We start from the raw sequence: 72089 nt of genomic DNA, 5'->3' as shown, positions 1-72089 counted from the left end.
GGTAAGTCGGTCATTACCAACACTGTAAAGCTCTGGAAGTAATGACACAACCTCCTCGCCGAAAACACAACCGCTAGCGCTGCTTTCTCCAAGGCCTGATATCTCACTTCTGGGCCCTGCAACACCTTGCTAACAAAATAGATAAGTTTCTGGACTTGATCTTGATCCTGGACGAGCACCGCACTCAGCGCCTTCTCGGTTATGGCGAAGTATAACCTGAGGGGCGTTCCCACTTGAGGTTTGCACAGAACCGGCGGGCTCGCCAAGTACTCCTTGAGCTTCACAAAAGCCTCTTCACACTCCCTCGTCCAGACAAACCTATTATTCCTTTTCAAGCACTGGAAATACGGGTGACCCTTCTCTCCACTAGCAGACACGAATCGCGACAGGGCGGCCATCCGACCTGTAAGCTGCTGCACCTCCTTAACAGTAGCAGGGCTCCTCATCGCCAAGATAGCAGCACACTTATTAGGATTTGATTCAATTCCTCTTTCAGTCAAGAGAAACCCTAAAAACTTTCCCGCCTCCACGCCGAAAATGCACTTCTCGGGGTTCAGCTTCAACTTGTACTTGGCTATCGTAACGAACAACTATTCTAAATCAGCAACATGTTGGCTCTTCTCCAGGGATGTCACGACCATATCATCAACATAAGCTTGCACGTTCCTCCCAAGCATAGGCGCAAGCACCTTATCCATCAGCCTCTGGTACGTGGCTCCCGCATTCTTCAGCCCAAAGGGCATCACCTTGTAGCAATAGCACGACTTCTCCGTCATGAAGGAAGTCTTTTCTTCTTCCATGGGATGCATCTTAATTTGGTTGTACCCCGAGAAGGCGTCCAAGAAACTTAACAGCTTGCACCCTGCTGCACTGTCCACTAGGGCATCTATACTCGGCAAAGGATAGGAATCCTTTGGACAGGCTTTGTTCAGATTTGTGAAATCGACTCACATTCGCCATTTCTCATTGCTCTTCTTCACCAATACAACATTGGCGAGCCATTCTGGATACTGTATCTCCTTGATGTGGCCTGCGGCGAGGAGTTTCTGTGTTTCATCTCTGATCGCCTGTCTCCTTTCTTCGTTGAACTTCCTTCTTCTTTGTCGGGCCGGCTTGACTTGAGGGTCCATTGCTAAACGAAGACACAAGAAATCGGGGTCAATTCCCGGCATATCCGAGGCAGACCACGCAAACGCGTCCAGATGTCTGCCTATCACCTTGGCGATCTGATCTTGCGTCTCACTATCTATGGTCTTCCCCAGCTTAAATGTTTTGCCGCCGATCTCCTTCTCAAGCCAATCCCCAACCGGTCGAGGCCTCTTCTCGCTGGCGATCAGTGCTCTTGCAATACCTGACTCCCTGGCGATCACTGAGCAGTTTCTCTCTTCTTCCACCCGAGCAGCGCTCTCGGACCTCGCCTCGACATCTTCCATTGTCACATCGCCCTCGGCGACCACCTCCAATGCTACATCCACAACTCGCCGGTTTTCCTGCTCAAGAGGGGGTGTCATTATGGTCACATGGCACACTGATCGCCTGTTTTTTAGGCTGTTTTCGTAGCACTTCTTTGCCTCCTTTTGATCAGAGCGGATGGTGACGATCAAGAATTATAAAACATGTCAGCCATTAGACAATCCTAAAAAGCTTATTTATTAACAAAAGAAAAAATAAATTCAAACAATTAAAAGAAAAAACAAAAAACACAAAAATAAATCAAGAAAAGATAAATCCTAAACTATGATTCTCCTCCCCCACACTTAAATCATACATTGTCCTCAATGTAAAATCAATCAATAAATGTGTATAATAAAAGTGAGAGAAGAAGTACTCCCTCATTCAGCTTGAGGGAAGTGGCAACTGCAACAAATCTCTTCAACCATCTCCTCTACAATATAATCCAAGGGCCTTCGTATAGTGTAGCACAAAGATGATGATTGCTGGAAGGTCTTGCCAAGGCATGCAGTACATTGGTAAACTATGAAACAAACATGCTATGACGAATAAGCCTTGAATTAATAGATGAAAATGCGGTGGGTCTGGAGGACGTGTGAAATGGTACAGTTTCTTCCATTGATGGATGGTGGTACTTTCTAGAGTATATATGGAAGACAAAAATTTATTCACCATAGACGATCTGATATGGTTAGCTATTTGGGGATCGTCTAAGGGTGGTGGTCTAAGGTTAGACAATCTAGCTAGGGTAGACGGTCTAGTTGGGGTGGGAGATGGAATGAAATGTAAGTTAGGAGGTGGTGGTGGCTGGTAAAGGCTGCTTTCAAACGTTCCAATTATGGTAGAAGGTGTAGCCAGTGGAGATGATGGAATAAGTGATATGGGCTTCACCTTAAATAGCGGAGGTTGTATTCTTTGAAGCTTTAAGGATGGAAGAATAATATCATCTTCTTCTCCACTAGCAGTGTCTACTTGAAGGATGGGTAACACCTGCTCTTCCTCTTCTTGTATTACCTCCAAAACTATGTCAGAGCCATCTGCTAGTGCGCAATCTTTTTCAGTAGATTCGGCAAGTATAGCAGCATCAACAACTTCTTTATCAAGACCTGCATCACAAGAGTTAGTGCATTCTATCTCAACATTTGTACATTTAATTGGATTGGAGAAGTTAAAATCTCCTAAAAACTCAAACACATTTTCATCCTCAGTGTTTATGTGATGCACTAAATGATCTTCACATGTCACAACTTTTAATTCCTCATGATTTAGCAATGATTTCTCCTCCATCAGTAGAGGTTGGACAGTAGCATTCAATGGTGTAGCAATCTTAGGTTCAGCTAGCTCAGCTTCATGCAAATCATTCGGATTAACTTTAAAAACAGTTGATATGCCCCACTTCTTTTCGAGAGTGTCTATGGCAGAGGTAGGTGCTTCAAGGTTAGACATTCCATCAGTGTTTGGATCAAGAGTTATATCTGGATCATGAGGTGATTTCATCTCTTGAACATAATCTGCAATCTCTCCAATCATTTGATCAGTTTTCTCTCTTCTTGCTACAACATCAGCCTCCTTTTGCATTAGAATTTTTTTAGCCTCCCATTCTTGATCATATTTCATGTTCATCTCTTCCATCCGCCTCACCAACTCTTCTAAAGTTGGTTCTTCCTTTTGAATTGCAATTTTTTTAGTCGCCCATTCTTGATCATATTTCATGTTAACCTCCTTTATTTGCCTTGGTTCTTCCTTTTGAATTGCAAATTTTTCAGCCGTCCATTCTTGAAATTTTGTGTTACTCTCCGTCATTTTCCTCATCAACTCCTCTAAAGTTGGTTCTTCAAGATTACGAGGAGTATTATCAGTTTGCACAAATGGTTGAAAAGATGTTTGACTTTCATCAAAATAGTTTTGCTGATAATATGATTGTTGTTGAGGTTGCTCATAAGACGGTTGACAATATGGATTATAACGTTGAGGCTGCTGAAAGTGAGGTTCACATTGCTGCAGAGGCTGTTCATATTGCTGATAATATGAATTATAATGTTGAGGCGGTTGAAAGTAGGGTTCACATTGTTGCAAAGGCTGCTCACATTGTTGATAATATGAATTATAATTTTGAGGCTGTTGAAAGTAGGGTTCACATTGTTGTAAAAGCTGCTTATAAAACTGTGAAGATTGCTGCAAATATGGCTCACAATGATTATCATAATTATAAATTTGTTCAGCTAATTTCCGTTCCATTTTAGAATTGAAAACAGGGGAGATATGTAATGGACACCAACACCTATTAGACGCCTCAGAGCAAACTCCTTTTTGTTTAAATTAAAAAGCAAACCAAGTAAACTCCCAGGAAAGAGAGGTGAGTCACAAGCGGACAAACCTAAAAACAAAGTCTTTCCTAGCCAGAGTCTTCCCTGAATTGCTTTCAATTTAAAAACTTAAAGAGTAGCAACTGAAGTGTCTACCCTAAATGCAAAATCCTATAAAAATAAAAACTAATGCAAATGCTACACTTAATGCTTTAAAAAAAATAGTTAGAGAGAAAAAAGAAAAAAGAATATTATGTAAAAATAAATAAAATATAGAAAATAAAAACAGTAACAAAAACAAAAATAGAAATAAATAAAGATGACAAAACAAAACAAAAGAAATAACTAAAAACAGAAAATATATAAAATAAAGGCAAAATAAGATAAAGATAAAAGATATAAAGGAATAAAATAAAATAAAAATAAAAATAAAGATAAAAGATATATGAGATAAAATAAAATCAAAACAAAATAAAGATAAAAGATATAAAGAAAGAAAATAAAACAAATCAAAACAAAATAAAGATAAAAGATATAAAGAAAGAAAATAAAAACAAATCAAAATAAAATAAAATAACAGATATCCTAAATATTAGATTTTTTTATTTTTTATTTTCTTTTTTTATTGCTATATTAAATAAATAAAAACTAATAGAAAGAAAACACAGGTTAAATATGCAGAAAAAAAATTTAGGAAAAAAAAAATTATGCAGATAAGAAAGAAAAACCTGATAACCAAAATCAAATTGAATTCCCCGGCAACGGCGCCAAATTTGATAACTGTCGTTTTGCTGTCAAATTAATATGATTCTAGCGTATACTTGTGTAACACTAGAGAGATGATAGTATAATTGTGGACAAATGTCCCCAAGTCGTCTCCCAACGAATCCAATAGTAAAATCAGTTGATCAGGATTTAAAATCTATCTGCAAGCAATTAAAGTTAGCAATAACAATAAAGATGAAAAGGGGATTTGAGATAGTTGTGCAAAAAAATATAAAAGAAATTAAAATAGCAAATAAAAAGCGGTTGATCCCAAGTTCTTCCACCATTGAATTCTTCACAGGTTCTCTAAAGATTAATCTTTTCTCAATCCTCCAACAGAGCTAAACCAGATTGAACATGCGCCGATCTGATTCAACTGAAACTCACTAGTAAAGCATGCGTCTACTAGTTTAATCAATACCCACTTTGTTCCATGCGTATACTCCATGGGAATGCTTACCTCCTCTCCCTTGAATCATGCGCCCAAGAAATTAATTAGAACAATGCGAACTAACTAAGAAACCAAAGTTTAAGATAAGGAAGACTCTCAATCATGCGTTCAAGTACAACCTCTCACAAAAACCAGTTTTCCAGGAGATTAGACAATAAAAACAACTGCTATAGAGAATTAAAAATCGAAACTTTTATTGGAACAAAACCTCATAACTCAATGGGGAATTACAAAAGAATCAACCAAAAAGGTTTAGCCTTCCATGCGGAGGCAAAACAAAAGAATTACTAAGAAGAAAATAAACTAAGAAAACCCTATGAAGCTCTCCCTTTTCTCCTTGATGCTTGTGTCCTTTTATAGGCTTTTCTGCTCCAAGGATCTTGAGAGAATATTGTGGTTTATATTTTGTTAACCGTTTCCAAGTTTCTATCTTTTCAGAATTCTTGTATTTTGCAGAAGATTTGCTTCCAATTCTGTTTTTGAGATATTGTAGATTTTATTTTCTCTTTCTTCTCCTAAGAATTTGTTTTCTGTTTTGGTTCAAGAAGCAACTTGGACTTTTGCATATTTGGCCCATTCACAAAGGTAGATGTTTCCTCCGGATAATTTACTCTAAAAACACAAAATTAACAATAATAATAGTTAAGGCCCAAATAAACCCAATTATAAGAATATTAATTAAAACAATGGATTTATTTATTATTATAGTCCAATAATCTATGAATAAGGCTAGTGAGTGTGAATAAATATATGCGCTGTGACGCAGTACACCCACCACCCGAGAATCCATCAGCTATGGTGTGGATCTCACCGAGAATGGGTGCCTCGTGCTGTTGTCCCTCACTGCTCGTCGGTTGTGAACCTGACGATTCTCCCGTCTGCTTCTCCAGCAAGTAGTCCTTCAAGAAGCCATTCTTCACGAGCTCATCCAACTGATTGCCTAGCGCCAAACAGTTGTTAATATGGTGCCCAAATGCTTCGTGGAATTCGCACCATGATTCCTTGTGAGGTCCCAGCACCTTGTCAGACTTTACTGGTGGCCTCAACCTGTCAGCTATGTTGGGCACAAAGATGAGGTCTTTGAGTTCCACCACAAAGTTGTGCTTTGGTGACTTATTTCCCTCTCTTCTTCCTTCTGCTCGACCCCTAGGTTGGGTCCTCCTTGTCTCATAGGTGTGCCTCCTGTCTGGGTTCCTTCTTTCTGTGGCAGCTTCGTGGACCCTAGCAGGTTGTGTGCGTATCTGCGCTCTTAGTCGTGCAGGTGCAACAATCGTACACTTCTCGTATGCCTCACCTTCAAAGGCGATGTGTTCTACTGCTCGACGCCTTACTTCAGCAAAAGTTTTGGGGCGGCTGCGGTTAAGCGACTTGCTGAAAGACCCAGGACGCACCCCCTTCCTGAATGCGTACACAATCATGGGTTCATCTGTGGTGCCCGCCTTCACCACCTGCGCCCCGAAGCGGCTTATGTATTCCTTCAGGGTCTCACCTTGAAATTGCTTCACGTCGAAAAGGTCATATGAAACTGGGGCTGGGGCCCTGTTGGCTAAATACTGCTCTCTGAATAGTCGTGAGAGCTGTGCAAAAGACGTGATGTGACCTTCTGGGAGGTTGACGAACCAATCCATGGCCATCCCCGTTAACGTGCTCATAAAAAGCTTGCATCTTACGGCATCAGAACCTCCTACCAGCATCATCTGTGTGTGGAAAGCAGTGAGGTGGGCCTCAGGATCCTCCATCCCTGTGAAGGTTACCTTAGGCCCCGTGAACGTGTTGGGGATCGCTGTCTCTAGGATCGCTTGTGAGAATGGTGTTGTGAGTTCTCTAGGTGGGGAGGCAGCCTCAGGCTCGTATACATCGCGCCACCTACGGCGTACCTCCTCGTTGGCACGGTGGAGCTCATCGTTTCTCGCTTGAGAAGCTGCGAGATCCTCCTGCATGCGCTCTTGCTCCACTTTCGACGCTGCCATCGCTTCCTGCAGCCCTTGCATCATGCCCATGAGTTGTTGCATGGTCATCTCTTCACTCCTAGCGCGTGCAGGTCTTGTGGTAATGGCTTTCTGGAAATCCTCTTAACTTATCTGGGTTTTGAGAACTGGAACTGAGAAACTTGTGTGGTGGGACTGATTTTAAATCGGCCCCACGGTGGGCGCCAGATGTTCCGGTCGGTTGACCCGGATCGTCTTTGCGCGTGGCTTGTCCTCGCGAGCTAGGGCACCTTTGTTTTGCTCCGTCTGTGAGTACCTGAAAAGAAGTGAACAAAGGGTGACACACCCCCGTATCGGAACACTTGAACGAATGCTCTGAGGGTGATCGAAAACTGTACTGAAGGGCTAAAACTGTGTTGCCCTAATTGCCTTGTGCTCACAGCTGGGTGCACCGTAAAGAACAATTAGGGTTTGTGCTCTATGTGTCTATGCTCTGTGTAACTGTGAGAATTAGGTTAAAACTCTCCTCCTTTTCAAATGCTCCCAAGGTCCCTTTTTATACATCTCTCATTATTAAAGCGCATTAAAGCGCATTGAAAGCGTATAAAAACATTCCTTGGAATATACGAATCTTAACTTACTTAACACGTACCTTGGCAAAATTTCCCTGAAACCTTTAATGAGCACGTGGGCATTGCCACGTGCCCCTTTGACTTGATCGTTATTCTATGCAGAGGGTCCCACAGCGCCGCCACCCAACTTAGGGTTTTTCCATCGTGTGAGCCCTCTTTTCTGCGAAGTGCTTCTATCACGTGGGTTGACTTTTTGGGTGCCAACTCATGCGCCCCAATCACTAGTCACTTGCCCTGGGGGTGTATCTACCTTTCTCTCGTATCATGCACGTGATTTTCCCCTGGTCATGGCCCTCTCATGGGTCGTATCTGTCCCAGGGTCTCCCAGTAGTGGCGTGGATACTTCACGAGTCAGGTTTACCCCCTTCTGGTACTAGAACTTATGGCCTTGAAGCTACCTTTCTCTTCTCCTTGCTACTGTTCTGAACTGTCGAGGCCCGATGTCTTTCTAGGCGATGTCTTACTTAGGCGACGTCTTTCTAGGAGATGTCTTACTTAGGCGACGTCTTTCTGGGCGATGTCTTACTTAGGTGACGTCTTACTTGGGCGATGCCTCGAGCGGTCGACCTGTTGACTTTTCCTTGGGTCCCTTGAGGGGTCCACCATGTGTTGACTTTGACTTCTGGTCAACGCCCGGGAACAGGACGGTATAGCTGTCAAAAATAATACCCCAGAAGAAGCTTGGAGTGCAGTCAAGCCTTCAGTCGAGCATTTTATAGTTTTTGGTTGTATTGCTCATGTTCATGTGCCTGACAGCAATAGAACCAAGCTGGATGTTAGTGAAGAATCAAAGGCTTATCGACTTTATGATCCAATTTCTCAAAGGATCATAATAAGTCGGGATGTGGTATTCGAAGAAGACATGAATTGGGATTGGGATAAGATCTATGAAGGATCCATTATGTGCGGATTGGAATGGGGTGATAGTGAGGAGGATACAGTTGAATTTGACGAAAATGAAGAGGGGAATGAATATGATCTCGAAGCTGATATAAAAGGGGAGAACCTTTCCTCTGAATCTTTGGCGGACATGAGCTCTCCTAGCTCAACTGAAGAAAGGAATAAAATACCACTGGCCTGGATGAGAGACTATACAACAGGGGAAGGTCTTCCTAAAGAAGATAATGAAGCTCATTTAGCCATACATGCAGCTATTGATCCTATTCACTATGAAGATGACTTGAAAAGTGAGAAATGGAGGCACGTCATGGATCTGAAAATAGAAGCAATAAACAAAAATGGCACATGGGAATTGACGGAATTACCCAAGGGAGCAAAAAAGGTTGGAGTAAAATGGATCTATAAGACTAAATTCAATGAAAATGGAGATGTTGACAAATACAAGGTCAGGCTTGTAGCAAAGGGGTATATTCAACAACATGGGGTAGACTATACTGAAGTATTTGCACCTGTGGCACGTATGGAGACAATTCGTTTGGTAGTAGCACTTGCAGCTCCTAGAGGATGATTCATCCACCAGTTAGACGTAAAATCTGTGCTTTTACATGGAGAGTTAAATGAAGAGGTCTTTGTGGAGCAACCCTGCGGTTATGTGTAAAAGGGACATGAACATAAGGTTTACAAATTAAAAAAGGCACTCTACGGACTTAAGCAAGCCCCACGTGCTTGGTATAGTCGTATATAATCCTATTTCATGAAGGAAGGTTTTGAGAAGTGTGAGTATGAGCATACATTGTTCATCAAGACAAGAAAAAAGGCAAATTGTTAATTGTAAGTCTTTATGTTGATGATCTTATTTTTATTGGAAATGATGAGTTGATGTTTACAAAGTTTAAATCTTCCATGAAGCATGAGTTTGATATGGCAGATCTTGGTAATATGAGGTATTTCTTTGGTTTTGAAGTCTTGCAAAGATCTGATGGAGTTTTTATTAGTCAGAAGAAGTTGCATTGGAGGTGCTAAAACGGTTTGGAATGGAGAACAGACTCTGTTCATTATCCTATTGTTCCTGGCTATAAACTCATGAAAGATGAAGATGGAGTAAAGGTGGACAAGACTTACTATAAACAGGTTGTGGGTAGTCTCATGCCCCTCACAGTAACTCGACCAGACATGATGTTTGTGGTAATTCTTATTAGTAGGTGTTGGAAATTCTGTTTTTTAACTACAAATAAATGCACATAAGTGCACGTAATATTTTATTATTCTGTTTTAATTGTTCATTTAATATTTTTAGGCAACAGCTCATAAAATCATTTAAGATTCAGTTACTGCAAGTACTATAAATGTAATTGTTAGCAATGATAATAAAATATCTTCCTCTGATTTATTCTAAAAACCATCAAATTGGTATTAGAGCTATCTTCTTGAGGGATCTGTGAGGTTAGTAGAGTGCATCAATGGAAGGAGGTTTCAATTTTTCAGCAATGGCACCACCTGTCTTTGATGGAGACAATTATCAAATGTGGGATGTTCGTATGGAGACTTACCTAGAAGCATTGGATTTATGGGAAGCTGTAGAAGAGGAAATTCAGTCCCTTCCAGAAAACCTTACTGTGGCACAAATAAAATCATAGAAGGAAAAGAAGATGAAAAGATCAAAGGCAAAAGCATGTCTATTTGCAGTTGTATCTCCTATGGTATTCACAAGGATAATGTCCTTGAAGTCAGCAAAATAAATCTGGGATTACCTCAAAGCCGAATATGAAGATGGTGAGAGGATTCGTGGAATGCAAGTGTTGAATCTAATCAGGGAGTTTGAACTGCAGAGAATGAAGGAGTCAGAATCCGTAAAAGAGTACTCTGACAGACTTCTAAGCATTTCCAACAAAGTGAGGTTGTTTGGATCTGTGTTAAAAGATTCAAGAATTGTGGAAAAACTGTTTGTAACGGTTCCAGAGAGGTTTGAAGCCACCATAACAACCCTAGAGAACACAAAGGACCTATCAAAAATTTCTCTTGCAGAGCTCTTAAATGCTTTACAAGCACAAGAACAAAGAAAAGCCATGAGACAAGATGGAGCAATAGAAAGAGCCTTAACAGCCAATCATTAAGGTGGCTGGAGAAACAAAGGTAGCCAGATCAAGCAGAACCAGCAAGAAAATGGAGAAGTTGTTGCACACAATAACAACAAAATGGGAAATTACCCTCCTTGTAAGCATTGCAACAAGTTAGGTCATCCACCATTTAAGTGTTGGAGAAGACCTGATGCTGAGTGCAACAAGTGCAATCAACTGGGGCATGAAGCAGTCAGTTGTAGAAACCAAAGTGAGCAACAAGATTTAAACCAAAGCGAGAAACAAGACGTAGATGCTCAATTTGCAAATGAGGAGGAGAATGTACTTTTCGTTGCAACTGGTTTCTCCAACAATATTTCAAGTGCATCGTGGCTAATTGATAGTGGATGCACAAATCACATGACTTATGAGAAAAAACTTTTCAAGGAGTTGAAGCCTTCAAAAATTTCAAAGGTCAAGATAGGTTAAGGGGGTCACATTTCAGTAAAAGGAATAGGAACCATTGTTCTAGCAACACATTCAGGTACTAAAACTATTACTGATGTGTTATATGTACCTAACATAGACCAAAATTTATTGAGTGTTGGTCAGTTGCTACAAAAAGGCTTCAAGGTGTTGTTTGAAGATAACCATTGTTTGATCAAGGATGCTACAAGACAAGATTTGTTCAAGGTACAAATGAGAGGAAAAAGTTTCTCATTAGATCTATTTCAGGAGGAGTTGACTAGTCAAGGGTTTCTCAAGATGCAAAAATCTGAAATGGAAGATGATCCATCAATTAAAGGCAATCAATTACTCTCTGACATATATCATAGATGTAACGTTGCAATATGTGAACCTGTTGATCACAAAGAACCTGCTGATTACAAAAACCCAAAGTCGAAAAAGGCAATGGAGGAAGAGGTGTATATGATTGAGAAGAACAAAACTCAGGAGCTTTTTGACATAACTCAAGATAGAAAGGTACATCAAATGGATGTCAAGTCAACATTCCTACATGGATTTCTTGAAGAGGAAATTTTTGTTGAGCAACCTAAAGGTTTCATTATGGAAGGAAAAGAAGACAAAGTTTATAAGTTGTTTAAAGCTATTTATGGCTTAAAAGATGTTCCCAGAACATGGTATAACCGAATTGATGATTATCTTATCAGCTTAGGCTTTGACAAAAGTCTTTTAGAATCTGCACCTTATGTCAAATCAAAAGGTTTGAATGGAGAGATTAAGCAAAGCAAGGATGAAAAAATCGCAGATTTGTTTACCAAGCCACTTCCCACCAACAAGTTTGAGTTCTCAAGACAGAAGATTAGAATTTGCAGTTCAAAAAAATCAAGGAGGAGTGTTGGAAATTCTGTTTTTTAACTACAAATAAATGCACATAAGTGCACGTGATATTTTATTATTCTGTTTTAATTCAGTTTTAATTGTTGATTTAATATTTTTAAGTAACTGCTCATAAAATCATTTAAGAGTCAGTTATTGCAAGTACTATAAATGTAATTATTAGCAATGATAATAAAATATCTTCCTCTGATTTATTCTAAAAAACCATCAGTAGGTATATGGAGAATCCTACTGAACTTCATTTACAAGCAGCAAAAAGGGTCCTGAGATATTTGAAGGGAACAACTCGGTTGGGTATTTTTTATAGGAAAGGAGCAGATGATAAATTTGTTGCTTACACTGACAGTGATTATGCTGGAGATTTGGATGAGAGGAAAGGTACTTCAGGTTATGTGTTCTTATTGAGTTCAGAGCAGTTTCATGGTCATAAAAAAAACAACCAATAGAATTTATTGTTGCAGTTTCATGTGCATGTCACGCATTATGGTTAAAAAAGGAGTGTTAGAAAAGTTGGGTCAAAATCAAGCCAATCCAACTATTATTTACTGTGATAGCAGTTCTGCAATCAAACTCTAAAAGAACCTAGTTATGCATGGTCACAGTAAGAATATAGATGTGCGGTTTCATTTCCTTCGAGAGTTCACAAAGGCAGGTTTTGTGGAATTGGTACATTGTGGCACAAAGGAACAATTAGCTCATGTGATGACTACACCATTGAAGTTGGATGTTTTCTTGAAGTTAAGGGGACTCTTAGGAGTTTGTTACGAGAAAGAGATAAATTGAATACTAGCATTCAGTTTAAGGGAGGAATTGTTAAGATTATAGACGTTAGGTTTTTACCATTCAGTCAACAATAAATACCTATTATTATATATTATGGGATTTAATTCAGTTTTAGGATTTGATTAGTCATGAGCAGTTTTGTTACTATTACTAGTGGGTAGTTATAATATTATTTAGGTTATTCTATAAAGGTTATATAATAGCCATCTATTATTCAATAAAATTGATCACTTTCTCTTATTATATCCACTCTTAAAAAAGGGCTTCTCTGTTTTTTAACAGTCTTCACTTCTTCCTCTCAAAGTGGACTTCTCTCCCTCCTTTTGTTGCTCTACCTCTTGGTCTTCGCAAGTCCAGGTTTGGATGGTACCTACAAAAACCACTCTAACGCTCAAGTCAGAATTCAGTATTCGACACTCGGTATCCTAAGCATTGTATATGACGTACCTGGTTATTAGATTTTGTGCCTATTTATATGATTTTCATAGGCCCTGTCGGTCAGGCCAATTCAAACGTTGCTCCCTTGGAGGGATTTGTATGGACAGACGACCCGGATGTTGCGTCGGATCGGTTCAGCTTCTCTTCAAGAGTCATCCTATTGTTCAGGATTTGACTAGGTTGATCCCAAAGTGACCGAGTTTATTTTTGTCAACTAGGATTCGTCTTCCATTGACGCCTTCATGGACAAATATCATTTGTTAAAGCCAGATGCTTCTTGCAGCATCTTGGCCCTTGATTATTGTCGTTCGACTGACACCATTTGTATGGATCGGTCGTCCCCTGACAGTCCATTCTTCTTTGTATATTTTTGCCTATTTTTTTATCTCCATGTCGCCTTGCCCTTTGATGACTTCACGGTGGGTGTCCTTCGGACGCTCAATGTTTCCCCTTCGCAACTCCATCCCAACACATGGGCCTCTCTTCAAGCCTTTTAACTAATGTGTGACTTGCTTCGTCTCCACCCAACTCCTTCCACCTTCCTACGTTACTACACATCACATTTGTCCCCGATTAGCTGGTTATCCCTCATCAGCCGACGAGGTAGTATTCTCTTTGCCCCCTTCACAACTTCTTACAAAAACTTCAAGGAAAAATTCTTTAAATTTTTTATCGAGGTCGAGGGTAGTTCTTTTTTTACGAGCTCGGTAGGTCCAAATTTCCTTTGTATTAGACCAAGGCCCTTACCCGCTTCAAGCAGTGGCCTCATCCAGTCGCTAGCGCAAAGAAACGGGAGGTTTGCGACCTGTTTGATAGCCTTCTGAGGAGGCTTCATACCCGTAAGATTCTATCGATATATAAGTCATCCCAGAGATGGACTGATTTTCAGGGTATGCTTGTATTCTTTATTGCTTTAATACTCGTTCGGTTTATGTTGTTGATTTAGGGTTTAGGGTTTTCAGGGTATGTTTACTTTTGTTGCAAAAATCATGACGAAGGAGGTTTTCCAAGCGGTCGATATCTTGACCAAGTTTCGTAAGAAGTCAACCGGCATGGCCATGAGGAGCTCAGAGACGGTTGTTGTTGGCAACCCGTCTGCTTCAAGGGTTGGACCCTCCTCCGCTCCTAAGGAAAGAAAAGAAAGGGGAAGGACATTGCCACAACCACCCGGTCACCGAGCGACACTCCACAACGGCCTCCACTTCCTTCTCCCATTCACCTTGAAACCCCTTCACCAGTCAGGGCCCCCGCTGCCGAGCCTGTTGCTGACCACCCCTTAGCTTTACTTGTTGCAGATTCCAAGTTCTCAAGGGATGTTCGGATTGTTCGAACACCGACAAAGAGAATCTTTTCTCCTCGGTTCCTTAAGAATATCTCTTCTCGACATTGATAGAGTTGCACTGGCGAGGGGTGGTACTGGCGTGATTGGTTGCTGACTCTCGCAACCGCAAGTTTGAAGTGATTTCTCGGCTCAAGCACAAGTTGTCTGAGGCGACCTCTTCCCTTAAGTCGATACTGGATCAAGTGTCGGCCAATGAGTCGAGGGCGGTTCGGGCTGAAGCCAAGCTCGAGCTTAGCAACACTCGGTATGCTTAGTTGAGGGCCTTGCGGGAGGTCGAGAAGAAGAGGATGGACTGTTATTGGTGAAGATAGTGTGAGGGACTCCAAACGACACACAATGCTTCTCCAAACAAAGTTATGAACATTTTTAGTCGAGATGGAGGAGAGGGACTCGGCTTCAATCCACTTGGTGAAGTAGTCGACCCCGACCAGGAGAAACTTTGTTTGCCCTTTGCCCAGGCTGAATGGGTCGATAATGTCCATTCCCCAGATGGCGAACAATCACGGCGACACCATGTCGTGAAGTGTTTCGGGCTTGAGATGGGACAAGAGGCCAAACTCCTGACACTTAGTGCATTTATTCATATAGTCACTTTGGACGGTCGGCCAGTAGTACCTGACTCTGACTACCTTCGCGACCATCGTCCTTCCGCCTGTGTGATTTGCGCATCCACCTTCATGGATTTCTTGGAGGACGTACTTTGCCTGCTCCTAGTGATGCATTTTAATAGCGGCCTAGAGTATCCTCTTCGATAGAGGTCTTTGCCAATCATGGTGTACCTTGCACATTGTTGTCTCATCGCCTTTTCTTCCTCTAGTTTGCATGTGCCGAGCTCTAGGTATTGAATGATTGGAGTCATCTAAGTGTCGGCATCGGTTATGGCTAGGCATTCAGCCTCTCTCACGCTGGGATTTTTTAGGTGAATATGCACCACAAATTTGTGGTGGCTCTTCTTCCTGGTTGTGACAAGTCGAGATAGCGCATCGGCCCTCGTGTTATCTTCTCAACGAATGTGTTCCATCGTTACCTTCTTGAACCGGGCGATGAGGTTGGAGACCGTGTAATAGTACCTCTGCAGCAGTGGCTCCTTCACCTCAAACTATCCTTTTATCAGACCGACAACCAATTAGGAGTCGTTTTACATGTTACTTCACGAGATCCCATTTCATATGCCAGGTGTAGGCCGGCCAAGATGGCTTCCTACTCAGCTTGATTGTTGGTGGCCTTGAACCCAAATTTGAGTGTCTACACCAAGAGGAGGTCACCTAGTCCTTCGAGGACGACTTCAGCCCCACAAGTCACCTTGTTGGACGATCCATCAGCATATACCATTCGTCCGGTTGAGAGGTCCTGCTGTGGTGTTAGTTTGGTTGAGAAGTCAGCTAAACATTGAGGTTTAATTGCGCCCCTTGTCTCGTATCGGATGTCAAATTCCAAGACCTCCACCGACCACCCTATCATGCACCCTGTAATGTCTGACTTAGATAAAGTTTTGAAGATTGGGCAGTCACCATGATGGTGTGGTTTTAGAAGTAAGATCTCATTTGCATGGCCGTTAGGATGAGGGAAAACGTGACTTTCTCTATCATTTGGGACCTCGTCTCGGTCGCGCGAAGTGTCCGGCTGACAAAGTAGACTAGGCGCTCTTCCTTCTCAACCACTTGCACCAAGATTGCGTTGACTGCCTCTTCCGAGACCGATAGATACACTATTATCGGTTGATCAGGTCTTGACTTCTAGCTGATTGTTGGTGAGGATAAGATTGTCTTCAATTGCTATAATATTTTTTTGCATTTCTCATCCCAATTGAACTTCGCTACTTTTCGAAGAAGTTGCACAATCGGCCTCGTGCGATCAGCCAAGCGAGGGATGAACCTAGAGAGGGTGGTAAGACACCCAATGAGTTGTTGCACCTCTTTCATGTTCTGAGGGCTTCTCATCTTGGTTATCATCCGACATTAATCCGAATTTTCTTTGATTCCTTGGTGGGTTAACATGAAACCTATTACAAAGTGGACTTTAAGCCTAACTCAACCCCATAAAATCGGCTCATGAGGTGAGGTTTGCATCCACTTATATACAATTAATTGTCCTCATCTCTAGTCGGTGTGGGATCTCCAACACACCCCCTCACGCCGAGAGTGACAGCTTGTGCGTGGGATAACATATTATGGGTTGTCTGATTATGGTCCTGATAAGCCCAACAAACACTCGCTAGGATAGACTCGAAATGGCTCTGATACCATATTATGAAGTGAACTTTAAGCCTAACTCAACCCCATAAAACTGGCTCATGAGGTGAGGTTTGCACCCACTTATATACAATGAATTGTCCTCATCTCTAGTCGATGTGAGATCTCCAACAAAACCTAAGAACTTACCCCCTTCGACACCGAAGTGCACTTCTCTGGATTGCAGCGCATGTTCGTCCTCCTTAGAGCCTCAAAGACTTTCTCAAAATCTTTGACGTGTTGGTCACATAAGTCTGATTTTACAACTATGTCATTCAAATAGACCTCCATATTCCAATATCATCCCTTTGAAGACCTTGTCCATGAGTCGCTAGTAGGTAGCTCCAGCGTTCTTCAGGGCGAACTGATGGAAGGGGCCCAAGCACAAGCCCACATGCAAGCCCACCAAATGGTAGATTTGGGCCAACCCTAGAGTTATGGCCAAGAGGATCCAAGAAGACGTTCTTTTACATGTTCAAATGCCATAAACTCTAGTGTAGGGTAGACTTTAATTTCTTGTCAAAATTAGTATAGGAACTTTATTTGTAATTTTTCTTAGAATTAATTTTGGCACCTAAAACACCAACCTAGGTAAACTTAGAGTTTCTAAAAAAAACCTCTAAATTTACCAAGGCCGGTCTAGAAAGCCCATGGAGGGGGTGAGCATACAAACTAGACACACCCCTCCCCATGTGCTCATTTAGGCTCCACTTTGGGAGGGAATTCATTTGAATTTCCCTCCACTTTCTTTTGAATTTCCAGCCCTCTAAACACTATAAATTGAGGTGCTTGGCTCTCATTTTCAAAGATTAATTTGAGTAATGAAATGCTGCCAAAATGTGCCATTCTTACTTCCTTGCCCAAAATCTCTCTAGATTTAGGTCTTTAATCTTCAACCCTTTCACCTACCAAAGAGAGTTGGTTGTACCTCTCTCACCCTCCTACTCTTCATGCACCTCCAAGGCTACCACAACTCTTAGGAGAGTCTTGCTCCACCTACAACCCATTGAAGCTTCCGCAAACCACCACAAAAACCGTAAAAGAGAATAGCTCAATGCCATCACGAACGACATTACTTCGTAGAAATAGTTTGCGTCGTCCTTCATGAAGGTCGTTTTCTCTTTGTCCCTTAGATGCATGTTAATCTGGTTGTAGGTGTTAGAAAAGATGGCTTTAAACTAGAGGGGGGGTGAATTGTTTAAAGAGGGTTTTCGCAAACTTTTCAAAACTAGAATGAATTTATCTCAAGAAACAATTGATTCAGAAATTCAATTCGCCAAAACAGCAAGCAAAAGTTGTAGTACCAGAAAAACAATCGGTTGTTTATACCAGCAAACAACAAAAAAAACTGAAATTAAAGAGTGAGAGATAGAGAGATTGTACACAGTTGTTTATACTGGTTCACTCCAAACCCAGAGCTACATCCAGTCTTCTCAGAACCCTGAGGAAATCCACTAAGCAATCACACCTTGATCACTTACACAACAACCAAGAGAATGACCTTGAACACCTCAAGAAACACACTCTCCTTGGTCAACACACCAACACTAAGATTGTTGATCTTGATCCCCTCAAGAACACACAGCCAATCTCAACAAAAAACAGAAACGAATACTTGTTCAACATAGTATACAGAAGATAATCTGAAATCAATACAAGCAGAATCCTATTCCATACACTTTGATCAATCACAAACTCTTAGCAATCTCAGCTATTTGAAAAACTCAAAACTCTTAGGAAAAACTTGTCAAAGATTCTTAAATCTCAAATCTGTTTTTCTGAATATATTCAAAGATGTAGTTTGTTATCAAATCTTAACAAACTCTTAAATTGCATTAAAAGATTGGTCAAAGCATTTAATGACTGGAGCGTAAGCAGTTAAATCATTTAAAGCTCAGTCAAACAGAAAACAGTTTTTTTGTTATGGTCCCAAAACAAACAATCGGTTGTTTCCTCGAATCAATCGATTGTTTTGGTACTTAACAGTTCAACCATTTTTTATGGAAGAGGCCCAAGCTCACCACACTATGAAAAGCCAAGCTCCAAGTCTAGACCGTCTAGAACCATGTGGAGAGTGTCTAGCCCATAATGAGGAGCGTCTAGACTCAAAAGGAGAGCGTTTAGCCCATGATGAGGAAGTGGCTACATAAGGAGCGTCTAGGAGCAAGCCTAGACCGTCTAGGACCAAGCACTTCACGCACACAAGGGTCAAAGCTACGGTTTAGAAGGAGAAGACCATGTACATGTTACATGGAGGCCCATTAGGGGTGCTTAGTAATTAGAGTAGTGTTAGAAAGCATAAATGAGTGAACATTCTAGAAACTTGTTTACTTGGCCGGTCATGAGCACATGTGCCATGTGCCTTGTCATTTTGCATTTCATTTGGCTCTCATTTCATTAGGAATTAGCTTAGCTTTCACGGCCCTATAGCCTATAAATAGGAAGGCCATCTCTTGTATTTTCCAAGATTATTGTGAGTAAAGTTATGCTGCCAACATTGTGCCATGCTTTGCTTCTACCTAGTTTCTAGGCTCTAATCTTCATCTTCCTCACTTACCATAGGGCTGGCCGAACCTCCCTACTTCCATACATATCATGCACATTCAAGATCACCATAGCTCCTAGGAGGATCTTGCACATACACATCCATGGCTTCCGCACCATTCTTCACATGATTCAAAGAAGAACTTCATGAATTTGCCATCAATTTTAAAAACAGTTTTCAATCTTTTTCTCAAAACACCTAAGTATAAACAATCGGTTGTTTCGACAAAACAATCGATTGTTTTAACTTAGTTTGAAAACATTTTACTTTCACAAAGATTGAGAATGCTAATGCTTTAGATTTAATCAAAGGGTGGATTACAACATATAAACTACCCCAGAACTAAGCTAAACCAGCACAGCAACATCAACCATAGCAGAGGCTTCAACATCCTTCAAAGGATTTGGATTCTTCAAAACTTGAACACCACTTGGTTCAACAATCTCCCCCTATTTGATGAAGACAAATCCCTAATGCTTATGTTATACCTGATTAAATCTGAAGCAGTTCCTGCAATAGAACTTTGAGCAAAACATTGAACTTCTGATATTTTGTTAGTGCACAGATAAACAGTTAATAACCTTCAGAACTAAATATCAGAAAAAATATTACATAACCCAAACTGTTTTAACAAATAAAAACAGAAACTTAAACACAGCATATATCTCCCCCTATTTGTCTTCACAAATAGACAAAGATAAGATATAAAACAAGATATTGTTTGTATTACATTAGAATTAAAGCAGCAACAGCAAAAAGAAAGAAATTTAAAAACCAGATATAACAACAAGAAAACAATCGATTGTTCTGATAACCAATCGGTTGTTTTTCCTTCATTCTTCTTCATCAGCAAACTGAAGATCAAAAATTTGATTCTGAACAGCTTCAATCTGTTCATCCAGAGTCATGAATCTTGCATCCATGTTGTTGAATCTGTTATCAATGTTCTGGAAGTTGCTAATACACAGATCATGAAGATTTCTTTGATTCTCCCCAAAAGTATCAAGCCTATTGGTCATGTATCTTTCAAAAGAAGACATGGTTGGCATTCCATCTTCCTGATCTCTAGCACCAGCACTAGGTCCAGCATCTTGATAATCTTCAGGTTGATCTTCATTTTGAACATCCATATCAGCAGGTTCATCTTGTTCAAGATTAGCAGCACCACTAGATGAGGCACCATGATCACCATCCTTGCTTATCCATTTTCCACCTACTTTTGTAAAGCCCATCTTGTTGAGTGATCCATTGCTCAACTCTTGAGTTGACTTGACCAACTCAGAAGTTTCATCTTCAAGATTAACTTCAAAATAAAGTAGAAATGTAGATATCAAAACAGCATATGGATAATGATAATCACCTAACCTAATGTTTTTTTGCATGTGTTCTTTGATGATATGGATCCAATTGATCTTGATTTTCTTGGTGATGCAGAAGATATAAACCAGATCTTCTTCAGTTAGCACATAATGATTACTCCCCCTTGGAGTTAGAATCCAAGTTACAATGAGAGCAAGCAATCTTTCATCAAGCTTCAAACCTCCAACCGAGCATGTACTAACTTGAGCATGTTTATTCTTCAAGCAACTTTTGTAGAATTGAATTTTGTTAAAATCCTCCACCACTCCAAGGTTTCCCTTGTTGATTCTCAGACCAGAGAACTTAAGACCAGCAACAGCAGTCCATACTTCATGAGATATCTCCATTTCTACACCTTTCACATGAGAAACTAGATTGTTTCCCTCAAACTTCAAGTTTGTGTAGAACACCCTCACCAAATCTGGATAAATGTTTCCCTTCATCTCCAGGAACTTTCTGAGAGATTGATCCTTGAGCAGCCTTCTCACATTATCAAGCTTTTGACTTTTCAGCCAATCAAAGTATACAACCTTGGGGTTGTTTATCTTCTTGATACTTGTTTCATACCTATACTTCTTAATGAGATCATTGTCTCCAGAAAACCAGCCTTCTAGCCTTTCTCCAGACCTTACAACCCATGTTTTGACTCTCTTTGAGGTGGGAGGAGTTGATTCCATGATGGCAGAGACGAAAACAAAGGAGAACTCACTTCACAGATTTTTGCAAGAGATGTTGCAAGAGATATTACAAGAGATGTTGCAATTGGTTGTTCTTGTGGAAGAAATCTGCACCAGATTTTATAGCAGTAAAAGAATCAATTTGAATTTAATTTCATTCAATGGGTACCTGGTTTTCAGAGAGAGAGGACTTGACTCTGCTCTGCACAGAAAATGTCAGAAAAAGCTGAGAATCACATGGTCTTCACATGTGATCTTTGACTAGTCATTAAGGCTCTTGAAATTCCAAGATTTTGGAATATATTCCTTTATGACTGTTGTAACTTCTCTCTAAACATAATCATCTTTCAACACAGATTCTTCTCTCTTTTAAATTGATCTGCAACGGATAGAAATTCAAAATAGCAATTAAAACAATTTCTTCATAGTGCTGTCAGACCCAAAACAATCGGTTGTTTCGAAGAAATAATCGGTTGTTTTTCTGCAGCAGTTAAAAACTTGTTTTTGAATTTTAACCATGAGCAGAAGGAGTTCAAAGCAGATGACATTGATTATAAAAGGATTGTTTAACCATAAGAAAGAACTTTGAAACAGAAAGAAATAACCGATTCTTTTTCTGCAGCAGTTAAAAACTTGTTTTTGAATTTTAACCATGAGCAGAAGGAGTTCAAAGCAAATGACATTGATTATAAAAAGATTGTTCAACCATAAGAAAGAACTTTGAAACAGAAATTAAGAATAAATAAAGGAAAGTCTTATCCTTATGTTGATTCTTCAATGAGCCATGTGCTTTATGATCAAGAAGCCTCTTTTTACTGTTGAGGTCTTTTGCATAGCATTGATTCAGCTTCAATGACTGCCTTTTTCTTCAACATCTTGATCAGATGACTCAGTCTCTTCTTTTTCTTTAGTTTTCCTGCATAAAAGATTTGATGTTGCAAGATTTGGTCCCCTTACAAATTTGGGTCCTTTTGACTTTTCTTTGCACTTTGAAACATCACATCCCTTAGGAATCCATTTCATAAAACCTCTTGGAACAGAATATTTCCTTATTTTATAGAACCTAACAGAGTGGCCTTTCTTCATGCAGTAAAAGCATGTAACAACCGGTTGTTTCGTCTTAACAATCGGTTGTTTTTCTGATTTTCTTGAAAAACTTTTTGAAAACTTCTCTTGCTTGTTTTGTGGATTAAAGCCTAAACCAGCCTTTCCAAAAACACAGCTTTGAGATGCCAAGACATTCTCAAAGTTTGATTTCCCCTTTGAAAGCTTGTACACAGTTTCAACAAGATAATGAACATTTTTCTCAAGATTTTCACAATTTTTGCAAATGAGAGTATCACACTTGCAAGAGGCATTTTTTAAATGATTTTTCAATTTTCAAAATCACTTTTTGCTTTTTCCAGATCCTCTTCAAGTGATTTAACTCTCTTTTCAAGCCAACTGTTAAGATCTTTCAATCAGTTGTTTGAAAGAACCAATCTTTAGCTTCATCATGTGTTTCTTGAAAAGCTTCAAGCAATTCACTGTAATTTTGTTCATTTAAGGAAGCACATGAACTTACCTCACTTGAGCTGCAAGATTCATCATCATTTTCAGCTACCAAACATATGTTTGCTTTTTCATCTTCACTTGATGAAGAACTTGATGATGACACCTCATTTTCATCCCAAGCTATGTAGGCTCTTTTTGTCTTGCCTTTCTTCTCCTTGTAACTAGTCTTTTTCTCTTTGCTCTTGTTTGGACATTCTGCCTTTATATGACCTTGCTCACCACAACCAAAACAAGTATAGTTATTTGAATTGAATTCATTAGGTTTCTTGTTTCTATACCTATCCTTGTTGTTGTCTTTGTTGCGGTTTCTCTTTAGGAATTTGCTGAATTTTCTTGACAGCAAGCTAAGGTTTTCCTCATCACTATCATCACTAGAATCTTGCTTTCCCTTGTGCTTGGATGCTTTCAAGGCTATGCTCCTTGTGTGCTTATCTTCACTCTCTTGAACATTGAGTCTATTCATCTCTAGCTCATGTTCCTTAAGCTTTCCAAACAAAGAAGCAACACTTAATGATGTTAGATCTTTAGATTCGGAAATAGCAGTTACCTTTGGTTGCCATGCTCTATCAAGACATTTCAAGATCTTGATGTTCAGCTCTTCTTTATCAAAGGTCTTGTCTAGGCTCATAAGGTGATTGATGATGTGCGTAAATCTTTTCTGCACTTAGCAATTGTTTCTCCTTTAAGCATTCTAAACATCTCATATTCTTGGATAAGAGCATGCTTTCTAGCTCTTTTCACCTCATTTGTTCCTTCATGAGTGACTTCCAAAGTGTCCCACATTTCTTTTGATGATTTGCATTGCGAGACTCTAAAAAACTCATCAGAATTTAAAGCAGATGTTATAATATTTTTGGCAATGCAATCGAATTTGGCCTTTTTGCTTTCTGCATCAGTCCATTGAGACCATGGTTTCTCAATGACAAATCCATCCTTTTCAAACTTTGGGATAAAAGGACCATTTTCAATTGCATCCCAAATTCCTTTGTCAAGAGATTCCATAAATATTTTCATTCTTACTTTCCAAAACTGGTAGTTCAAACCACAAAACAAGGGTGGTTTGTTAATTGAAGCACCTTCCCCAAAAGGTAGTCTATCAGCCATTAAAAAAAAATTAGGATCAACTTGAATAACTTTCAAGAACCAAGCTCTTGATGCCAATTGTTAGAAAAGATGGCTTTAAACTAGAGGGGGGGTGAATTGTTTAAAGAGGATTTTCGCAAACTTTTCAAAACTATAATGAATTTATCTCAGGAAACAATTGATTCAGAAATTCAGTTCGCCAAAACAGCAAGCAAAAGCTGTAGTACCATAAAAACAATCGGTTGTTTATACAAGCAAACAACAAAAAAACTGAAATTAAAGAGTGAGAGATAGAGAGATTGTACATAGTTGTTTATACTGGTTCACTCCAAACCCAGAGCTACATCCAGTCTTCTCAGAACCCTGAGGAAATCCACTAAGCAATCACACCTTGATCACTTACACAACAACCAAGAGAATGACCTTGAACACCTCAAGAAACACACTCTCCTTGGTCAACACACCAACACTAAGATTGTTGATCTTGATCCCCTCAAGAACACACAGTCAATCTCAATAAAATACAGAAACGAATACTTGTTCAACATAGTACAAGGATTACACTTGTTACAGAAGATAATTTGAAATCAATACAAGCAGAATCCTATTCCATACACTTTGATCAATCACAAACTCTTAGCAATCTCAGCTCTTTGAAAAACTCAAAACTCTTAGGAAAAACTTGTCAAAGATTCTTAAATCTCAAATCTGTTTTTCTGAATATATTCAAAGATGTAGTTTGTTATCAAATCTTAACAAACTCTTAAATTGCATTAAAAGATTGGTCAAAGCATTTAATGACTGGAGCGTAAGCAGATAAATCATTTAAAGCTCAGTCAAACAGAAAACAGTTTTTCTGTTATGGTCCTAAAACAAACAATCGGTTGTTTCCTCGAATCAATCGGTTGTTTTGGTACTTAACAGTTCAACCATTTTAAAAACAGTTTTCAATCTTTTTCTCAAAACACCTAAGTATAAACAATCGGTTGTTTCGACAAAACAATCGGTTGTTTCGACAAAACAATCGGTTGTTTTAACTTAGTTTGAAAACATTTTACTTTCACAAAGATTGAGAATGCTAATGCTTTAGATTTAATCAAAGGGTGGATTACAACATATAAACTACCCCAGAACTAAGCTAAACCAGCACAGCAACATCAAGCATAGCAGAGGCTTCAACATCCTTCAAAGGATTTGGATTCTTCAAAACTTGGTTCAACAGTAGGCAGAGTATGCGTCCAAGAAACTGAGAATCTTATGACCGGTCGCGCCATCTACTAACCGACCCTGTGACATGCTTTATTGAAATTTGTGTAATTGACACACATCCTCCACTTACTGTTGGCCTGGGTGACCATGACTACGTTGGCCAGCCAAGAGTGTAGCTTCACATATGAACCCGACCGATAGGAGCTTCTTGGCTTCTTCCTTTGTCACTAATATATTCTCCTCCTCGAGCTTGCGCTTCTTTTGGGTCGGACGTGCCTCCTTGTAGCTCGAGAGTTTGTGGATGATGATATCCAACCTCACTCCCGACATATTCGGTGTTGTCTAGGCGAAGAGGTTAATATTCCTCTTCAACGCTCGGTGTATCAATTTGTGCTCGCCACGACTATTGCCTACGCAGGTAGTGTACTCCTCGTCAATCAAAGGAACTTGATGTAATTCTTCCTTAGCCTCGAGCCTTGGCCCAGGTCAACCAGGGCGACCGTGTGTTGTCTGCGCGCCGGATGGGCTTCTCTGCAAGGGGACCTTCGTCTTTGAGAGGATTTGCGTTTAGGGATCGGTTGCCATAGTTGTCTAGGGATCGGTTGTCATAGTTGTCTTGTCGTGTTGGCTCTACCCTTAAACTCTCGACGTAACACTCTCGTGCCACTTTCTGATCTACGTGTACCGTGAGAATGTCTCCCGACGCTGATGGGAACTTCATGGCCACCCCAACCTATTGATGGACGGTCGTCCCAACAGGATGTTGTAGGAGGTGTTGGCGTCGATAAGCAAGTATCGGATTTTGATGGTCTTACTCACCTCTCCTTTGTCGAAGGTGGTATAGAGTTCGATATACCCTCGGGTGCTCACTCTCTCACCCGAGAAACCAACCACATGGTCATCATACGACTTCATCTCCTCCTCGGCTATCCCCATTTGCTTGAACGTCTTCCAGTAGAGGATGTCCACTGAGCTTCCTTGGTCCACCAACATTTTCATGATGGTGAACTTGTCAATGTCGACTGATATCATCATAGGATCGTCCTGTGAGGGGTCGACACCCTTGAAATTTTCGTCAGTGAAGGTGATGAGTGACATCCTCGATCGGAACGACACGGTGTTTATCTGATGCATTGCCTGAAGTGTTTTTTTTTTGGCGTTGTTGGAGTTGTCTCCTCCATAATCCCCCAACAATAGTATTGATGACTTTTCGCTCCCCCAATAATATATATATTTTGAAAAAGTCCAAAATTATCTTGAAAAATTTAGTGAAGTGATACACTGGTTTCTTTCGAAATAATTCCCTATTGAAATAATTCACTATACATAGATATAAAGAAAAATAAATTTAGAGAATTTCTAGTTTAGTTTACAACATACATAATTTAATTTTAATAAATAGAAAACATAAAATTAAATTAAATATAAAAAAACAAATGAAATAAGATATTTTTCATATTCCTTTTTACTGTTCCTCATACAAAATTATTTTATTTCATACGTTTAAAATAAATATTTTTTTTTGAATAATTATATCGTTTCTAACTAATTTAAGTGTTCCTATATTTTTGTAAGTAATGTTTTTAGGAACATAAAATAAAATCTTAATTATTATATGTTTTTCTTATAGCAAGTTTTTAAGTTTGACTTACTATAAATTTTAATTTTGATAATTATGTCTCTTTAAATTTTGATTTTGATTCAATTATTGATAAAAGTTGAATGACATGAAGCAACGAAATACAAACTATATGATTTTATTTTTACAGTTATAGTACGTTCATTTATGCATTCATTTTTGTTGTATCAGTGACAATGATAATATATACTGACTGATAATGTATATAATTTTGAGCATATTATTTTGTCTTCCCTAAATTATTAGTAAAGAGAGTGTGTTTCTTCTCTCACTATCCATATAAATACTAGAAAGAAAAGGTCAATTTTTACAGACCAATAATTGCATGATCATAACACGAAGCAAAATAGATATTGTTGTGCTTGTGGCAAAGTGAGATAAACATTTAATGGAAATATACCCGGATTTACCAGTATGTGATCACAAATCACTACATCCATAACATGAACTACAAGTGTAAAACATTCGTCGTCGTTGACTATCACACAAAAAAAACTCATTTTATTTCTTATGGGATTGCTTAACCAATACATAGATTGAAAACTCACTCAAGTTTTTCTAGCTACGCTCCCACACCCTAGAAGACTGTCCTACTGCACGATCCATTTCGGAAAACCATTTCCCAATCCTGGTGTGCTCTACCATATCTCTACCTGACTTGAGATCGCGGATGGGTCTAAGAACACCAAATACAGCAAGATCTGCTAAATTAGGATCTAACCCGCCTGCAAAAATCAAGAATATATGAACTTGTTGAGTCCTCGTGATAAGTACATACCCAATATTTTTTAGGATCAAGTTAGTTGAACATACCAAGAAATTTACGGCCGTTCAAAGCATCAACCCATTGTTCAGCAGCTCCATACAGTGCTGCTCGCTCATCAGTGATGTTGTGTTTCTTCTTCAATTTCTTTGACACAAAATACATAGCTGCAGCCCCACCGTACTTTGCCACTAACCTCTCAGAGAAACTGAAATTTCCTGCATGTAGAAGGAAACGTAAAATTGTTTACACAGCATCACACGCTAGGCCTCTGGATAAAAAGAAATCAAGGTTAAAAAGGAGGGGGGGGGAAGGAAAGTAGCAAAATAGAGAGGCGGAATAATTAAAATAATCATGCTTGTAAGGTTTCCCTCTCTCCGTCCATTGGTGTGTCTTCAATAAGTGTAATTATTTACATCCATGCGGGTACAATTTAACAATGACTACTTATATTTGAAGAGGAAAAATACTTTGATGGATCAAGAGGTCTGTTTAGTGTCATGCATTAATGGGTACAAGTTAGTATCCATCCCATTGTACATATTTTATGGTCACTGCAGAATAATCAACTAAGCATCAAGTAACTGAAAATAAGGAATTATCAGGATCCAATAATGATTTTTCACCACATGCAGAAAATGACACAGAAAAATACCGATTACAAGCAGTATAAAAAATTAAGAAAAAATGAAATATGTTCAGTATACGTCTACCATTTCCTTTTGGAGAAAATGAAATACACCTCAAAGAGTTACAAAATAGTACAAGGTCAACCAGAAACACATTATCAGCCTATAGTTCATCTGTTAGGTGTAACCTACGATAAACAACAAAGCTTACTAATATGTTAAATGATCTTTTTTGTGTTTTGGAACAGATAAAATAATAGATTACAATAGACAGTTTTAATCAAAATCTTACCTTGGGTAGTGATATAATCAAATGATTCAAGAGCTTCAGGAACATTTCGATATATATTCGGCGACAAGACATGCACCAAGTGATTATCCACCCACCTATATAACATGTCACAGCATAGTGTTTATATTTATGGAAGCAGTTGGTTATAGCTACTCGTACTTAGTCTTGCATCCCATATAACAAAAAAAAGACAACCAATAGCTACGATGCGATAAAGCAGTACTCTAATAATGGGGCATCAGAGGTGTAACCATGGGTTACCAGAGAACCGAAAAACAATGCAACAAAGTAGTCCAGAATAAAAAAATCTAGAATTAATAATCAGAGAAGACTGATAACAAACATACTCTCGCCACTTCTTCTCTTCTTCTGCATTTAGATCATAGTCTGGATGTATCCTTTTGATCAACTTATCAATTATGTCTGCCAAAAAAGGAAGGCGAGTTTAGTTACAACCACGTTTGAGAACAGTTTCTGTTGTTGCAACATGAGGTATCTGAAACATCTTTTTTTTTTTTTTCTTTTACATTTGATCAATCTCTCCCTCACACCAGATTGACTCATTTTAGAATAAAGTAATGCCCACAATAGCGACTTTATTGGTTTTACTAAAATGCATAGAACACAGTATAAACGAAAACATTAATAAAGAGAGTTAGTTAAACCTGAAGAATCAACCATCTGTTCACCGTCAACAGAGAGGATAGGTACTTTCTTGTAGTCGGACCATTTGATCTCCTTCTTGTTGATGGGATTCACCTCGACCACTTTGAACGGAATGTTGTAATAGTCCAAAAACGCTGCAAAACCAAGGCAAGAAAACAGTAAATTAAGTTCTGAAATTTCAAGAGAAAAAAGTCAGGAGAAATAGAGAGTTAAAAGGGGAATTCACCTGCTACCTTATTGCAGAATGGACAGGCCTGGTACTGAAAGAGGAGAAGTTCTTTGGGTTCGAAGGCCTTGATCTGGGCTTCTTGGGCCAGACAGGTGGCAGAGGCAGATGCAGAAAAAGAAACGTATCTAAACCCAGTAACAGAAGAATTGCTGCTTCTCAGGGTGGTCGTGCCATGGGGAGCCACTGGGTGAAGGGTGGCAGTAGCACCTGATACGGCGGTGAAATTGCTCCTTAGGGCTCTGCTTAGAAGTATTCCTCTGTTCAGCCCTCTCATCTTCTACACAAATCACCGTCACACACAGACAACTTCCTTCGCAATCACGATAGCATATAACTTCAGGGTTTAGGGTTTTGCTTCTTCCTTTTCAACAGTGTTAGTTTTTATATTATAAATTTCAGAATATATATACCTCATCTTGTCCAATTTTATCTATCGTTACTATTAATAACACTTTTTTTAACATATAATTTATTAAAATTATAAAACCATAACTAAATTTATAACTCGTTAAGTAAAGAGTCATTCTCTTATTCTTACAGCAATCTTAATATAATATAATATATATATATATATATAGAGAGAGAGAGAGAGATAATTTTATCTTATATTTATGAGGATGAGAAAATTTTACAAAATTACGTATTTAGGTAAATCGTATAGACTTTATAAATAAGAAGTTGTGTTTCAGTTCAACGACTTTTGATTTATAGTTTATTTTTTCTAATTAAAATCGTGATCCAATAACATGATTTTGATGTTCAAAGGATTCACGAGAGAGTTGTATATGATAATTAATTCAACAATTGAATTGATTAAATTTATATTCTATAAAATATTATTAAAAATATGAGTGAATCTCTCTCTCTCTCTCTCTCTCTCTCTCACACACACACACACACACACACATATATATATATATATATATATATATATATATATATATATATATATATATATATATTGTGTGTAATAAGTATCCAGGAGGAAAAGTAAAGTAAAATAGCTAAATTCATAAACTCTCGTTCTCTGTTGGATAACATATTATTACTTCCATTCCTGAAATAAACCTATTTGTGATAACTAACAAAAACTACTCTAGTAACAAAATAATTTACATAAATTACAATGTTTACACAGCAAACAATGTGAGATTACTACATCATTTCACTTGCAGTTTTGCTTTTCAATACAGTTATTGCTCAGTACGTCCATTGATATAATTGACCTTTTTTAGTGATGTTTCTACTTCAATCATTATATTTTATCATAATGAAATATATTCCAAGTCATGGCCTGCAAGGTGCTTCTGATAACAAAGAATAAGGAGAGAGCTTGCACAACTGAATCTTAAAAGTCCCATATTTAAAGTAAGACATAGTACTTGACGCAATACTTAAGATTTTCGCGAAATGTAATACTAGAAGTCTGCTCTCCTCTAGCATACTAGTGTTTTGAATTCGACTCTTGAAAAATCCTAACAAATTGCTAATAGTGAGGAAACATCTATACAACTACTTGAAATGGAGCATGTCGAGGCAACAAAAATCAAAATAACTTGAATGACAAATAGAAACCTTAAATACCTTTTGTTTACCAAAAAACAAAAGACAAGGAAATGGACAGTTATATAATTAAGTTGATTGTAGTTACAGAATATTAAACGAGGAATGGTCCTACAATGCAAGTTCAAACTGTACACGGCTTCCTGCTCTCTACAGAGAGAGGACAAGGAACACAATAATACAAATTGATGAGATGCAGCAGTAAGAGTTGGTCAGACAGTCACCGCCTACTATTAATTTCTGATTCTCGATCATAATATGGAGCAAGCTTTCTGTGCCTTCCTTTTCTTTTTCTTTTGCTTTGGTGGTTGGAGAACCACTTTGATGGCAGCGTCAAAGACAGCTTTCACATTCTGTCATCCCAAGAGTACATGACAATCTGTGTATAAAGACAGAAAAATTCGCTGCATAATATTTTAGCAAAAGATAGAAAGTACACCTGTTGTGTTTTTGAACTACACTCAATGTAGGCCGGAGCACCAATCAGCTTTCTCAATTCTTCTCCCTTCAACAAAAATGAAAACAAACATCAATGGGAGGATCAATCTAAATCAAGAAATCCTGCCTCCCCGTCTATCAAAATATGGGGGATTAGGAAAATTTGTGATGTATCTTACCTGTGCTGTACTAATTGGAACAGCACCAGGGTGGTCCACTAAAAAATGCTTATCATCCCGAAGATCTGCAGACCGATCATGCATTTATAGTTGTCAAATCATTCCAACTCTGGATATGAATAGGCTATAACTGTTAAAAGCAGCATTTACCACATATAGAAATTTAACTACGAATGAATATCCTAGTAAGAGAGAAATTGCCACGTTTGTTATGTTCCCATCAATAAAAAAAATTACACACCAGTTTTATGAACACTGTACTGATTGCTTTTCTTCACACAGAACAACTCAAATTAGAATTCACACAACAATATTTCATACTCTAGGTCGGTCCGAGAATAAAGAAATTAAGAAGCAAATATCCTAAAAAATGCAACAAATTAGAATAGCATGATGTGATAGGGTAATAAATAAACTGATCCGATGCGTCCTTTGACGTTAGAAAAAAGAAAACTATTACAGCTTTCAAATAACCAAAGCTAAACAGGAAGCTCTAACAGTAACATGATCATATTGGTTAGACAATAGCATATACCAATACATTCAACGAAGGGTGGGGGTTAATAAATGCTTACCTAACTTGGTTCCGACGAGAATTATTGGAACACCAGGCGCGTAATGCCTTAGTTCAGGGATCCACTGACAGAAGAAATAAAAAGAACAATTTCATCAGTTTTATTATAATAAGTGCACAACTTGATTTAAATGGTGACCATCTTAATTGAATTTTTCACATGAAAGGAAAGAAACAAACCTTCTTAGCAATATTTTCATAGCTAGCCTTGCTTATGAGAGAAAAGGCAAGAATAAAAACATCAGCTCCTCGATAGCTCAAGGGTCTTAGTCTATTATAATCCTCCTGACCTAAATCAAACACTATGTCAAACCACAAAAAACAAACAATATGCAGAAAACAATACTCAATTATACATAAACTGAATCAGTAGCCATGTTACCAGCAGTATCCCACAAACCCAGGTTTACGGTGCTTCCATCCACCACAACATTAGCACTGAAATTATCAAAAACGGTGGGCACGTAGTCCTGTCATCATGATACGAGAAACAATGAAACCACAAATCCATAACATACATAACTCGTTGAAGAAGAAAACCAAAATCAATTGGAAAGGATAAACACCAAAGACAACAAAGAGAAGCAAATAGTGTTAAATAACTTTAAAGCACTCGATTGGTTATTTAAGGATGCTTCAAAATAACAATAACGATGACAGTATAGTGAATCTCCGTAGCAGGAAAGTAGGAGAGCAAGTCAAACTCCACTTGGAAACTCCAAATCAACGATGCTTACAATTCCACCGCATATATCTCTAATTTCAACTTTAAATAGTTACAATTGAGAGAGAGTGAAAGAGCAGAGAAGAAAGAAAGAAACCGTGGGGAAAGTGTTGCTGGTGTAGGAAATCAACAAGCAGGTTTTTCCGACAGCACCGTCACCAACGGTGACGCACTTTATAAACCTCGACGCACTCATTTCAGATGAATGATGTACGCAGACGAAAATGTGTCTGAACTTGAAACACCGAAAGCAAGGTCAGTGTAGCATGAACCCTAATCGGTATATGCAATTGCAGACACAAACGTAGAAGGGAAAAAAGGGGGAAATTATATTGAATTGAAATTGAACTTTGCGGAATCAAATTCAAAAGAAAAAAAAGAAGAAAAAAAAAAAGAGAAGAGGAAAGAAAAGGTTGGAAACACGGACTCGATTTACTGTGATTGAGCTACAGCGCAACACCAAGGACCATTTGGCAGTTAGTATTTGAAATTGATCATTATTACACTCTCATATTTTAAAAAAAAAAACTCAAAATTGAGAAATCGATAGTTTGCAAGGGTAATTTATGTTCTAAAAAGTTAAGATTTCAACGTACAATTTGAAATTAAATGAAATATACCAATAATGTAAGAATTTTAGCATACCAAACATTACTTTTCAATCGACAAAAGACATTAGATGAAGCAACCTCGTATTTGCAAATAATTTGTATAAGTTGTAGCATTATTTTATTTTTAATTTTTAGTGAAATAAAAAGAATATAGGCCGCAACCCACTATTATTCTTCCCCCTTCAATTTTTCAAAAGCTGGTATAAAGAAAGTCACAAAGGAACATTGTAGAAATATAAAAACACAAAGAAAAAGTGTAGAGCTTTCCGTCGTGTATTTTCTTTTTGAATAATAATAAACTTTAACAACCCTAAAAAAATACACACAGTTGAGAACCAACTTTAATAATATATTATGAAATTTGGACATTCTTCTTAAATAAGTGTCAATGTTCGATACGATATAAGTATGACACCCGTAAGATACGTATTATGATTATAAAAATAATAAACAAATTCTTGTGAACCAGTCTTGGAAATTTTATTTTTTTTCCAAAAAATAATCTGAAACATATTAGTGCACATAAATCTTTATTATCAATTTATATAATTCATAATTATATAATATATAGATTTGTGTCTCCGTGTCTTACATTTTAGAGATTTTACGTATCTCTGTGTTCGTGTCCATGTCGTATCAGTGTTTGTGATGGCATTCTCAAGGAGCTCTTCTTGGATGTTTGGTGATTTGGTGCGAAAGCTAATGGTGAAAGTGGGCAAGGTCCTCCTAGGAGTTGTGGTGACCTTGAAGGTGCATGAAGTGTATGGAAAGACGGAGGTTCGGCCAGCCCCCTTGGTAGATGGTGAAGAGAAGATTAGGTCCTAGAAACTAGGCAAAGGCAATGTATGGCACTAAATGGGCAGCATAACATCACTCTCATTAATCTTGAAAATACAAGGTGTAGGCTCCTCTTTTTATAGGCTAAAGAGGACCATATTTGATGACCTAAATGCTACACAAATGTAAGCCAAATGAAATGTAAAGAAGTGGCACATGGAGGCACATGGGCCACATGGAGCACATGGGTGCACATGGCTTCACAAAACTGTTCCTAGATTAGTGAAGGCTTCTAGAAACCTTTAGCTAATCAAGGTTAACTCCTCCTTAATTCTAATGTGCAGAAAAATAAACATTTGTCCACATGGCTATGCTATTTACACCCCAATTAAAGCTAAACTACACTTGATGGGCCTTCACGGAATATGTGCTAGTATGCCATTCTCCCATTCATAGCTTTGATCCAAGTCTTCTTGTCCTAGACGCTCCTAGCTTGTCCTAGACGCTCCTAGCTTGTCCTAGACGCTCCTAGCTTGGTCTTCTTGTCCTAGACGCTCCTAGCTTGGTCTTCTTGTCCTAGACGCTCCTAACTTGTCTTAGACGCTCCTAGCTTGGTCTTAGACGCTCCTAGCTTGATCTTAGACGCTCTTGACTTGGCTCTTGCCTTTAATGGAAGGTTGTGCTTGGCCCTCTTCCATCATCCCCTCCCTCTTGAAAAGGATTTGTCCTCAAATCCAATGCTTTTGCTTCCTAGGGGGATGGTTGTGGCTGGATGGTGTCCATCATCTCTTCCTTCTTGAGAAGATCTATCCTCAGATCTTCTGACTTGATCTCGGATAACAGCCTCTTGCCTTGAGAACTAGGATTGCCCTCCCAGGTCAAACGTGTACCTACTAAAATCATCAAATAAAGCAGAGGTGTCAGTTTGAAAATTAATTTCACTAAGTTGCCATTTTTGTTTTTCTTTTGTGTTTGGCAACTTTTTACAATATTTCTTTTTTGATTGTTGTATGTGTTCTCTAATCATCTTATGCATTTTAAAATTTTCAATTGTGGTTACTTTCTCCTTAGGCATAAATCCTATAGGAGATGGTAACATCTCAAAAGAAGGAAGATGATTTAGCCCACATACAACCTCAAAGGTAGAAATATAAGTAGTTTTGTGAACTACTTTATGGTGTGCATTCTCATCTCTAGAGTTGTGTTTGTCTTTTATGATTACTCTAGGCATAGTAGAAAGAGCTAGATTTTCAAATGTATTTTGACCATGCCTTTGAGGATGATAAGAATTTAAAGTGTACAACTTAGTTGCAAGTTTTCCAAAGAAAATCCTCAAATCATGGTTTGCGAAATTTGGAGCTCTATCCAACACTATGCTTGAGGATAAACCATGAAGATGTAGCACTTCTCTAGAGAAGAGTTTATCCATGAAAATTGAATCAAAACCTTTTGTTGTCCTAGGAAGCTCTAGAATGAAATTTGTGTCTTTCCAAGGATCATTTACAAAAGGTGAAGGAGTATAGAGTTCTTGAGACGTTGTCTTAGGTGTAGTTTGAAAACAATAATTGTACCTAAAGTAATGTCTTTGAACTTCTTTTCTCATGGGGGACAAAAGTTTTCCTTTTAAAAGCTCTAGAGTTTTATCAACTCTAATTTGGCCCATGATTTCTCCTTCATGAAGACTTTTTCTCTTATGTGTAAAGATAGTCTCGTTGTTACAACCATTGTTTATGAAAATTTGTACACTTTGCAATGGTTGTCTCAATAAGACATGACAAGTTTCTTTAGGCACTACTTCACATAAAAAATTGTTTTGGTAGATGCTTATAGATAACTTGACATTCACTTGGTGATATCCTAGCACATATGAGAAATAATCTTTATCTATGCAAGCTTCTTTTAAAAACTCTTCTTTTTTGCTTATGCTTGCAAGTGTTCCTTTACAAGAGGTAAGGCTAGGTTGTTCAACAAGAAGCATGTTTTCAAGGGTATTTTCAATGTGCTTACCTTGTTGAATGACCTTGTGGGAAGGAACACTCTTCTCCCACGCCTTTTGTTTCACAAGGTTCTCTTGCTTTTCTATTTTTACATTTTCATCACTCTCACTAGCTTCTTTTTCTTGGCTACTATTCTCATCTTTGTCCCTTAAGATCATAGATCTTTCATTGGAACATTGAGATGCTAATTGATCATTGCCAAGGTATTCTAAAGATGGAATTTCTCTAGCTTGAGTGTGAGAGATATGCTTGGTTAGGTTTTGGGAAAGTTCTAGAGATGGTTCTTGTATATGTTCTTCCCCTCTATGGAACTCATCCTTGTCATAAGATACATAGTATGAACTTTGTCTTTGACTTGATTGTTTTCTCAAAAAAAAAAATTCAACTTTAATGCTAAGTTGAATCAAGTCATTTAAATCTCTATAAGGTAAAAGTTCAACTTTGTTCCTTATCTCAAGTTTGAGACCACTTAGAAACCTAGCTATGGTGGTATGGTTGTCCTCGTTAATCCTTGCCCTCTCAATATATGATATCATCTTTTGCCAATATTCTTCTACACTCATATCTTTTTGATGAAGTCTTTGGAGCTTGTCCATTAACTTCCTATTGTAATGTGAGGGAATATGGCGACATCTCAAGGCTCCCCTAAGGTCATTCCAAGATGTAATAGGAGGGTCCTTGTGGAGATGTCTCTCTCTTTTTAGGGCATTCCACCAATACATAGCATCACATTGAAAACTTAAGGTAGCTAAGGGTACTTTCTTTTCTTCACTCACATGGTTGTAAGCAAACAATTGCTCTACCCTCATCTCCCAATATAGATATGTTTCTACATCTTCTTTTCCATAGAAATGAGGTAGCTCTACCTTAACCTCCTTTAGGTTTTCTTGTCTCTCTTTTCTAGCTCTCCTAGGGGATGGTTGATGATATTCATTTGTCCTAAGACTTTCTTCCCCAAGATAATCATGATGTTTAGAGCTAGATGCATGAGAATGTAATTTTTTTGAAAATTGAGACTTCTCATCCTTTGCTTTAGTCAATTTATTAGTTTTGGCCTCATTCTCCAATTGTTTAGATGAAATCAATTGCACAACTTGTGAAACTTCTTTCAAAAGAGTTTTCAAAGATTTTACTTCACTTTTAATAGACTTTGCAGAATGAGAAGAAGAAGACATGACTAGAGCTTTGTGTGTAGAAGTATTTTACTTTGAGAAAATTTAGGGAAGTCAAAGAAGGTAGTCTTCCAAGTAAGGGAGGTGAGTCACAATGGACTACTTAAATACCAAGCCTTGCCTTAGCCAAAGACTATCCCTCAATGTCTTCACACAAAGCTTTCTCTTAGTAAACCACTTAAAACACAATTAGGTCGGAGAAATCAGATTTTAATGCAAGAAAACAATTGCAACTAGCTAATTAACCAAGCAAGAACTAAGAAAGCTTAAACAAAGCAACACAATTGAAAAGCGTAACTAATTAAGCAAAGAGATGCAATTAAAACAATTAACAATTGCTAAACTAGATAATTCTACACTAGTCGGCCCTAGGTGAGGCTTCTTGGACACTTGGAGCCCTTGAAGACACACTCACCGTCTAATCACGTAATTAAAGAAGTAATTAACAAAAGTTAAGTTGCAAAGAATAAAGAAAACTCCCTTTGTTGATCTTTTTTTTTTTTTGCTATTGGCACTTTCTTGGTTGTCTTTTCTTTGTTGGGCCTTCCAATGTTTGTGGTGTTTTTGGTAGGTATTTGTTTTCTGTCATTGCCTTTGTTCCTCTTAGAATTAGGGAATTAATTCTCCAATCCAGCACCTATCAAGCAAACTAGACCTCACTCAAGTCAAATTTCCACTCAAATAAGCACCAATTGAGAAACAATCCAGCACCAAATTTAGAGGCCAAAGAATTAAAGCAAGAAACAAATTAATTGGAAAAACAGTACCACACAAATGGAATTAAATTGTGACAACTAGAAAGAGTTCCAAAGAAATATTAGACAAGCAAATAAAGGTATTCAAAGAAAGGTAGGCACACAAAATGGATCCTAAGAATAGCACTAGAATTGATTTCAAAATCAAAAACAGCACCACTGGAAAAAATTGTTGTGGGCCACAGAGCGTATTTTTCCCCGATTTATGCTGAGCTGCCCTTTTAAGATTTGCTTCTGAAAATTTATATGCAAACAATTCAAGATCTTAACTAAATTCTGGCGTTGGTTTCACTCCAAACGCATGAACCATTTTTTTTTTAATAAATTTTCTAAAATTAGTGTTCAGTTATGCCAACTGTAGCGCCAGATTTGCACACTGTTTTTATAATATTTATCATTTTTTTTCTATTGACTCTTTTGAACTGGTTTTTTTTTTGTCTTTTCTGTAACACCTCAATCTTGCATAATCCAGAGAATCAGAAATTTCCTATGTGGGAAAATAATTTTCTTAAGCAAAACAGCCAGCACAGAGTTATGCAAAACAGGGGATTCTGTAAAAACTGGAAAAAAACAGCAAGATACCAAAAGAAAAACACAATGGAATTGGTGAAAAGGAATTTGTGTAGATGTAAACACAAATATGAACTCAAGCTAAAAATAAAAGGCACCAAAGGATCAAAAACACAGCAGATTCAAAACAAACATTTAGACCAAAATCAAGAAACAAATAAGCCAAACAAAGTACTACTATGATTTGATGACATTTTGGAAAAACATGACTAGACAAAACACATATAGATTCAGAAATTAAAAGACTCAAAGAGCATAAAATGAACCAAATAAAATTGCAATAAGGACTCAAATACCTAAAATAAAAACAGCAACACAAAGTGTATGGAATCCTACCAAAAATTGCATAAGGATTGCTCAAGATCAATTGAACAAGATGCACCAATTGGAAATTCCAAACAGCACACCAATTCAAAGCAAAAATTAAAAAACAGCAAGACAATATGGAATGTAAAGATGAACAACAAGGAAATAAAGAAGAACTCAAAATGAAAATGACCAAGAACTACTCATCTTTGAAGAACCTATGCTCATGATACCAAATGATGGCATTCTCAAGGAGCTCTTCTTGGATGTTTGGTGATTTGGTGCGGAAGCTAATGGTGAAAGTGGGCAAGGTCCTCCTAGGAGTTGTGGTGACCTTGAAGGTGCATGAAGTGTATGGAAAGACGGAGGTTCGGCCAGCCCCCTTGGTAGATGGTGAAGAGAAGATTAGGTCCTAGAAACTAGGCAAAGGCAATGTATGGCACTAAATGGGCAGCATAACATCACTCTCACTGATCTTGAAAATACAAGGTGTAGGCTCCTCTTTTTATAGGCTAAAGAGGACCATATTTGATGACCTAAATGCTACACAAATGTAAGCCAAATGAAATGTAAAGAAGTGGCACATGGAGGCACATGGGCCACATGGAGCACATGGGTGCACATGGCTTCACAAAACCGTCCCTAGATTAGTGAAGGCTTCTAGAAACCTTTAGCTAATCAAGGTTAACTCCTTCTTAATTCTAATGTGCAGAAAAATAAACATTTGTCCACATGGTTATGCTATTTACACCCCAATTAAAGCTAAACTACACTTGATGGACCTTCACGGAATATGTGCTGGTATGTCACTCTCCCATTCATAGCTTTGATCCAAGTCTTCTTGTCCTAGACGCTCCTAGCTTGTCCTAAACACTCCTAGCTTGTCCTAGACGCTCCTAGCTTGGTCTTTTTGTCCTAGACGCTCCTAGCTTGTCCTAGACGCTCTTAGCTTGGTCTTCTTGTCCTAGACGCTCCTAACTTGTCTTAGACGCTCCTAGCTTGATGTTAGACGCTCTTGACTTGGCTCTTGCCTTTCATGGAAGGTTGTGTTTGGCCCTCTTCCATCAGTTTGTGTCAGTGTTAGATAGATAAAATAAATATACTTAAAATATTGTTATTTTAAGTTGTAAAATGAGTGTGTGACATCAAAATCTTGTCCAAAACTTGAGCGCCGCAGCCATCTTTCGGTGAATTTCCATTTTGTAGTATCGTGTGAAGAAATAGAGCATAAATTAGTATTTTTGAAATTAACAGGTTTAAAAAAGGAAAGGAATAAATAATATTGTTGTTATTTTTATTTTTATTAAAACAATGTGTCGAATCAAGCGAATAATCGACTAAGGACGTGATTAAAAAAGTTATTCTTTTCAATTTCAATTATTTGCTGAAAAGTAAGTTGTTTATAAAACAGATATAAAAGTTTGAGCATTAACAAAACCTGATGTGTTTTTAGAAATAATGTTATTTATTTGAATTTAAAGATTTGTGATTTATAATTTATTAATATTTGATGGGTTTAATTAAGTTTTTAATTCCTTAATAAATTTGAATATTTTATGAAAGCTGAAGATTCCCGTAATTGCTCTGCTATGCGTCAATAAATTCAGAATACAGTTCCATACTTTCATCTTAACAATTTATCAATCACGTCTCCTGTCATATTTATTTCAGATCTGCAGTGGTCCTGCTGTAGGTTCACGTTATTTTAATGGCGTCCATGGAGTTACCAAAGATAAAATTTTAATTTTAATTCGACATCATTCAAAACCAAATAAATTTCTCTGCTCAATTGTTGGGAGAGAAATACATGTTTGTATCAACTTTCAATCCACTTGCACACAAGTGACGTGTTGGAGAAGGAAAAGGGCAAATTTCTATGCCCAAAGCAAACATACAGCTACATCAAATTAATTACAAGGCTTTGCTGGGGTGTTAATGTGAAAAATAAATATTTATTTTATATAAGTAAAATTTACAATAAAAAAATATATATACATTCCACTTAACTACCCTTTTAATCCATCAAATTTAAAATAAGCATATATTTTACCTTTCAAACTTAACAACTCTTAGTATTTAGTGTTAACAACTCTTAGTATTTAGTGTCAGATGATAGTGTACTTGATTTTTTTTAATTTGTGTTTATTTATATAATTTTTGTGAACCATTTGTCGGTAATGGATCTAATAAAAACAGATTAACAAATGCTAGATCATTAATCAATTTTGTATCCAGTGATCTATTTTATATCCAGAATCTCGATCGTACGAACCCTACCCCACTGGTACAATTACAATCTAAGAATATGTGACTATACATTATCAAATTTTATATACGTTGAAACAAAATTAGGTTAGGATGCATTTAGGCCTTAATTTTTTTTTGAGCGTGATTAATTAAGTAGTTGTATTTAAAAAGGAGTGGCTTAAGTTAAACATCCATCAGGTTCCACGTATCTCCCGTTTTTAAGACGAGTCTTTGAGCTACGAAAATAAGTTAAAGCTTAGCTTGAATTTGAAACTGAATCCACTATAACATCCCTTTATTTGAATACAAAATCAAGAAATTTCAAAAGTTAAGATCTGTGCGTTTAAAAAAGTCACTGCACCTTCTGGATCCACATATACAATAACACGTACAACTATGTAAATATTTAAATGGAAGATCCCATGGTCTAAAATGGAATTTGATTCTACAATCAGAAGCCACATATCCATAAGTGTTAAAACTTAAAATGTGCAACAACTGTCCAAAACCATTAAATAAATCCATAGAAGACATCACAAAGGCCATATGAATATGACCGCATTCACAAAGCAAGCAGTATTTTAGAAGCTACTAACATATAATAATAATTGTAGTAGTAGAAGGAAATAGGTCGCACTGAGTTATGTAATTGAGCTAGTTGTAATTACAGAGTATGAAACGAGACAAGCCAGTGATCATGTGATTATAAAGGCCTAAGAAGTCAGTCCAAACTATACACAGCTTCCTGCTCTCAGCTACAGAGGATAGGGATCAAAACAAGACAAACCAATGAGGCAGCACTAGAGGTTGGCCGAATAGTCACTACCACCTACTCATTTCTGATTCTTAATCACAATGTTCAGCAAGCCTCTGATTCTTAATCACAATATTGAGCAAGCCTTCTGCGCCTTTCTCTTTTTTTTCTTTTGCTTTGGTGGTTGAAGAACCACTTTGATGGCAGCGTCAAACACAGCTTTCACATTCTGGTATTAAGGTTACATTGCATTAGCATTCGTGATATAAACAACATGAAAACAAGAAAATCACTGCATGTGTTAAGTACAGAACCGCACCTGCTGCGTTTTTGAACTACACTCAATGTAGGCAGGAGCACCAATTAGTTTTCTTAATTCTTCTCCCTTCAACCAAAGTGACAACAAATATCAAAGTCAAGATCAATAACTTCTGAATGAAGAAATCATACGTCCCCCTCTAGCAAGAGAAAGGGGTGGGGCTAAGAAAATTTATGGTACTTTGTACCTGTGCTGTAGTTATTGGCACCGCACCAGGGTGGTCCATAAAAAATTGCTTATCTTCCCGAAGATCTGCAGACAAAATTATGGGTTTATACACTTAATAAATCATTTACAATTGGTGGTGTTGAATTTGCCGAAAACTGTTTTTAAGCAGTATTGACCATAGAAAAATAATTGATATAGTATGTCCTGGTAAAGAAAAGAAAATGCTACTTTTGCCATGCATCATCATCTCAACACAATCTAGATAGAAGTCTTGTGAACTATTTCCTGCATCTACTTTCTTCTCACAAAAACAAATCAAACTAGGATTTTCTCAACTCCATAACATTGATTCTAAACTGAATAGTTTTTTCTTTTTCATTTCAGCAACAAACGTTTAGCATTGAGAAATGAAAACATGTTATTTTTGTGGTAGACACTTTATACCAACTTCTGTAAGCATTATACACCAGGGCATTAATAACCCCTTAGCAAGAAGAAATAATAACTACTTGTGAAAATGAGAAAAACAAGTGTCTAAAACGCTGTTTAAACCATTTGATGCTCTAGGTTGGCGTCTACATGAAAGAAATTAAGAACCATATGACCTCAAAGAAAAACAAATGACAAAAACGGAATAGCTTTGATAGGATAAGGCAGGCAGTAAACTGATGTGAAGAACTGGATTTTGAAGTCAAGAAAACCCTTTCAGTAACCAAAGCTATGTAGGTAGCTCTAACAGAATCATCTGCATTGGTTAACCTAAGACAATATGATTGAACGAAGGGAAGGAATAAAGGTAAAAGGCTTACCTAACTTCGTTCCAACCAGAATTATTGGAACACCGGGGGCGTAGTGCCTTAGTTCAGGGATCCACTGAGAGAAGAAACAAAAAAGAACAACTATCTCATCAGTTATATCATACTAAGTGCAGAAATCGATATAAATGATGACCATCCTAATTGAATTTTTCACATGAAAGAAAAGAAATAAACCTTCTTGGCAATGTTTTCATAGCTAGCCTTGCTTATGAGAGAAAAGGCAAGTATAAAAACATCAGCTCCTCGATAGCTCAAGGGTCTTAGTCTATTATAATCCTCCTGACCTGTAAATAAAAAATATGTTAAACCTCAACAAACAAACAATATGCTGGAAAAAAAAAATACCCAAATCAAATGTAAACTGAATCAGTTGCCATGTTACCAGCAGTATCCCACAATCCCAGGTTTACTGTGCTTCCATCCACCACAACATTAGCACTGAAATTGTCAAAAACGGTGGGCACGTAGTCCTGTTATCATGATACGAGAAACGGTGAAACCAGAAGGCATAACATAACTCGTTGAAGAAGAAAACCAAAATCAATTGGAAAGGATAAACACTAAAGACAACAAAGAGAATCTGTTAACAAGAGTAACATTGAAGCACGATGGACTAATTAAGGATTCATCAAAATAACAATAAGAACGACGGTATAGTGAATCTCCATATTAGGAAAGTCGGAGACCAAGTCAAAAACTCCAAATAAACAGTGCTTGCAATTCCACCGCGTATATCTCTAATTTCAACAGCAGATAGTTACAATTGGGAGGGGGAAAGGGTAATAGGGCAAAGAAGAAAGAAAGAAAAAAACCGTGGGGAAAGTGTTGCTGGTGTAGGAAATCAACAAGCAGGTTTTGCCGACAGCGCCGTCTCCGACGGTGACGCACTTTATGAACCTGGAGGCACTCATTTCCAGATCAAGGACCTGCACAGACAACAATGGCTCCAACGAACTTGAAACCCCTAACGAGTTGTTGCAGTTGCAGACAGAGGGGGAAATGAAATGAAATGAAATGAATTGAAATTGAAATGAAATTCAAAAGAAAGGGTTATACTTACTTGGCTGACTGTGACTGACCCAGAGACAACCTTTTGCCAGCTATCTATAATTCATGTGACCATTAGGTCCTCCTTCTCTTCATACCCTACTCTACCAAATAATCATTCCCTCCCCTCCACTTAATTAATTAATCACAACAAAATTATTATTATTATTATTAACTTATAATATCAAATAATTTAACCATGTAACCACACATTAATAATTAATTTATTCAATCAATATAATGCTTGGATTCAAAAAATAATTTCATATTATTATCATTATTAATATTTGTATATGTGGATGACGAGGGCAAAGTAATATTGATTCACTCAATACACAATTCATCGTCGTACTATCAGTGCTAGTGATTAATATGTTCTCTTAAGATATCAAAAACGTACATTTTTTTTCTTCAGAAGTCTCATTTACAAGTTGACTTGAATATTTTCTCACACGAATCAGGTAATTGGTTCACTAAGACGTGTGTAATGGTTACTAGTACCACGAGTATCTTTTACAGTGTGTAATTACACTAGTTGTAACTATTTTTTGACACGTATTTATTACGTTATATTATTAATTCATGTCTGTGTTTATTAATTCATGTCTCACGGGTACAATATTATTTAATTAAAAGTTACAAAATTTGCTCCTTCCTCCTCAAGACTCTTCACATACTCTGCTCTATTATTAATTTAAACCCTTTGATACTTTTATAATAAATTTGATTGCGATTATAATCTTATCTACGTATCCTTTGTCTATTTAAAAATGTTAAAGTAAAATTTCAAATCAACAAAAGGCACAAACGTAACGTTAGTTGGACACACCTCATTGCAAAAGGAAAAACATTATTTGGACAGGCGAATGATTGTCTGGATTTCGCCTCGTTGAATTGTAATTTAAATTTTAAAATTACTCCTTTGTTGTGTTTTTTTTTATTGTTTTTTTCATACGCCAAAACTAATCTCACCACTCATTTTATTGCGTACCAAACCAATCACACCAAACTCGCAAAATTTATCATCAAAGTGAAGAAGTGGCTGAGAGGATAACTTTTATTTATGGAGAATTTTCTCTCTCTCTCTCTCGTGTTTCGGGTGTATCGATTAGAACAGACTGAAATAACACATTAATAAATAAAAAATTTGCAATATCGAAAAACAAACACCATGTAACTTTGAAATTCACTGAAGTGTTAGTGTTCATAAATGTAAGCAAAAAACAACGGTATCGAAGAGAGATATGAGAAAGAAACGGTTGAAAATAATAGAAATATGAGTTTCTTAATTTATTTAACTTTTAGTTAGAAATTAAAAATCGTTCAACCGATTATTTTTGTTTTGATTGTTTTTAGCTTTTCAATAATTTTTTTTTTAATTTTAGTTTATACAAAGTATTGTGTACTTTCAAATTTAAAATTTTATCAAAATTTTATTTTAAAAGAATTATAATTAAGAGAAAAATATGTATTTAAATTGTTTCTGACTCTACTCTTAATTAATATGAGATTATTAAATTTATAGAAAATATTATCGTCAAACTCAAGAATGTCTTAACAATTTTTTGGATCAAATTCAAAATTTATTAGTGTAATATGTATTATTCGAATAATACTTATCTTATTTTTTTAAGGTGATTCTCTTTTTATAAAAAAAATCAATTAATTTCTTTTTTTTTATCCGAATAATATAATAACAAATTTTGAGTAATAAAAAAAAGTGTATCTAATTACGAATTAAAAAAATATATATATTCAATTAACATTTCATGTAATGAAGAATTTATGATATATTACATAATTTTTTAAAATTAAAAAAAAAGTAAAGAAACCCGTTCCCTAATTGTATTCAGTATAAGATCGGATATTTCCTAATTGTATTCCATATATTTGTACTAAAACAAAGTTTTGCATGTAATTTTTAATATTAAAGAGTTTATCTCATTAATCTGTCACTGAATTTCGGTGCATTTATTAAGCAATTATTAATTTGTCATGAAACTAGTATACATGAAGAGTACAGTGAAGTAAATTTCATATCCGCTTATTAGTTTCCCTTCCTTTTTATCTTTCATTTCTTCAATTTTCTTACTATATAACAAATTGTATGTTTCCCACTCCTTACATTTTCTTACAAATAACTTTTTTAGTTTTTTTTTTTTCTATTTTGAAATGCTTGCTTACAAATTGGAAGTAGCAACTTGCTAGAGTACTATGGCAAACCTTTGCTACATCATAGACGCAGTTGGTGCTCAAAAACCACAGAACAACACCCCAACGTTGAGAACACGTCACATGCATGCAATCAAATACTGAAAAATGTGTTTTTTTTTCACACACCCTAATTACCTGGTCAATCTCGGTAAAATGTTGAATTTGTGTAAAAAATAAGGCAAAACTCATGATTATTTATTTTGATATTCATTTAAGCATCGTTTGGATTAGGGAATGAACTGTTGACGCGGACGGATGTGTCACGCGGACGGATGTGTCAGTCATCCTCTTGTTTGCATCGAGAGATGAATGAGGGAGGAGGAAGGATAGATGAATGCTTTTGGATACTTTGCATAATTGAAAAGAAACAGCAAGAAGAGAAAGCCACATAAATATTCATAAATTTACAATTTTACCCTTCATATATAATAAAAAATAATTTAAATTACTTAATTTTATTTCATGTAAATTGTAAATATCCAAAAAAATATTTATTAATCATACACTGTACATCTATTTTTTTATCTATTTTTTCTTTATTAATCATAATTAATAAAATATATTATTTGAAATTTTAGGTTTTATAATAATATAATATAATTATATAATATAATAATAAAATAAATAATAATATTATAAATATTTATATATTTATAACAGTAATTTTTTTATTAATATTAATAATATACATTTTTAAATATTAAAATAAAAATAATATGTAAAATTAATTTATAAAATAATAATGTCAATTAAAATAAATTTTTAAAATAATGATAATAAATATAAATTAATAATAATTAAATAAATGTATTAAATAATAATATTATTAATTATTATTATTTTAATTTTATATTCTTTTATTTATAATTAAATTTTACATTGTTTTAATTAACTAAAATGTACACAAAATTATTTTTTTTACATACAAGAATAAATTTGTAATATTACAATTTACACTATTCAAAATATATTAAAATACTCTCACAACTATCACATCATTTACGTTTTTTAATAAACTTTCTTCAACTTTAACATTCCCACATCCTCAACTTTCTTCACACTTTCACTCCCCCACATCCTCAACTTTTCACTCTCTCTCACCCTCTAATCCAAACAAAGCCTTAGTGTGTGTTTGGATTGGGGAGTGGATGTATGAGGATTTGAAGGAGTGGATGTGTGAGGATGTGAGTAGAAAGTGTGAAAAAAGTAAGGTTGTTTGGATTAAGGTATGTTAGAGTGGATGTGTGAGGAAAATTTATGGGAGTTTGTGAGTGATATGATGGTTGTGAGAGAGTTTTAATTTTTTTAAAATTGTTAAATATTACTTTATAAACTTATCCTTCCATATTAAATTTTGTTAATAATGAAATGAGTTATTTTTGTTTAAAAATAAACAACTTTCACATTTCGTAGATTTAAAAATTAAAATTAGAAAATAACTTTATTAAATATAAATAGATATAATTTAAAAAATGTTATTAAAAACAATGTATTCAACAAATTAAATATAAACAAAAGTTCAAATAATTTATTAAAATATTAAACATGCATTATAAAATTAGAAAATAAATCAGATCTTTTATAAATAAAAGATAATATTTTATTATTATTAAAAACCCTATAGTAATGAAAAATAAAAATACTAAAAAAATATAATGTAATTAACAATAGAAAATAATTTCATAAAAAACTATTATCAAATAAATTACAAACTTAAATTACAAACTTATAACCATAATAATTATAAAAAAAAATATTAATATAAACACAGCAACAAATTAAATAACAAATTAAATAAAAAGAGAACTTCAAATAATTTCTTAAAATATTAAATATATACTATAAAATTAGAAAATAAATTACATCTTATATAAATAAAAAATACTATTTTTTAATATTAAAAATCTTTGCAGATGAATGAGTATAAATTCAGAAATACATGCTGATGTGATTTTCCCTCTACATCTCTTCATTTTGAGGGGAGAGGATATTTAATGTGTGTTTGGATTGGGGAGTGGATGTGTGAGGATTTGAGGGAGTGAATATGTGAGGATGTGAGAAGAAAGTGTGAAGAAAGTGAGGTTGTTTGGATTGGGGTATGTTAGAGTGGATGTGTGATGAAAATTTATGGGAGTTTGTGAGTGATATGATGGTTGTAAAGGAGTTTTTTTTTTTTTTAAATTGTTAAATGTTACTTTACAAATTTATCCATGCCTATTAAATTTTTTTAATAATGAAATGAGTTATTTTTGTTTAAAAATAAACAACTTTCACATATTTTATAGATTTAAAAATTAAAATTAGAAAATAAATATATATTAAATATAAATATATATAATTTAGAAATTATAATTAGAAAAAAAAAAATGTATTCAACTAAATAAATAAAAATAAAACTTCAAATAATTTCTTAAAATATTAAACATGCATTATAAAATTAGAAAAAAAATAGATCTTATATAAATAAAAGATAATATTTTTTATTATTAAAAACCATATAATAATAAAAAATAAAAAATACTAAAAATAATAATAACGTAATTAACAAAAGAAAATAATTTCATAAAAAACTATTATCAAATAAATTACAAACTCATAAATATAATAATTATAAAAAATATATTAATATAAACGCAACAACAAATTAAATAAAAAGAGAACTTCAAATAATTTATTTAAATATTAAATATATATTATAAAATTAGGAAAAAAATCACATCTTATATAAATAAATAAGATACTGTTTTTTAATATTAAAAATCCTTGTAGATGAATGATAGTAAATTCGTAAATAGCACATGCTGATGTGGCTTTCCCTCTACGTCTCTTTATTTTGAGGGGAAAAGATATTTACTGTTCACAGGTATATCCTCTCTTCCTCTCCCCTGCAAAACCTTGGATCCAAACCAGTGATATCCTCTCACTTCTTTCCTTGTGAACAGTACATCTATGGAAGCAAACAGAGCCTTAATGTTCAGAGGTATATCATTTCCTCCTCTTCCTTGCAAAACCTTGTGTACCGGTCGGCACCGGACGACCGAAAGGTTTACATTAAATGACTTAATTAAATAAAGAACGTGGTTACACGTGGAATAAAGAGCAGTTATAATTTCCGTTGAATAAATCAAGCACATTCTCTGGAACACTCCCTGGATGTCAGGAAACCACCAAGCACGACCCAGAGACCACTAAGCATGTCTCTAACCGTCAATTGCTTGGCCCATAGGGTCAAGGCCCAAAATCAACCTGCTAAAGGGACTTCTAAAAAGGGGGAAAATGTACGTTTTTCATATGATCAGAGAATCCTCACTAAGCACCATCGCTGACTTGAGCGTCGGAGTGCAATCGCAGGTACCCCACCGGCCGACCGAGGCACGTGAAGAGAAAAGGAGACTTAAAGGACAAAACAACCAAGAGTGAAGAAGTATCGTGTATCAACGTGGATCAACATTACTCAGCCCCCAGTATCCATACAGGTTCACCTTGGATTCAAACCATTGATATCGTCTCACTTCTTTCTTTATGAACAGTACATTCATAGAAGCAAACAAAGTCTTAGTTTCCTTGTATGTGTTTCTTATAGATTTAAGGTGATATTCTCTCAATTATGTATATTTGGGAACTATCTTTAAGTTGAGAAACTTATACAATTTTTTCATACATATATAGTTTTATTGGGTCTTAAAAATATGAATAACATGATTTAATTTTGATATTATCTTTAATTAATTTGTGACTATAGCATTTTCTGGTAATGAAAATAAATTATGAAATAATTTAGTGTCATTTTCTTATTTTTAATAGTTAGAACACGGCTAAATTTTAAAATGTGGGAAACTGTATTTTTTTATTGCTATCTTTTTAATAGACGTTTTTTTTATCCATCAATGTCGATATTTTGAAAATATAAAAGTTTAGTCTAGTAGTTTAGACAAATGTAAAAAAAATACTAAAGGATTTGACCATTTGTATGAACAAAAAGAAAAAAAAAAACTCAAACTAGTTTATTAATTGGCTTTGTAAAAGCAGACAAGAATATAAACACATTTTATAATTTTATAAATATTTAAGGATACGAACTCCATTATTGAACTCTTATAAATATTTTATCATTTATAACTTAAGCAAAATATTTAAACAGTCAATATTGACAAAAGAGAAACCAAAATCATAAACAAGTAAAATAAGGTTAAACATCAACTAAGTAAGTCTACAATTCCTCTGGTCTCAAGTCGTAAGAGTACATATGATTGTTAAAACAAATAATTATTTAAAAATAAATCTATATACATTTTTAAAACATAATATATGAAAATAGACCAGTCCGATCCCACAGATTTGGTTTGGGTATACTAAATCATAAGTAATCAAATATTAATAATTAATCAATTAAAAAATTTGTTCAACTTTTAAGTTTAATTTCATCTAAACTCGTAGTTGATTGGGTTAACCCACAATTTTGGTTTTATTTAGTCAGTTTAGATATTCTCAAGTGGTAATAATTTTATACCTTAAAGTATAAACCAAACTTCTTAAAAAATCTTATAAAATTCAAGTAAAATCAAGTAAACAAACTTACCTTTTTTTCAAGTAAAGTTTTATCAACTCAAATATCTCATATTTTAAAACCTATTAAGATTAATGTGAATCTAGGTAGTAATTATTTAAATAAGTGATTCATTGTTCAAAGAAATTATTACTTTGAAAATGTGTTTTCAACAACCGTAAGTCCCTTGCGCCAGAATACAACGCGCTGATGTGGGTGGGTTGATTACGTGGTGGTAGTGACATTTTTGTAAAACGATAAGGTAAAGGGGTTGATTACGTGGAATGATAATTTTTGTAAAATAAGAAAGGTAAAGGAGAAATTTAAATTTCTTGAAGCGCTATTGAAATCACACGTTCAAGGATTTGTTGTTGCCAATACAAAAGTGCGACATATTTGATTTGTTGTTGAGATTGTTACAGGGTACAGGGGGCAGCCAGAGGTAATATATGGAGGTTGTTTTGGCAAGTGGAGGCCTAAACCATAGTAGATGAGTTTTATGCAGGGTGAAAGGTGAGAGGGAGGAAAAATAGAAGTCACGAGGGAAGTTGTTTGAATGCGAGACAGATGGTGCTTACACGGAGGGGAAGTAGAGATGTTGTTGTTATTGACAATTGAATGTAAAGGGGTAGGTTGTAAGGGGGAAGGGGTATACCAGGTTCGGAGGATAAGTGTAGAATGGTAGGCATTAAACCAAAAACAAGGTATAAAAGGGGATCATGAGGTGCTACGCTGATATGATAGATGGAGTCGGTGAGTTGGGGATGTGAGCAGATAGCACTCAAAGAGGTAGATGAAGTTGTATTCGGTGCCTTCTGTAACATAGGTTTGTTTTATAGTTGGTGTTTGGGTCTCTTGTGACAGCACATGTTGTAGTATTATCTAGATGTAGGTGTTTCTGTTAGTCTAAGATACAAGCGATGCTCTTAAGTTGATATTTTGTTAGCTAGGCTTTGTGTTGCATATTCTGTTGTTTTGTTTTGTGCTGTGTATCTTAGTTGGCTATATTTGTATAAGGGTTGGGACACCCCTGAAGTGTCCCTTTTATTTCATTAATTCGTTGCTGATAAAAAAAAACACTTTCGAGGAACAACGTTCGGAAGAGAGGAACAATGGAAAAGAGTGCTTGGAGCGAACATTACAAAGAACGACGATAGCGTAGTGTGAAATTGTGGTGGTTTAGGGTTTAGGTTGTGGTGGTGTGGGAGAGGTTGCGGTGGTGTTCAACAAGGTTGCGATAAGAAGGTAAGTGGTTTTTTTTTGGTTTTGTCGTTTTAGGTTTTTGAATGGGTTGTTTGTGGTGGTTGCTTTTGTGGTTTAGGGTTTATTTAGGTTTTTAGTACGTGAGTTGTTCTGTTAAGTGTGTTGTTCTCTTCTTTCATGAGTGATATTATTCATGCATTAAAACTTAATCATTGTATATTCTTTCATGAGTGATATTATTCATGCATTAAAACTTAATCATTGTATATTTGTTTTCATTTGAAGTTTGTATTATTGAGAAACCGTATTAAACTTTTCTCATGAGAGATAAAATAATGTGTGATACACTAAACAAATTATTGTTGTAAAAAATAGAAAATTTTATGTGAGGGTTGAGATGGGAGTGAAGTGTGGTCATTCGAGGTTATACAATTGAACATTGTAAAGGTATCTTGAAATGTGGTGTGTGGAGGTAAGTGGTGACTCATTCCTTTTTATGTGGTGACCCATTGATTTTTATGTGGTGACCTATTGGTTTTTATGTAGTGACCTATGAATAACTTTATGCACGGTTATGTAACCATCCAAGTGAATGTAGCCAGGTTTGGGACATTTGTCACGCTACCATCTTTTAATAAGCAATGATAAAACCATCTTTTAATTAACATCACCATTCGTGTTTAATTGGACATTATGGAACAAATCATAACCCATTCAGTCAAAAACACAAATCATAAAATCCAAAAACTGCAAAAAAAAAAAAAGCAAATCCCATAAACTCCTAAATAGAACAAATGAAATAAAAAAACACTAAATCCTAAAATATCAAATCCAAACCAATACAAAGTTCAATCAACCTATAGCAAATCAAAACACCAATAAATCCCAATGTCCAACACTAAAAAAAGCCTATCCAACAAACAAACAAAATAAAAAATGATAAATCTTAAAAATTAAAACGAAACCAATGAAAACTTAGACAAAAAATTATATGAAAATAGATATCAAATCAAAGCGTTCATCAAAATCAAAATCACATAAATCACGGGAATAGTAAAACCTACTCTTTTTTTTAAACTAGGAACCTAAATTTTAAAATTTTACCACCTCAACATTATTGGACCCCACATTATAATATTCTATTATATTTTAATCCAGGTGAGTAATCTGTCACACCCACTTAGTGGGTTGTGAAATTATTGGTAACCTTTGACAAGATTTATTGATGGGTGATTATATTTTGACACCCCGCTCCAGTTTCCACCTGCACTAAAATATTAATATTTATAATAAAAAAATTTGAAAATAAAAAAAATGTCTTTAATGAAATATTAAACAAAAATATAAAATGTTAAAATAATTTTTAAAATTAAAAAAATTAAAAATAATTAAAATATTAATATTTAGTGGAGCGTAAAGTGTAACAGGGTTTCAAACCATCATTTTCCTTTATTTGATACACACTAGAAAAATGTTTCTATGAAGGGCACTTTTAGAAGAAAAAGTGTAGGATGATCTACCCAACCCACTTCAATCCGATACGAGTTTAAAGGTATTTTTTATATATATTAATAGTTATTTTACAATACAATAATTGTTATACTGATATGTGAGTTGTTCAGTATCTTTTATATATATAATAGAAAATATTGTATATCATTTGAATGGGATTAAAACCGAATAAAGTGAAATAATTATTTTTATTTGTTTAGATAAGTAGAAAAGTGAATTAAAAGAAAACAATTATAAGGTATGTATACTGTTGGGAAACAAAGCAATGTGAAGTGAGAGAGTGTCTCTTCATTTTTGAAAATTAGAATTAAGGTAAGTATTTATTAAATTAATTTCGAAGTCACGTAATTCAAAGTTTATATATTCTTATTCTCTAAATTATTTAAAAAAAAATTTATTATACTTTTCTATTTAACACAAATTATTTAAAATTACCTCCAACTCAAATTAATCAATCATAAACTTAGAATTAAATTATCAATATAGAACTGAACATATAAAATTTTAAGTAGCTAGTAAAATTAGGCTAATTAATATTTTAACAAAATTTAGATATATATCCAGTGCGAACTTATTTTAGTATGTAAAATGCAAAGAGTAACATCTTTGTAAATAAATATTGTCTAAAAAAAATTAAATCATAAACCGAAACAATCAACTCAACCTTTATAAGATTTTATATATTCTAATCTCTTTTGATTGTGATCACAAAGGCTAATCCCACTGTTTATAAGAAGAAGATTACACCTTAATTATATTCATCTTTCCCATTGCTTAAGGCATCAAAACAAATCGGGATTGTTAGTAAGTTCCTCATTGTATGCAAAGTGCCTCGTTGTATGCAAACTTCATTTTATGAACCGATTTTATGGGATTGAGTTAGGTTTAAAGTTCACTTCGTAATATTCTATTATATATAAGTAGATATAAACCTCACTCCATAAACCGATTTTATCCATGAAAAAACTTTTCAAATGATATTATGGTAGACCAATTTATATATATTATTATGTAGTAAGAAATGAGAAGTAGAAAAAAGAATGCAAAAGAGAAATTATATATGTAACAATAACCCGAAAATTAAATACACATATTATGGAACTTGTTTTTAGCCCAAAGGGATGGTACATAGAAAAGTTGACATCCAAAAAAACTAGAGATCATGGAGGATTGTGTGCATCCCATTCAAAAAACCATAGGCGGTGCACAGCTTCAACTGACAGAACAAGACAAAACAAAGCATATTCACCAACACCCCCAATCAGCAATTTACCTTCGCCGATCCTTTTATTTACACATAATAAACACTTCTAAACTAATACTAGGTGTAATCGTCAAGTAACGTCACCCGACAAACTAAGCATGTTCATGCTCCACACAATCGATCGCGCAACCCGGAGAGAGATAGAGAGACAGACAGAGAGAGAGAGAAGTTTAACAACATCACCGGAGGCGTAGAAGTTGCCGGAGATTGTTTGTTGCTCCGTCGTCAACGCCAGAAGCAGCGGCGGCGGCGGCTTCCGCGTTGCAACGGAGTTTCGATCTGAGAGAAAAGTTGGGCAACGGCAAACTACTGGGCGGCGGAGCCAAATTAAAAACGGAGGCCGAAACAACGTCGTTGACGTTTCCCATCCCCAGAACCAGTCTTGGAAGGTCCTTGGGATCGGGTCCCCAGGGGTTTTGAGAAGCCACGATGAGAAATTGCGTCCCGGATCTCTTCTTCGATTCCTCTCGCTTCGTTGCCTTGGATTTCTTCGGCGTCAGAGAGGCGTGTCTGCTCCGATTGCCTCGGGAAGCGTGAGGAAGAGGAAGCAGCGGTGGTTGTTGTTGGAGCGCGTGGCGGTGGTGATTGAAGAGGGAAGAAGCTGAGAGGGGATGAGAGTAGGAGAAGGAGACGGCGCGAGAAGGAGGAGGGTTCAAGAGACCTGCATAGGTGTCAAAATTCTCACACCGTTTATAAGAATTGAAATTACCTCCTCCGTTTTTCTTTGGGGTCTTCATTCTCGTGTTGCTGTTGGGAGCCTGAGGCGTCAAAACGGCGTCCATTCAGATTTAACAGACACCGTATTCCGATGAAACAGTTAACAAAGAAAAGAAGTTAAAGAGTTCTTGAAGGAGAAATTAGTTTAGTAGAAGGAGAAATTAGTAACAGTTGGGGTTGATCTCGTAAAATGAGATGAGAGATATAGTTATCTTAAATCGTAAGATAAAAATACGAACATAAGAAGAGAAGAAGAGACCCTGGGTTTTAGAAAAGATGGGTCTGAGCCACTAAGCGATTATAAACACGCTCCTATATAAAGCCGTTTTTCTAGTGAAAACCATATTTCTAATTATTTTAATTATTCTTATTTTCTTTTCTCGTCATTTCTCTTATATTATTAGTCACAACCGTTGCGGTACTCGAATACCCTGGAATGGTTTGTAGGGCGGCAACCGCCGGGGCGTTCAGGACCGTTGGATTCTGTCTTTGTAAAAATATAGATAGCCGTTGGGTGAAGAAAGCGACGTTGATAACTTCATCGGGGTCCTCGAAATTGGTCTCAGACAGAAAAGAGGGGAGAAATCCTAGCCATACATATTTGATATTTGTCTATTGCCCCGTGACCTCATGTGCCTCCAATAACTATGTGCTTCCCTCAAACAAAATCCAAAAATAAACCTCTTTCATGACTTTGGGTTGGCTATCGCTATCTTATTATATTTTTTCTATTTTTTATTATTTAAATATGTTTCAATTCTATGAAAATTTTAGTTATAGTTCTTGTAAGATATTTTTCTCTTTAGATCTCTAATATTTTAAAAGTGACTCCTTTTAATATTTATAAACATACGTTCTATATAAATCCCTGGCGAAGTGCTTTGGCAGTCTAACCATGGTGAACAATATTAACTTCTCTCTGGCTTGCGTGATGATAGTACGTAGGATTGTAGTACCTGATATGTGATTTATCTATCACGCACACTCATACAACACGGACACAGTACAGACACGGGTATACACAGACATATTCATAATCTCTAAAATCTAGGACATATAATACAGATTTATATATTATAAATTATATAAATTGATAATAAAGATTTATGTACGTTAGGTATGTGTTTCAGTTTTTGTTTAGAACAGAAATATGTTTTTTTATGACTGTTTAAAAAGATTTGCTACTTATTTTTATAATTATAATAAAAAATTATATATAAATTTGAGTTTTTAGAAAATTAATGTATTTCTCTTATTTAAAATTGTGTTGAATTCGTGTTAGAATTATTAGAAATTTAATAAATATTTTTTGAATTGGATACTTCACCAATATATCCTACGAGTGTCATACACACAATTTAAATGGAGAGTGTTCGACTTTCATAGCTTGTGATTGAAGTGTAATTATGTTGAACTTGCATCATGTGTTATTTCCACCATCTTTTTGGGGGTCACATTGAACATGCAAATTTATCTATAATACTTGTTACAATCCTTGAAACCCGAAAATTATTAACAACCCCTGAAAAAGAAGGGATAATAAATGTGTGTCATCGTGAAGGTTGCATTAAAAAAGGACAAAGCCATGAGAGATGTAGTACAATCTTGGTAGTTTGTTTTAAGAGAAAAACATCATCAGAAGTCAAACTAATTGCACCTGAGCATTGCTGATAATCCGAGAATAAACATGGCCTGTGCATGTCTCTAAGATGAGGTAATGCTTTATTCCATATGTTTGTAATAAGATCATCTAATTTAATTAAGAATTAAGTTTCTTATAAATTTGGACAGTAGTTTTATCTTTTAAATATTTAAATTTTTTATACTTTTAATATTGTTGTTTATTTTTTTCATTAATTAGGTGATATGTGACTATTATTTCTTACTTATTTATATTTATTTGTTAAAAAATGTGAGTTTAGTGATTAATATAAAATCATCATATTGCTTTTAATTAAAATACTAGTTATATTTATTATTTTTATTAAAAACGTATTGAATAATAAGAGATTGTTATGACAATCGGCATCAATGGTAGTAACAAAAATAAAGTTCATTTTCAAAACATGATGATCTTGTTATCCAACATGTTTTAAAAAACAATAAATTTTTGTTGTTGTTTTATATTATAAAATCTTACATTTTTTAAAACATATAAAAAAGTAAGTAAGATAACACGACAAAATAATAGTTATATTTAACGAAAAAACCAGACAACAAATACTCAAACGAAAAATATAAATTTTTGAGTATTCAATGGACAAAAAAATTAATAAACTCAATTAAAAATACCTAAATGTGTGAGGAAAAACTTAATTAAGTTAATCGTCTATTATCCTTGACAATATACATTTATAATGTGACCATGTATATTTTATTCCACATGTAATAATTGAATCTTTCAAAAGGGATTGATAGGATAAATTCAAACAAAAATATACATGAAATAAACTCCTATAAAATATTAACACCACATTTAACTCAAAACCTCAATATAGTGAGTTTGTGTATTTTTTTTAATATATTGTTCAACTTTCTCATATTTAACTAATGTGTTACTTAAACTCACATTTTAATTTATAAGAATCTACCTCTCAAGAGAATTTTTCATATTCATATTGCTAAAGTCCTACTCAAATAAAAATATTTATAGCCACAAATACCTTACTTATACTTAAATATAACATCGTGTTAAAATTGAGTATGTATAATTTCTACCGCTAATCTCCATCACATGTCCCACTATCTATATAGTATCCATACAAAAATACTCACTTTTTTTTACACTTGCAATTTTTTTGTATAAAATTATTTAAATACCAATCTTTAAAATATAATCTCAAATAGAAAATGAGTTTTAAAATACAATTAAAAAAATTGCACTCTAAAACAATGATAGAATAAAATTTAAATGAATTGTACCAAAAATATTACTTGAAAAATAATTTTAATTTCGTATCTATAAATAATAAAAAAAAATATAAAATAAAGTCTAAATAAATCATTTAATAATTAATATTTGATCAATATTTTTATCATTCGATTTTTTTAAAATATTGAAATAAAATTTAATAACAATGACGGACGAAGAATAATAGTAGGTATCCGAAAATTGAATACCATAATATTTATAACCTTCCATCTACAATCATATAATTAAAATATTCATAATTATTTGTGAATATCAAAATTTTATCCATAAATATCTATGAATACCAATTATTTTGTCATTCTTTTGTATAGAGTTCTTCGTCATATATAATGAGATAAGTTTGCCTCGAAACCACCTTTCTTAATATTATTCTGCTTCACACAGGTTTAATTCATCACAGAAAGCATCTATGATTTTTTTTTTGGAATGAAACGTTTATTTTCAATGTTAAAGTTTTTATAATTTTTTTTATTATAGTAACATATTTGAAACAAATTATCTATTGTATTGCGAAGTTATATATGTCAGAATTGTGTACAAAGACTAATAAAACTAAACAATCATTTTTTCTTTCCTTTTTCCGCTTTCTTTCCTCTATTTTTTTTTTTTAAAAAAATTGACCTCATCTTTTATGTTTTGAGGATCATCTAAATATCCCAAATCATTTTGGGACCCAACGGCAGCACAACAACATCAACGTTCTCAACGCATCTTAAAATCTTAAAATTTGTATATTACAATAAAATTATCAAATAAAAATCAATTTTTAAAAATCAAAATAATTAGTTATAATAGAGATTATTTTAAAAACAAAACAAAAATTAGTTTTTAAATTAACTTTTATTATTGTTAAATAATTTTTAAATTGATATCTAACTAGTAATTAAAGTTTTAACTATTAATTATTTATATTTTAATTGTTAATTAAATATTAATTTAGAAATCATCTAACAATAATAGAAACTAATTTAAAAATCAAAAATTTATTTAATATCTAAAATAATCTTTAATTTAATTATTATATCAACTAATTATTTTTTATTTTATGATTTTCTTGTAGTGGTATTCCTTTCTATAGATAAATAATTGTTTTTTATCAGCACAAATAACTGGTATGATCCTCAAAACCTTTAACAATTTGTTTTTAACACCTGTTGGAATTCAATAGGTCCAGAGCAAGATTCCAATATCTTTGAAATTTACAGCTACCTTTGTCCTTAATCATTTCTGAAGGCACCTTCCAATACACGTTTTCACTTCTTCTTTAATTTAAATTATTTTTTTCTAAAATAAAAAAAAAATACATACCACTTATTTGCTATATATAATACCTACCCTTTTTTCAACATTTTAATTATACAAAAGGTCTCATACGTAGGCATGGTATACAATATGATTAATATGAATAGTCCTTGCAAAAATTGTAAACATGACAATAATACTGTCACAAATATCATAGTGGATTCTTAAGTAATAAACCTTGTCTTTTAGAAGTCACTGCATGATTTTGAACATTTGCACTCTAGCCTAGATTGAGAAACATGTGTGAGATTTTTTTATCATTTAAAAACAAAGAAAAAAAGTAAACATAAAAGAAGTGATTATTAAAATTATCATGTAAGTATATAATAGGTAACATAAAAAGAAAATTAATGCATAAATATTTCATCCACACTTTTTTACAGTAAATAGTTAGAATAAATGAGTTTTTTCAATATTAAAAAATATGTACGATTATTTTATCTTGTTTAAATTTACTCAAATAAATCTTCAATATCAAACTTCTAACTACAAATTAATTTAAATTTATATGTGAAGGTATTATTAATGTTTGATATATGTAATTACAGATTTGAATAAATTATGAAATTAATTTTCTATTTTATCATTTAATGAATTTATATATATAAATCTTATAATGTAATTCATATATATATATATATATTATGTGTAAGGATTGAGAAAAATAGTCTTAGTAGAAGTGATACAATTAAAATAACACCTGAATATTTTATTATTAAATGTAAAAGAGCATATAAATAGAAATTCAGTTATTCATGTTTCATTTTAAAAAGAACCACCATCTCTCTAGAAAGTTCTTTTTCTATTCCTCTCTCTTCTCTCTAAGATTCTGACCTTCTCGCTCTAAGATTCAGGTTTGAAATATTTAATGAATGATATACTACAAGACTGTCCGATCAGAATCTCTGATAGAGTAAGTTCATTTTTGTTATTTTCTTTGAGTCAAATATTGAACTTGTTAGGTTGTTTCTATCTTTGCTTTGCATGTGACCCTTTTAGCTTCAGAGTTAATATTTGTTAGCTTAAGGTCCTAGTGATATAGTTAAATTTTTTATTATGACTTTGTGGTGCATGTTAAGTTACCTTTAAGTTCTTGATGAATTTGGAGCTCTTAGTGAGTATATGCTAAATTTCAGGTAAGGGAAGCTAGCCTTAATTTACAATAGAATACTAGGCTAGAAGATTTGGATGTGAGGGTGACTGTTGGGTATGAAGCCAGGACCAATTGGGTTGGGCTGACTAGACACCATGTTTAGTGAGTGAGCTTAAACATTGTGTCCCCTTTATTATCTCTATTTAAAGAAATCATTGTACTTGTAATTGGTGTGCAACATGACAGAATGAAAACCTAATAGTTGTCCGTGTGGATGTAGGTTGCAGTTGGCGACCGAACCACGTTAAATCTTGTGTCGTTTATTTTTCTGCAGTTGATTCGTGATTTTGTGTGTTGCTTCTGCGTGCGTTTTTTCCATCAAGTGATATCAAGAGCTTTGGTTCGTTTACACACTAGAGATCCGATCAACAAAAATTAATCAACCGAGACGTGAAAATGGCGGCATCAGTGTCCCAAAGCTAGGGTTTCGCAGAGGCGGCAATAACGTCCCAAAGCTAGAGTTTCGCAGAGGCGGAAACAACGTCCCAAAGCTAGGGTTTCGCAGGGGCTGCAACGGTATCCCAAAGCTAGGGTTTCACAGGGGCGACAACGACATCCCAAAGTTAGGGTTGCATGTGCGTTCTGCAAGTGTGCTGGTTTGAGACGACACAGAGTGCAGTGCGACGACGGTGACTAGCGACGGTGGTGGTACAGAGCATGAAAAGTGGTGCGCGTCCTGGCAGCTGTGATCCAGTGCGGCGGAGCGCCAGTGCATTGGGGACTGCGACCAGGTCTGTTGGTGACTGATTTTGGGTGGTGCAATTTTTGTGGTCTTGATTTTAAAAAAAAAAGATTGCCAAGATCTGAAATTAGTTGTACCGAGTATCTCGACTAGTCGTTTGAGATGGCAGAAGACGGGAAGTTTCGAATTGAAAATTCGATGGTACAAATTCAGTTGGTGGAAAATGCAAATTGAGGATTTGCGAGTTCAGTTATTGTCTTTGCCTGACAGTTGGTCCGGAACGGTTACAGCAGTTACTAGTTCAGCGAGATCCGATGGATTCACTTTTGAGAAGATTCGTGATCTCATTCTTGGCAAGGATGTCCGTAGACGGAGTTCTGGGGAATTATCTAGTGAATCGCTATATGTCATCAGAGGTAAGAAAAATATCAGAGGTAGTGGGAGCAAGAACAAAAGAAGGAGTCAGTAAAAGACTCGGGATTGCTCAAGTATAACATGTTGAAACTGCAAGGAGGTGGGGCATTTCAGGAATCAATGCCCAAATGATAAATAGGTCAACATTGCATAAGACTTCGCAGACGAGGACCTTTTAGTCTGTTGCGCATATAGCAGTGTGGATTCCTGGGTCATGGATTTTGAAGCATTGCAGAATCTAGTTATTTGAGACTTTGGAAAGGTAAGACTAGCAGACAACAAAACTCTTGATGTTACAGGCATGAGTGACATAGTGTTGAAGACACCAGTTGGTTTCTTGACTTTAAAGGATGTCAGAGTTGTTCCAAGCTTGACGAAAAGTTTGATTTTTGTTAGGCAGTTGGACGAACAGGGACATGAAGTGAAGTTCGGAAATCAGCAGTGGAAGGTCGTCAAGGGAAATCTTGTCATGGCCTGCTGAAGAAAGAGAGGTTCGTTTGTATATGGTCAGATTACCATGTCTGAGGGAGTAACCATCCCAGTTCAGAAGATAAACAAAGTTCGGTTCACAGAATCTTGTGGGCAGAAGAGGGTTGTCTTTACAAGAGAGAAACCCAGAGCCACAGGTTAGATTCAGGATGAACGAGCATGGAAAGGTTCAGGTAGACCAGTTAGAGGTATTCGTGGCAGTGGGAGCACGGGTTGTGCTTCAACTGAGGTTCCTAGACGACAATGGGTAGGAGAACCAGTATTCCAGCGGTTGAAACTTCTCCAGAAAATTTCTTGTTGAATATGGAGAGTGTTTGTTCTCAGGTTGTTCCAGGATCTGGCAGTTCCTATAAGTGGGAGTCGGTAGGAACAGAGAACGGGTCAGTGACTGACGTGTTGAAACTTAGGGGAGTTTTAACGAAGTCTTCAAAATGATTAAGAAGGCTGGTGGCAACTAGTGGTGGAACATTGAGTTTCGTCGACAAATTACAAAAGTACATGAACACTATTGAAGCGCAGGTGAACATTGTTCCATGACTTCAAGTGGGAGATTGTTGGGTATGAAGTCAAGACCAATTAGGTTGGGCTGACTAGACACCATGTTTAGTGAGTGAGCTTAATCATTGTACATAGTTGAAACGCATGTGAACATTGTTCCGTGACTTCAAGTGGGAGATTGTTGGGTATGAAGTCAAGACCAATTAGGTTGGGCTTACTAGACACCGTGTTTAGTGAGTGAGCTTAATCATTGTACACAGTTGAAGCGCATGTGAACATTGTTTCGTGGCTTCAAGTGGGAGATGTTGGGTATGAAGTCAAGACCAATTGGGTTGGGCTGACTAGACACCATGTTTAGTAAGTGGGCTTAATCATTATGTCCCCTTTATTATCTCTATTTAAAGGAATCATTGTACTTGTAATTGGTGTGCAACATGACAAAATGAAAACTTAATAGTTGCCTGTGTGGATGTAGGTTGCAGCTGGCGACCGAACCACGTTAAATCTTGTGTCCTTTATTTTTCTGCAGTTGATTCGTGATTGTGTGTGTTGCTTCCACGTGCGTTTTTCCCATCAATGACATGGCCACCAGTCTCAAAACTTTATTTCAGGATTGTTTGTTTTAAGTACATTAGAAGTTGATTGAGATTTGAATGTGAAATTTGATATATGGTAGATGTTATAAAATTATAATGTTGTTGAGTATAGGTTGTTTGATGTTGATTTAGAATAATTATTCAACTATAGCAGGGACTTTGTTATTTTGGGTGCACTCTGGTGTATTTTAGCTCACACTAAAAATATTTCATTCAAGCCAAAAGTCCTGGGTGCACTCTGGTATATTTTAGCTCACACTAAAAATATTTCGTTCAAGCCAAAAGTCTTTGGTGCACTCCGATGTATTTTAGCTCACACTAGAAATATTTCGTTCAAGGCAAAAGTCCTTGGTGCACTCTGGTGTATTTTAGCTCACACTAAAAATGTTTCGTTCAAGTTAAAAGTCCTGGGTGCACTCTGGTGTATTTTAGCTCACACTAAAAATGTTTCGTTCAAGCCAAAAGTCCTGGGTGCACTCTGGTGTATTTTAGCTCACACTAAAAATGTTTCGTTCAAGCCAAAAGTCCGGGGTGCATTCTAGTGTATTTTAGCTCACACTAAAAATATTTCGTTCAAGCCAAAAGTCCTGGGTGCACTCTGGTGTATTTTAGCTCACACTAAAAATGTTTCGTTCAAGCCAAAAGTCCCGGGTGCACTCAGATGGATTTTAGCTCACACTAAATTTTTTAGCTCAGGCCATATATATATATATATTATTTTAACAGTTTATTTTGGATTATTATTGTTAAATGAATTTTTTTGGATATATTTGGATTGTTTAAAAAGTTTAAAATATATGTTGTGATTGAATAGTGTATTGATGTGTTAAATGAAATGGGCAATGATGTGAAAGTAAGATCAAGACATAGTATTTTCAGGAAAGAAAATATTGTGTTAAAATTGTTTAGGATGTGCATTGACTAGGGATTCGTCTAGAAGGAGATATCCTGACTCTACTGAGATAATGAAATCATATAGATGAAGTTATTTAAGTGGTGAGAGTCGAAGGAAATTCATATAAATGGGTAAGTTGTTTGAAAGATAACTAACTTGACCTGTTATATATTAGGAGAAAGATGATATTGAGATTATTTATGCGCATAGCTGTGTGGATTTCCAATGATATAGTATGACAGGTGCAGATCTCTGAGTCTAAGTCACACACGAGTCTTCCAGAAGTAAAGTCAAGTGTCTATGTGATATGAGTCAGCGGAAGTCTGACACGTGAAAGATGAATATTGAATTTTAATAGACACTTGATTATTTGAGAATTTGTATGAGACTTGATGATTTATATTTATTAATTTCAAATCGAAATTATATAGAATTTTGTTTTATATAGCTAGTTTACCCTGTTATTTATTTGTGTTGTTTCTTTATTTGTGATGATCGTGTATTTACACGGGAACAGAACATGTGATAGAGCTCCTCAATGAGAAGTTGGATGATGAAAATATTTTATTTTATTTTGAATATTTGTTTTAATTTTGTGTAAATATTTAAAGTATTATGAAGAGAGATATGTTTTGAAACATTTTAAGAAAAAATTGTAGACATATTTGTATTATGTTTATATATTTATTTTAATATTTTATACATTATAGTTTTTAGATGTAGGAAAATATAGGAATGTTACATTATGTGTAAATAATATATGTTCATTTCTTAAAAATATATTAGTAATTAATAGTTTATTACGAAATGTTAGGACTTATGTAATATGAAATAATATTTTATACTTAAAACACACATACTTCGTATACATTTACCAATACTTAACATTTATTGTTGAAAGTGTAATTTTGACAAAAACATTACATTTTGTACAACTTTTACCGTAATAAACTTGTAACGCTCACTTGATACACCATAATAAATAAGAAATTGCTTGTACATACTAAGCATATGATTGAACAATTGAGAGTCAAAGGTTTTAATGTAAACAAATAAATAATAAATACAAATATTATAAAGGAGTAAAAATAATTAAATATGTGTTCATGATCTATTTGATTAAATGAAATTGAGAATTTGGATTTTGAAATGCAATACAACATTTGAATATTTTTTTACAAAGGAAATAATGTGTAATTAAAGTTGTGATGTGAGAAAAAAATACTTGATGTAAACCCATTAATTTACATATAATTATTACAATAAAAGGTCTACCAGTGTCTATACAAACTTGGAGTTTTTTAAAACATTCCTAATACATTATTAGGATTCATAGAAATACAAATATTTACATATCCATAACTCAAAATAAAACTCTGAAACCTCTAAGGCTCTCCTGCACCTGTATGGTCATCTGCTCGTGTACATAGTACAATCAGAAAAGTAAAGGTAAGCTAGTGAAAATAGAATTTTATAATATACACACTTAAATCCAAAGAGAAAACCAAATTACATGATCAATTTATCAAATTATTCAATTTTCTACAAATCTCAACAATAGAACAATGACATAGATCTCACATGGATCTACACATCCGGAATACTCAACAAACAACGTCTTTTGGAAGACCCATATTAAGTAAGTCCTACCAGAGACTAACACCTGATCCAAAGATTACTAGCGAATCCAACAGAAATGATCAGGGTAAGTTCAATACAACCCAAGTCGTGCATCTCATATGTCACAGTGTGCATGAACTCCCCCGTCAGCTTCTCACCATCTGATATCTTAGTCTATGTGACTTAGATCATCAGTGAAGCTCGAAGATCTCTGTTACCACATAAGCATCAATACTTAATACACAACAAACATCAGTCGATACATTATCCCAAATGTATGAATTCAATTCCATACCATTCCGTCATACAATATCATTCAAAAAGTGATTCACAATATTCAAAAGTTTATTTGACATAAAAAAATAACACTTTAATACTAAATCATCAGAACCTAATATTTCCACAAATTTAAATAACATATAAACAAACAACCCAATATATATAAACACACAACATCCCTGCAAGAGAAATTGAATATTGGGACCACGTCCCTTCCACATCCAGATCTTCTAGCCTAGGATTCTATTAAAAATTAAATTTAGCTTCCCTTACCTCAATTGTTTGCTTTCCAATCAACTTCTAGAATTTTATTTCCCACGATCTGGATAAATTTCAAGATTTACGAGCCTAAAACAAGTTATCCAAACATAACAAAAATTCAGTATATGGTAGAATAAGTTGAGAGGGTTAAACTTCTCAACTGACCCCACCAATATTGATAACTAAATCCTAAGGAAAAACAGAGAACAAATGATATTTAGAGTAAAAATGAACTTACTCTGTTTAAAAATCTGATCGGGTAGAAATGTTCCTTAACTCGCTAGCTACAACGTGGTCCGATCAGATCCTAAAATAGATGAAGATTGGGAGAGAAAATTAAAAGAGAGGGAGAGAAGAAAATATGGAGAGAGAGAGAAATGGAGATAAGGAAGGAAAAATGCGTGAAGGGGATTCTGTTTTTGTTTTTAAAAAAGTGTTGTTACACTTGAGATCTAAAAGAATTTGTGAATCCTGAACAAGTCATAAAGAATAAAAAAATAATTACGCATCAAAAGAAGAAATGATATAACAAGTATTGGTACATGTTATTGAAATCGAAATGAGACACATATGTATATATCAATCATCATTTTCATACATTGATTTAAAAAATCAAATATTATTTAGAGTCATACATATACTTAATCAACGAGAAGATTCTCTATCAAAATTGAATTGGAATGAATTCAAATAATACTCGTGGAGATCAAATTATTTGTCATCCCTACCAGAGAAGTCACGAGTCTTCAAAATATATTTACATAAAATTATTTTACAGTAATAGGTGACTACATTTCACATACTATGTATGTTACACAATCAACACACCACTACTAATAATTGGTATAAATAATTAGTTTAATAAACAATTAATGATTATTTATTTAAGAGTCCATATTATTGTGTGTTTTTGTTAAAGTCAATCAAATTAGAAAATTATAATATGGAATATATGATTTGATTAAAAATAACAAAAATGTTCATTCACCCATAATATTGTAAAACATTAATCACTTTTCTTTTACTAGTGTTATGAATGGATGCAACATTTTACAATATAAATCAACGTACATTCATTCATTTGAATCATCCTAATATATTCAGTTCTTAATTAAATCTATTACAATAACTTTTTTTGTTTTTAAAGAATTAGCCTCGTTTAAAATTGACATACGACTGCAACAAGCATCAAATTTTCTTTTTAACACAAATATATATATATATATATATAGTATTACTATCTAGTATGTTAAAAAAAACTATTTACAAAGGGAAACACCTAAAACATAGTCATACTAGAAAATCCATTACAGCAATATGTTACTTTATATATTAGTTGTAATTGATTATCAATGTGAATGTGACTTATTCAAACCTTTCAGTATTGAATTCAAATTATAACACCATTATGATTTAATCTCAAAGTCACCCGAAAAAAGAAAATCCTCTAATATTTTGTAAGAAATTTGCTATTTATTTATAATTTCTCAATATTCAATTTTATTTTATTAAATAAAGTAACCAACATTCTGTCTTTTCTACTTTATTTTATTTCCTCTCCCCTTTTATTCCACTTACTAAAAAATGTAAATCTAAGTTCTTTGATAATAAGTGCACAGAATAATTTGGTGCAAGTGGGTAGCAAAAGAGTGACGTGGGTTCACCGACCAATGTTTTGATTGTCCAAGTCTACCAAACAGCTACACCAAATACTCAAATTGATTTATCTTATCGTAATTCTAATGATATTTTCACACAATCTCCATCTTAAACTCTCATTGATATTTATAATAAAAAATTAAAAAAAAAACATTTTTAATGAAAATGCAAACAAAATACAAAATATTTAAAATTAGAAAAATTATAAATTTTTACAAAATATTTCCAAATTAAAAAAATTATAAATTTTTATAAATAATTAAAATATTAATATTTATTGGGGTGTACATGTGAAATAAACATTTTTCTTTCTGTGCAAATTTTAAACACTTCTTCTTATTTATGCCAACTTCAATTTTTATCTCACCATTTTTTTGTTGCTCCAAACTGGCTCAAGGTTTGAGATTGGCTTAGGTTAAGAGGGGTTGGAGATGAATTCACTACTTTCATTAAACATAATATAGGAATAAAGTCAATTGATGATTAATGTTACTTTTTTTTTACATATATCGATCTAGTAATATTCAGTATTGAAAGTGAAAACTTAAAATAAGAATGTGAGAAATAAGCTCATTTTATTTTATTTTTTATAAAAAGTTTTTATATTAATCATTTGTCATCACATGAAAAAAATATTATTAAAATAAAATAAAAAAATAGAAGAAATAGACTAAAACCCATATGTTGACAAAAAAATACATATGTACATTATATCTATTAATAAAAAATTATAAGAACATTCTAGATGAAAGCCTATTATACTAATGAAAGAATTCTCTATGAATAAATCCTAAATTAGCCAACTAAATTCAGCACACGCATTTTATCTTATAAAAAATGATTTACATTAAATATAATTCAAGTTCATGATAAAATGTATAAATAAGTATTTTAATCAAGAATAAATATAATTTTATTACTATATTAACAATAATAGTACGTTACAAGTACATTTTTATCTTTTATTTATGTAATATTTGGGAGAAAGTTACCTCTTTAACGTTAATGAGGATCTAAGGATCCTGGTTGAGAAAAAAAAAAGCTTAAAAAGTGGAAAAACAGGTTGAAGAAAAAGTTTGTGATTGTTTCTTGAAATAGAAATAATGATATAATATATGGTTTAAAAAGAGAGTAACCTGTTGATAATGTGGAATATTGGTTTTCTTCTTGGTCAGTTACTTGATTATTTGGCATCGTTGTCACCTGTCACAATACAAACTTCCACTACTATATATATACTCTCATACAATAAACAATGTCAACAAAAATTATATTAAAAATTTCATGCAATTATATAGCATATATATTAATATTTATAAAATTGTTATTATATTTGAAATTAATTTCAACTAAGAGACTAAGCATTAAATATAGTCATACATATTAATTATTAAACGATACTTTAATGTATGAAAATTGAATAAAATATTACGCACTTATACTAAAAGTTGGCCTTAAAGTTTTAAAATAAAAAAGTATTATTTAATTACTATATAATATATATATATATATATAAATATATTTCTATTAAAGTAATTATTTAATATATGAAGATGGTGTAAACTATCCTTATATATTAAAAGACAATTATAAATATCAATTAAAATATTTAATTATATAATTTATTATTGGAATTTTTATAACTTATTATATACTATTAAAATAAACAAGACCAAAGGTATTAAATCATACTCATAAGATATTCAAGCCATGTTGTAAACTAAACAAATTAATGTAAATAACAAAACCTATGGAGAAAATAATATGTGAAACATGACGTCAGTATTATATGTAAGATTGAACGAAGTTTCTTCAGTTGATGTTTGTGGTGTACATCTGTATGTCCATAGTATTTTTGGAAGTTTCTCGGCCCACAATCCCTTTGCACTCCCCAATCTCTTTTTCAGTTGACTGATAATGACTTTGTTAACTGACTCTACTTGTCCATTCGTTTACGAGTGTTCAACTGAAGTTGTCATAAACTTAATTCCTAGATCTGCATAGAATTCCATAAGCTTTTTATCAGTGAACTGTCGGCCATTGTCAGTTATAATAGTGTGTGTGATACCAAATCTACAAATTATATTTTTCCACACAAATATTTGAACTTGTTGAGTAGTTATTTTGGTTAAAGCTTCAGCTTCTATCCATTTTGTGAAATAGTCAACCACAACAATCATAAACTTCGTTTTCCCTCGACCTAAAGGAAATGGACCAAGAATATCCATTCCCCATTTGGCGAATGTCTAAGGGGAAGCAATTCCTTGTAACTCTTGGGATGGTATATGATTAAGACTTCCAAACTCTTGACACTTTTTACATGCTTTGACATATTGATTGCAATCTTCACGTACTGTTGCCCAGTAGTATCCAACACGACAAATTCTCGTTGTCATTGTTCGTGCGCCGCAATGCAGTCCAAAAATTCCTTCATGTAGCTCTCGGATCACATATTTGGCTTATTCTTGTGAAAGACATTTTAATAAGGGAGTTGAATATCCTCTTTTATACAACTCATCACCTATACAAACAAAGTTGGCGACTTTCCTTGTTATCTTAAGATCAATCTCAATGTCTTGCTCTTGATTCTTAATTACTTCAGTGTATACTTTGATCCAATCATCTTTTGTTGTTGTGATGGTTGAACAATATTCTATTCCAATTGTTGGATTGTTAAGAGTTTGTTGTATGATGGAATTGTGTTGAATCTGCCTTCGTTGACTTGCCAGTTTGGATAATGAATTTGCTTTTGAATTTTGTTCTCTCGGAATGTGCTTGATTTCGACATTATTAAAGCATTGCATAATGTTTAAAACTTTATGATAATACCTTAGTAACAATGGATCTTTTACCTAATACTCACCTTGTATATGGCCTACTGTAAGTTGAAAATCACTTTTACATATGACGTTACTAGCTCCCATGTCTCTAGCCAAAAGTAATTCTGCAATTAGAGCTGTATATATGCCCTGGTTGTTTGAAGTTTTGAACTTGAGTCTCAAGGCCATCTCCAACTAAAAATTTCCCAGTCCTTCAAGTACTATTCATGCTCCGCTACCTTTCTTGTTGGACGATTTGTCGACATGTAAGGTCCATATTTCTTGTTGAGTTGTTGTCGGTAGTTGAATGATGAAGTCTGCAAGAGATTGTGCTTTGATTGCTCCTCTCGGTTAATACTTGATTTCAAACTCTGAAAGTTCCACTGACCATGCCACCATTCTACTCTCGGCTATCATGTTTTTTTATCTCAAAGAAGGTTTGCTCACATTAGTCATTCCACTTAAAAGTTTCATCTTTTCTTAATAACTTTACTACCGATTTTGTTCTCTTGGCAAGAATTGACAGGAATCTTGCTAAAGCATTCAATCTTCCAATTAACCTTTGCACCTCTTTCAAATTTGTTGGACTTCTCATTTTTGTTATTGTTTCACACTTGTCAGGATTTGCTTCAATACATCTATTGGTTAACATAAACCCTACAAACTTTCCACCTCTTACTCCAAAAACACACTTTTCAGGATTCAAGCGTATATTGTACTTTC

At 34.7% G+C, this 72089-nt stretch overlaps 4 protein-coding genes across 5 annotated transcripts; all 4 read right to left on the bottom strand.

The window, feature by feature from the left end:
• Positions 1 to 27066: 27066 nt before the first annotated feature.
• Positions 27067 to 29710, bottom strand: LOC137820450 (uncharacterized). Its single transcript, XM_068624552.1, has 6 exons — positions 29290 to 29710; positions 29063 to 29197; positions 28745 to 28820; positions 28398 to 28492; positions 27527 to 27694; positions 27067 to 27438 (listed from the first exon to the last, which is right to left on the bottom strand). Exons 1-6 carry the CDS (start codon positions 29564 to 29566, stop codon positions 27272 to 27274), a joined length of 918 nt encoding a protein of 305 aa, XP_068480653.1. The 5' UTR covers positions 29567 to 29710; the 3' UTR covers positions 27067 to 27271.
• A 1189-nt stretch (positions 29711 to 30899) lies between these two features.
• On the bottom strand, positions 30900 to 33671 carry LOC137820451 (rac-like GTP-binding protein RAC1). The gene is made up of 7 exons (XM_068624553.1): positions 32868 to 33671; positions 32429 to 32516; positions 32227 to 32336; positions 32048 to 32111; positions 31473 to 31537; positions 31295 to 31360; positions 30900 to 31208 (listed from the first exon to the last, which is right to left on the bottom strand). Exons 1-7 carry the CDS (start codon positions 32964 to 32966, stop codon positions 31107 to 31109), a joined length of 594 nt encoding a protein of 197 aa, XP_068480654.1. The 5' UTR covers positions 32967 to 33671; the 3' UTR covers positions 30900 to 31106.
• An 8024-nt stretch (positions 33672 to 41695) lies between these two features.
• Positions 41696 to 44460, bottom strand: LOC137820178 (rac-like GTP-binding protein RAC1). 2 transcript variants are annotated; one of them, XM_068624089.1, is made up of 8 exons: positions 44325 to 44460; positions 44077 to 44190; positions 43647 to 43734; positions 43439 to 43548; positions 43256 to 43319; positions 42466 to 42530; positions 42279 to 42344; positions 41696 to 42188 (listed from the first exon to the last, which is right to left on the bottom strand). In XM_068624089.1, the coding sequence occupies exons 2-8, from the start codon at positions 44173 to 44175 to the stop codon at positions 42087 to 42089; spliced, it is 594 nt and encodes a 197-aa protein (XP_068480190.1). In that variant the 5' UTR covers positions 44176 to 44190; positions 44325 to 44460; the 3' UTR covers positions 41696 to 42086. The 2 variants fall into 2 exon arrangements, with proteins under 2 accessions (XP_068480190.1, XP_068480189.1); XM_068624088.1 differs by lacking the exon at positions 44325 to 44460 and having other exon boundaries at positions 44077 to 44302.
• A 10367-nt stretch (positions 44461 to 54827) lies between these two features.
• On the bottom strand, positions 54828 to 56060 carry LOC137822925 (uncharacterized). Its single transcript, XM_068627948.1, has one exon. It carries the CDS (start codon positions 55830 to 55832, stop codon positions 55230 to 55232), a length of 603 nt encoding a protein of 200 aa, XP_068484049.1. The 5' UTR covers positions 55833 to 56060; the 3' UTR covers positions 54828 to 55229.
• Between the last annotated feature and the right edge of the window lie 16029 nt (positions 56061 to 72089).

The sequence above is a fragment of the Phaseolus vulgaris genome, chromosome 9 (genome assembly GCF_000499845.2).
Source record: "Phaseolus vulgaris cultivar G19833 chromosome 9, P. vulgaris v2.0, whole genome shotgun sequence".
NCBI lineage: Eukaryota > Viridiplantae > Streptophyta > Magnoliopsida > Fabales > Fabaceae > Phaseolus > Phaseolus vulgaris.
Note: the sequence above shows the minus strand (reverse complement) of the source record. Positions and strands in the feature narration are given on the sequence as shown.

Bases quoted from the DNA above. Each gene is read 5' to 3' on its own strand.
- LOC137820450 (XM_068624552.1), bottom strand. From the start codon at position 29,566: ATGAGAGGGCTGAACAGAGGAATACTTCTAAGCAGAGCCCTAAGGAGC. The intron at 29,198-29,289 runs GTGAATTCCCCT...TTGGTTTTGCAG, and splicing joins ATTCTGCAATAAGGTAGCAG to CGTTTTTGGACTATTACAAC. The intron at 28,493-28,744 runs GTATGTTTGTTA...CATGTTATATAG, and splicing joins GAAGAGAAGAAGTGGCGAGA to GTGGGTGGATAATCACTTGG.
- LOC137820451 (XM_068624553.1), bottom strand. From the start codon at position 32,966: ATGAGTGCGTCGAGGTTTATAAAGTGCGTCACCGTTGGTGACGGTGCT. The intron at 32,112-32,226 runs GTTTGTTTCTTT...TTCTTCTGTCAG, and splicing joins ATGAAAATATTGCTAAGAAG to TGGATCCCTGAACTAAGGCA. The intron at 31,209-31,294 runs GTGTACTTTCTA...TTGGGATGACAG, and splicing joins GTAGTTCAAAAACACAACAG to AATGTGAAAGCTGTCTTTGA.
- LOC137820178 (XM_068624089.1), bottom strand. From the start codon at position 44,175: ATGAGTGCCTCCAGGTTCATAAAGTGCGTCACCGTCGGAGACGGCGCT. The intron at 43,549-43,646 runs GTAACATGGCAA...TTTTATTTACAG, and splicing joins GGGATTGTGGGATACTGCTG to GTCAGGAGGATTATAATAGA. The intron at 42,531-43,255 runs GTAAGCCTTTTA...TTTTGTCTGCAG, and splicing joins TCTGGTTGGAACGAAGTTAG to ATCTTCGGGAAGATAAGCAA.
- LOC137822925 (XM_068627948.1), bottom strand. From the start codon at position 55,832: ATGGACGCCGTTTTGACGCCTCAGGCTCCCAACAGCAACACGAGAATG.